Raw genomic sequence first — 56,603 nt, 5'->3', positions numbered from 1 at the left:
TAGGGAAATCTGCATTTCTATATCTCTCCATAAGAACTTTCTTAGTCAGGTTGTCTACAGGAAGCTTGATAGTAACTTGAGGTTGTGCTGACCCCACTGCCTATCATCACCAGATTGCCTTACTGATTCTTTTACTCCCCCATTTGCCTGTGCTGGTCTTTGTCCTAAAGTAAGATGAAGCTATACTAGAAATTATTATTATCTAGGATTTACAGCCTTTTTGGTTTGTATTTGTACAGGATGTGGCAGAGTTGCATCTGGTTGATGCCTGAAGACCTTGGTGTTACATTACTGCAGAGCTGCTTGAGTAAAGGTGAGTCCGATGCTTAAAGGATTTCTGGAGAGAGCAGAGAGGCATTAAAAAGGGAGTGTGGTTGTGGAATGGCATCTTTGGCTTACAATTCGTTGATGGTGAGGTGAGGAGAAGGGGAAAGACTAGAAGGTTGAGATGTACAACAGAAAAACAGATGGGTGAAGCAATGTGTCAGGTAAAATAAACTTATGTCTGTGATATGCAAATCAAACCAAAAGCACAGATGATTATCAACATGTAGTTTACTTAACAAACTAATTATTCTATAAGATGCGTTGACTGGATCTGAGTGAGACCCACAGAAGCAGCTGTTAGAAAAGTGGGTCTGTCCAATACAGAGCATTTAAAGAAGCAAAACTGCAGAAAATTGTGGCTGATTCCCATCCAAAAAACTCTTTGACTACAGAGTTTATAGTGTTCCTGGTATTAAGAATAACTGACCCTAATACAGTATCTGGATGCAAACTATCTAGCTTATTTACTCAGTCAGGAAACAACTACTACTAGAAGAAAAAAAAAAAAAAACAAAACAGGGAGGAAGACTAATTCATTTTTTATAATGTCTTAAGGTATATGTTTCATACCGTATTGCAAATTATATTTAGGTCAGGAAATTAAACACAAGAGTTTGTAGTAATTAAAAAAATGGAGCAAGCTTGAAGAAAAACATTAAATAATAGTATCTTTTAAAATATGATTGTAAAGTAGTTATGGATACATTTGAAGCCATATGTTGAAAGATTTGTGACTGCTTTGGGATGCAGACCCCACTCCATTTCAGACTTTTTTCTTTATTTAGTTTTTCATATTTTGTTTCAGTTTGGCAATAAAATAGATATATTTTTAAAAAAGGCTGGTAAATCAGTTCCAATGGACAGAAGGGGAATTTAGTGTGGACATACATATTCTTGCCTCTCATACTTGTGCTAGAAACTCTAGTGGTTCCCTGCTGGAGTAGCTGTGATTTCAATAGGCTGTGTAGCTTATGTGTGGCAATGTTTTTTCCTTATAATTAAGAACACATTTACAAATAAAACCCAGGAAAGGAAGGAAAGAATGTCAGGGGTGATAAAATTAAAGATTTTTGAATGGAAACTCTTTGAAGGCCATACAATATATGTACTTCTTCATTTCAGAAAGGGAATTTTTAAGTTTAGTTTAATTCTAATCTGTGTGTTTTCTGTGTTTTGAGGCTGTGTGTTTGGTTACAATGTAAGACTGCTTGCTAAGGGCCAGTTCTTCAGCTGGTTCAGTCCTCAGTTATGGAACTATCTAGTGGTGGTGACAGAGACTGTATGGGTAAAGTTACAAGAAAAAAACGAAAAACATCACAGAGTTTCAATTTTTAACATAATTTATTACTTGCTTAGGAGGTAGGCAGCTGCCCCATGATCTGCCTCAATCCAGGGTGCCCTGTGGCTTCTTCTGTTCCTTGGCAGACTCTCCAGTTCGGAGTGGTGCCCCAAGACCATGGCAGACCGTGGCATTTGTCAGCAGTGAAAAGTCCATCAATTGTCCTCATCCCAAAATAAATGTTCTGGGAAGTCTGTATGAGCCACAGGAGAAGGAAACAAACATCTTTGTATGAAAGGGGACCTGTAAGACTACAGCCTAGTCTTCCAGTGTTTTCACTACAGAAGTTTTCACTCTTAAAAAATAAAAGTCTGCCGTTCCTTGATCTGTGCATAAAATTTAGTCTTAGGGTGTGTAATAAAATGTGTTAACCAGCAAGCAATTTAGAGCTGGCTAGGTTGCATATGCATTAAGTAACATCAGAATAGGCCTATTTCTATATTAAATAGGAATTATGAGAACATACTGATTTCATGACTGTCACATGTGTGACAGAAAACAGAGACTAATTGTGTGACAAAACTAGAAGTTCTCAGCAGAAAGAATGTTTATGCCAGACAACTTCTGACATTATTACATTTTCAGTATTTTTGGGTAACCTCTAACCCCTTTCTCTGCAGGGCAAAGCACCATTATGTATCCCATTTTGTCTTATTTTGATGCCCTGATGGAAATGACCATTGTATAAACTGGAACAGGTTTACACAACCAGAGATGTGCTGGAGTCTCCATCCTCGGAGATACTCAAAACCTGACTGCACATGGCCCTGAGCACTGCTACTTAGACAGTCTCCAGAGGCCCCTTCCGACCTCAAAAACACTGTGATTCTGTGATCTATTCTGTGCTGCAAAGCAGATGTTCAATATAATTCCCCTTGAGTTTTTTCCCCTGGTTTCTTTGTTGTTTCCCATTGTGAAACTTCCTTTAAATGGACGTAGACCAAGCTCAGATGTAAAACACCCAGTAAAACTCCTAGGGTGGTATTTATGTCCCCTGACTTTAGAAGTCCATATTAGAGGCCTCTGCTGCAGATCTGGTTGCCCTAGATGCTCCTTAGAGTACGTCAATAGATTTTTTAGGGTTATATTCACAGGTGTGTTTTTGTTGTTTATTTTAAGAGAAGATGAATAACGTGTGAAGGGTCTGTTTCTCTCCACCAGTTATAAATGCATCTGAAAGCGGCTACTTCAGATAATTCAAGCTTTTGGCATGTTTTTGATTGTTTCATTGGTTTTTTTTCCAGTGTCCTCTTCCAAAGTTTCAATTATCATTTCTGCTCTCAATTAGTGTCCAAACTTCATCCACTGAAAAAAGCCAGGTCAATGGGATACATCACTTTGTTATGAGAATAATGAAACAATACTGTGTTATCTTGTAGTATATTCTCATCTTTTGAGGATTCCACATTCAGAACCTTTCTGAAATCTCTGGTTTTTAGTAGGCACTCATTTTTTTTTCATGGAAAAGGTAGGCAGCTGTAATACAGTTGTTTACATATTTTGAAATATAACAAAACCTACCTCATAGCACTGTGACACATTGGATACCTCTACTGCATGTTTGTAGTACTAGATTAAGTCTAGGTTTCACAGAGCATTGCATTGTGAATTTTAGACTTAATTTACTTTATTATCATCTGATGTGTGTAATTAAAGAGTGTACTGCAGGTAAGAAGTTATCTGTGATATATGCTCTGTTGTTCTGGTTTTGTGATTTCAATACAATTATTGCTGTAGTGTTTTAGTGACATATTTAATGAAAAAGTCAACAAAAGCAACTGTGACATGATCAAATGTGCAACTTAGCTCAAGAAGTTGCCGCCATCTGGTCAGTGTCCAAGCTGTCCTGTCCAGGCAGAACACAGTGTTTCTGCTTAAAGATAGTTTCTTGTACACGTCCAGTAATTTCTCTTCAGCCTAGCACCCATGGAGGTCCACTTGATCTGTTTGTGTTTCTGTGAGACAGAAGTGTAAGTAGCTAAAGTTAGTCAGCAGAGACCTGGAAAGATCATGTCTATGATCATATGGTATATGAAGGGCATGACCTTGTGATATAAGAAGGGCAGTGAAGCTGGTGGGGGGTCTGAAGCACAAGTCTTATGAAGATCAGCTGAGAGAACTGAGGTTGTTTAGTCTGCAGAAGAGGAGGCTGAGGGGAGACCTTATCTCCCTCTACAACTACCTGAAAGGGTAGCATAGCATGGTGGGTATTGGTCTCTTCTAATAAGTGATGGGACAAGAGGAAATGGCCTCACGTTGCACCAGGGGAGGTTTAGATTGGGTGTTAGGAAAGATTTCTTCACCAGAAGGGTTGTCAATCACTGGAACAGGCTGCCCATGGAAGTGGTGGAGTCACCATCCCTGGAGCTATTTAAAAGATGTGGCACCCATGGACATGGTCTAGTGGTAGACTTGGCAGTGGTAGGCTAATGGTTGGAGTCAGTGATCAACCTAAACGATTGTTTGAATCTATGTGAATAGTTTCTGTGAACACAGAGGATGATGGTGTTCCTACTTCGCTATTGTCCAGGCATTTGTGGCCAGTTCAGTAACAGCTTGTCCTAGTTGCTGCTTATGAACAAAGTACCATCTTGTGAAGCCCCCTGAGACCTGTGAGGAAAATATACTGTGGAATAGCATGGGGGATGAAACAATAATGCCCTGAGGGCTCCACAAAAAGTTGCATGAGATTTGAATAGCTTTTAGACCTCTTCAGAATTCTTACAAAGAAACGTAATTCTCTATTAAGATAGTTAAATTTGTCTTGAGGATTTTCTTTTTCTTTTTCATTGTCTGTTTTCAAAAGAGGACATGAGGTCAGCAGCAACTTTTCCAGAAATAATCCTTAAATTGTTAACTTTGAAAAGAAGAAAGCTCTACCAGAATTGCAAGGTGATCAAATCCAGCAGCGGCATTCCACTGAGGAAAGGGTAATAGCAAAATGCCTCTCAGTATTTCAACCTAGGCAGTCTTCTGCTGACCTCCTAACCCTGTTTGTCACAGCTGAATGGCCTAATAATGTGACAGTCCCTCCCAGTAACTAGCTGGGTTTCTTTTATTCAACTGCAAAGAAATGAATGCAGGAGTGCCTCAGGCTGTTATACAATACTGCAGGAAGTTCCAAAGAATCCTCATTGCTTTTCTTTTAGGGAGGACTGATGTATATTTTGGAAAACTTAAATGTCTAAATTAAATGCACTTACACTGTCTTTTTATTTGGCGGAGGATGGAAATGAAAGGCTTTTCTTATGTACATCTGGAATTGCCTCTTAACTAGAAGTATTTCCACATAAGGGTAAGCCAAGTAAACACCCACTGGAAAAATTATTTTACTGGATTGCTATTCCTAGTGGATATTTTCATTGGTCTTATTTATTCAAGTTCTAGTCACATTACTTGCATGGATGAGATTTCATAATTGCTATTGATTTATATAAAGATTTTTTTCTTGTTATAGAACAGTGTGATGTAATCCCTTGAACACCAGCGTTTGCCAGTGAGTATCAGTCTAAGGGTGGAGATTCGTCTGGTTTGCCTGCAATCTCTGAAGACAAGCGTAGTATTGAGAGTGAAGGGCAATATTGCTAGACAAATCTGAGTTAAGCAGCTGCTCAGTAATTTGTTGTCACAGAAAGCAGATGTTTCTACACAATGCAAGAGCAGTACAAGCCAGTCTGGGGTGTGAAGGCAGCACATTCCAAGTGACTTGGAGAGAAACCAGGGCCACATTCTGCAGCCCTTGCCTATCGGATAAGCCCTTCTCTTGGGAACAGTACACACACCATGCACTAGTCACAGCAGTCAAGGGTTGCCCTCAGGATTAGCAGAATCTCAGCACTGTGTAGTGTGTTTGCATTTGCAACACATTGCTCCCTGCTAGCAATATAAAAGGGAATTGACTATTATCTATTGTAGAGGGTTTGGTTTGCATAAGAAATCGATCTTATCTGCAGTACAAGACATAGTTGTTAGCTGCTTTCATGTAAAAAGAGCAGATGAGGGAGCAGATAATATCAAGTGTTACAAGCATGTAACACCAGCAATGAACTCTTTTGTCCTTATGGGCACAGGTTACAAATTACTTACATATTAGAAAAATAATAAAGATGGGCAGTTTGGCCTAGTGAATCACCCCCAGTTACACATTATATGCGTCATACAGGTGTGTATGAATGGACCTGTAGTTGAGTGGTCAGGACAGTATTCAATTGCTGTAATCAGCATACCAGATCTTGGCTTGGAATTGCTAGGAGAATGACTGCAGGTGGTCATAGCACATGCAGTTACAGGACCCTAGTGAGCAAATATGTTAAATTTAGCAAAGGGTCGGAGTAACATGGCTATCTGGGAATGACCTTGTGGTCGTGAATGAGTTAGGAGATGGTGGCTCTGATTTAGCAGATCACTTCAATCACAAATACACTTGTTTATCTCTTCTTGCATAATGAAGTTTCCAGGTACATTTGTACATAAAACTGGAATTTCTAACCCAGCCGTGTGTGAATGCACAAATACAGTAAGTGGAGGCAGCTGAGTAGTATTCTAGTTACCGTAAAACAAGTAACTTTTGACCTGTTGTTTTTGAGGTAAGTTCAATATCATTATGATTTTGAACTTAATAAATATCATGTAGATACACCTCATCTTTTGAAATAGTCACCCTGTGTTGCTTCTGTCTCTGCACACTACCATATCTGAAAAAGACTGCTTAAAAGAAGCTCAGTGAGAATTGGTACAATGTCTTACCTTAGCACAACCTAAAAAAGAGAATAAGGTTTTATTCCATTGATAGTTTCTTATGAGATTCTTTTGCATATTCTAGTTAAAACGATTGTTATTTTCGCTCCAATATCTTAAAAAGAATCATAGAATGGTTGCAAGAAATTGCATTCCAACTGTTTTTTTGTATTGAAACTTCATAGCATGGTGAATTTTTAAATTTTTTTACATTTTTCTAAATTTTCCCTGAGTGTTTTTTTCACTCTAGCAGTACTTTTGGCATGTTTGTTACTTTTGATGGTGGACCTGGTATATTGAAGGGGAAAAGTATTTTGCTTTCAGTTTGCCACAAGCAAGTTTCAGTGAAAAATGTCATGTAAGATTTAGTTCCAGGATTTGAGGGATTTTAAAAAGAAGTACCTAAAAGCACTGAACATGTTCTCATAAATCTAAAAAATTATGGTCCGAAGACATTCTTACCTCTTTGCAGTCAAAATAGCATACTTTTCAGTTAATTTATGATGACTTAAAACTGCAGATAAGAAAAATACAAATATAGGCAAAACCAGATAAGGCTGATTTATTGTCATTGCTCAAGGTGAGAGAAATGCAAAATTGTTAAGCAATCCCATGCAAAACAAAGATGTCAAGTCCTTTCAGTTTTCATAATCAACAGTGCTGTTCATCTGGTGGGGAAGCTGGAAGATGTTTTTTTAACCTGAAGCATCTTTCTAAGAATAAATCATTTGGGAGGATGCAGTACTGCTCTCAAGGGTAATACCATCCTTCGAGATCCGAGCTGACTTAACACTCTTCAGTAGTCGCACTGGAGAATGGTATCAGCCAACTATACCAAGCCAAAACCAACAGTCTGCAGCTTGGCTTGAGGAGCAGATTGTGTGGCATCCAAAATCAATTTGTAAGGTAAGCATGAAAGAAGTGGGTTAGACCTGGTGTAAACAGATGTTCATAAGTGAGGGATTGGGTGAGGGATTTGGGGTCTGTACTATTTAGGAATCAGGCCCTGATTTAGTAGCTAACTGCAGATGGAGATACATTATTTTGAAAGGGTTATGCAGGTTTTCCCAGTGATGTATATCTAGCCTTAAAAGTATGGGAACTGGAAAAAAAAACCCATAAAAGAAAAATACTGAGGTATACCCTTACTTTTAATAAATGATTAAGTGGAAGCATAAAAGAATGGATGGAAGGGGGAAAAATAGGGATTTGGAAGGTATAGAATAAAAGAGATTATACTTTTGAGAATTTCAGAAATTAAGTACTTCACCTCTCTCCCCTCTGCCAGAGGTCATCACCAAGCACCAAACAATTCCTTGCACACAGCAAGTAGAGGGAATGTGGAAAATGTGGTCAGTGCAATTTAGCAGGATTCCTATAAGCTGATTTACTGCTGATATATTCTAATGCAGTAGCAGCTTCCAAAAAGAAAATGTGATGTTTGTTATCTTGTTAATAGTTAGCGAATGTGTATGTATGATTAACATATGAATGTTACTGTGGAACTTAATGAAAATTTGACATATTTGACACACCAAAAATCACTTTAGTGTAAAGTTATACATTGATAGCAATATTAACTTGGCTGTGTTGAAGAGTGAAGCACAGAACAATGTGCAAAGGACACACCACACTTAAGAATTTGATTAATAATTGAAAACAAAGTCATTCTAATGCCTTTTAACATTAGAAAACATACACCAGTTGTGGACTATTGGAATTTAACAGATGTGTATGTAATATTTGGTATAGCATCTCCAATGAGACTATTAGACATCTCAGATGGTAAACCACATCTTCTATTAAATTTAATTACTTCTCCCAGTAGCAGTGTAGTATAATTCAATAAAGAACAAAAATTGTTTCCTTACTTTTAAGTAATCCCCACTGCTGCCTGCATAGTTAAGGTGTGACTGTGAAACTAATGTAGTTAATAACAGAAGGAAGCTTCTAAGTATGAAAGCAATATGTTATGCCAGAAGAAAGAGACTGAATCAAATAGGGAGTAAACGGATCTAGAGGGAAATCCTTTGCTAGAGGTTAATGCTACATGAAAGCAACTAAGGCAGAAAGTGGGATTATTAGAAGTTATTTAAGAAACAGACAGTGTATCTAAAAGCCTAAGGGACCTGCAGAAGATTTTGGAAGATGTCATTTCACTTTGAGGAAAGAAGGACACTGTTGAAATATTTCAGTTCAGGCAAAGCAACAACTCCAGGTGGGACACTTTGTGAATTCTCTAAGAAGTAAGCCATAAACTTATTTAGCATAATAATTTAAAATGGTTTTAGGAAATGAACATTTTCCAGGCAGTATATGAGAAGCAGAAGAAAAATGCATCTGGAAAACACTTGGACTTTACTACATGGCTGAAGGACATCTGAAGGAGTTTCCTGGAACCCTGAAGACAGAATACATCTGTACCTGAGTTGGTCAGTCTAGACTCACCATAATCAGTGGAGACAGTCTAAAGTTAGAGTCAATGAATCTAGTCACAGGTACAAGTGATTCCCTTGAATACTTTTTGATTTGGATCAGCACAAGGAGTTTCAGAGGATAAGTTAGACTTCAGATTTTCAATGCCCTGCTAGGTTCCCCATAGTCAAAGCTGGAAAGAGTGCTTTGATATTTACTCTGGTGTGCTTGTTCAGAGCACATGCATACATGTGTGCATGGACATACATGCACAAGACCAAGATGCAGCATATGCAGAGCTGCAGTTCTCTTACAGACACACAGATGTTCCCTTGGCTCTGCCTTTGAAAGAGGTGCTAGAGAATCTTCTGGGGAAGTTGGTCATTGTCCAAAATCACCTTGCTGACTGCAAGCTAGTTGTAGAGCAGCATTAAGAATACCCTGAGTCTGTTACACTGCCTTGTTTGTGTCTTTGAGGTTGGAAACAAGAAGACACCTCTGTAAATCTGTTGCTACTATCCATCACTCAGTTGTTAACTGTGCCTAAGTCTTACAGATATTACGCAAAGAGGCAGCTGCGCCTGAACTGCTCAAGTCTGTGAAACTCCTCAGCCCAGTTCAGTTTGGTCCTCTCTACACATTTTTTAAAACTCTGTACACTAACCTTGATTTTGGTGTCTCACTGTATTTCAGTGCTGTTGTCCTTTATTCATACCAAGCCCGGCAGTGGGTATGTAGGTAAATCTCTGTATTCAACTGTCCTGAGGGCTTCTGTTCAGCTTTTGGAAAATGACATTCTGGCAAATGACAAGATGACAAGATTTGCAAATATGTGAGATGCTGTTCTTAATAAAAACAACAAGTCTGTGGTTGAGCAGAACAACGTGCTGGTGGATTGACAGCTCAGTGATTTCATTTCCTCTTCAGCCTCTGAGTGCTGCTGACACTGTCGTGCTTTAAAGAAAAATGCCCACAGAACCGGTTTGTATTACATGATTTTTATTTACGTGCTCAATGTCATCTATCAGATCTGTTTTGCCACCTGCTGGAACTGATTTAGGACCCAATGCTCTCCACCCTTTTATCTTGGTGAGGCTGCACGCCTGCACAGTGTTAGGAGAGTGCAGAGGCCACCCACAGAGAGCAACCTGGAGGTAAAAGCTGTGCCCCTGACAATATGCATTCCAGCAGTGACCTAGACATTGTATTGCAGCATCTGACTGCTTAGCTCTCCTATAATCAATCTGTAGTAAATGGGTGATTAGAAAGATTAGAAAACAGGAACACAGCTTTTCCATGTCCACATCTACAGTCCTAATTCCCTTGCTAAGAGATTTGGGACAATCTGTAAGTCTGCACAGCACTTCCAATCGAAAGAAGCAGTAATCAGAGTTTTAATGCATACATTGGAGTTCAATTGGTCTGCTCATATGTCTCAAGATACTGGGAATTATTGCTTAATCCTCATCACTGGAAGAAGGCAAGCAGATCCAATAGGGATTAAATTCAGTAGCCAATAAAAGTCATAGTCTATGAAAATATTACAATTATAAATGAAAGACAGCCTTTCCGGATAGCTTTCCTTGTACTTTTACAAATGTTTAGACAGTCTAATCTATCCACATATTTAGAACAGCTATTTTCAGTGAGACCCTTATGAACTGTACTGTTAGTTAACATTCTTGGCCCAGGTTAGCAATGGAAAATATTTCTTATCTGATTTGGCTGTATTTATAAGTGAAAGACATGTAAAATATATTTAGTCTTTTGAAACCTTTTTGATTTACAAAAAATTACAGCAATGTTCATAACGTATCAGGAAAATTCCCTGTGAACATTTATGTAATTGTCTTTGATGATATTCTGCAAGTCTTTTGTAAGCATTTTACATATAAATAGCAACACATTTTACATATATGATCTACGTTTATATCGCTAGTTTTCTGCAGTATTATAAACAGGCTTAAATGTCTGGGGATATAGTCAAAGCTCTGCCATTCTACCATGAAGCCAAAAATTGACAGACCATCAACAGGCCACAGGAGCTACATTCATATTTATATGTAATTTGAAATGATCTTTCATATCTCAACATTGCTGTTTCCATCCATGCCTTAGAAGAGTGAGGAGGGGAAAAATTATCCCATATGAAGTCAGAAGTTAAATATTTTGGCAAACTGGTACTAGTGACATGTAAAACAGAATTCCCAGAAAGAACTGGAGAAAATAAATGCTCCAGGAAGTATATGTGACCTTTACTAAAAGGTAACTGTTGATACAGCCAAATTGCAGATTACTTCATATAAAATCCTGTATCTCACTTTGGAAAAAGGTATTCAAGGCTTAAAAGAAGACAGAGTGATAGTGAGGACCTTGTGGGACAGTTTCATGCAGACAATGAAAAGTATGTCACAATAATGTAAGGTCTTATTGAACGTGACTATCCACTTTCTACAGACTCTTCTCCTTTGTATCACCATCTCCTGCGTTTTAAAATACAGACTAGAGTATTTCAGCCATTCTTATCCATAGTCCATGCAACAACAAAAAATTTTGGGCCATCCTTCATAGCCAGTGCTTGAGAAATGGCTGGCTGCTGAGATCTTCTTTGAAAGTGGAGTGAAAATGGCCCATTTACATGATAGAAACATTGTGGGTCAACACTGAGAAAAATTGTACCTGAATGTATTAAAGAAAAAAAATCTTGTAATTATTTTAAACTGATTTTAAGAGAAACATTAAATATTTCTGAGCAAAATAATTTTCAGAAGTGTTTGGAAAGAATATACAGCTTGGTTCCTATAATTTATTTTCATATTTAAATGTCTGTTTTATTCAAAGGTCCTCATGATGCTAAACAAAAACTAGAACTTCACCACACTGTATTAACTGATGGTGACTGTTCAGTTTGAAAAGAAGGTAGCTCTGCTCCAATAGCTGCAGCCTGAAGGACACTTCTTGATAAGATTTAAGAAGAGAGTTGTTGACATCGTTGCCATAAGCCATAACTGTGAGCTTATCACCTTCCTTACATCTCCCTGCAGCCTTCAAAGTATAAATCTTCAAACATACTCTCAGAATTTAAGATCAGAAGGTTCCTAAATATTCAGTAATGTTTGTACTTCTATTACTTGGTTAATTTTTTCTTAATTTTTGTGTTACACATCAATCCCTCAACCTCTGCATTAACTGAGAAGTTGGAATTGGAAAGGGGACCTTTCCATTGATGTCACCAGGAATAGTTTCACCTGGGCTGATAATTCCTTTTAGATCTCTCTTACAATTCTAAAAATTTAACTATCCCAGAATAAAGTTGTTCTTTTTCCCAAAATAAGACAATAGGACAGGAATTATAGGCCTGTAGTTACACTTAACATGCTAGCTATTCTCCAGATGAATTTGTCTTGTGCACTGCCTACTTTTCCAGCCTTGAGAATCATCTGTGAGACTGTAATGATGAGACAGAGTGTCTCTATGAGGAAGCACATAGATGCCCTAAGTCACTATGAGTCTTGATGAATATACATCATGGTGAGATGCTCTCTCTTCTGCTGAATGCTCACTATTCAGAATAATGCCGGAGAAATATTCCTAACATGGAGTCCATCTTGGCAGAAAGATTCATAAGTAATTATCTGTTGAAATGTGGTTACTGTATTTGCTTTGTTCCCTCAATAAGAGAAGACATTTAAAATCAGGGGAGTCAATGTTGCTTGCATTCAAGGTCATAGAAAATGCAGATCTACACAAAACATTCCTAGTAGCATACATTTTATACACCTCAGGTAGTCCCTTGATCTATTTGTAGAATGTTGAATAAAAGAGAGACAGGCTCTCTCCCTGATGTCAAGAGACCTATATTCAAATTGCCTAAGGCCAACTTGTCAGTCCAGTATTTATGAGGTTGGCTGAATCTGGGCTATGTAGTATTTGGCCAGGCCTCTTCTCTAAGCTCTGTGTGACGTTCCTATGGCTTTAAGTCATAATTATCCCTTTTTATGACTTTTTAAACATTGTTATCCTTAATGACTTAATTATTAGATCATACTTATGTATGTGCCATGCCTTGGGGCAAGGCAGGAAGACACTCGTGCATGTTTGAAGATGCAAAGCCTTCTTGAAGACTATGGTAAAGCTCTGGGTGAGGGGAATCAGGGAATCCCCTTGCTTCAGTCTTGCTCACTGATAAAAAGATCTCTGGAATGAACTATTGTCAGAACCATGCCTGGGTGTTGCTTTGGAGTGACCTAACCAGAATGGTGCAAAACAGGGCCAGGGAACAATGCAACCACGAATAAGGGTGGAGGAGAAGAGATCCAATACTCAAAACTCTCTGCCTATCTCTTTTATATTTAACAGTCTAGAGGTATCCTCAGTTCCCAGTTAATCCTGAAAATATGGATTATAACGTCCTTCTCAGTGTCTTTTATGGTGCACTGATAATTATTTATTGAAAACCTGAAAATATTTTACTACATCTCCAGCTCTGTATTAATTGGTGCCTCGCAAATACGGCCTGATCTTATTGCTGAAGAGCTTTCTGGCAAAGTGAAGATATCACAAGAGCAAGAGTTGAAGATTTAGGTACAGACCATGTATTTTTTTACAGTGTTTTGAAGCTTGTTGAAAATTTGATATTAAATGCTGTTTTCTAACCTGTCACAGCAATGACAGATTCCCAGAAGTATTTTAGCTTATTATAATTTTCTTTGGACTCATGTCTGCCTGCTTTCTTTGCTTTTTAAATTTCTTACTTTTAATAAGCAAATGTTATTTAAGAATCTAAATAGTGTTCACTTTTTATGTTATGATTTCTTCTATGAAATTTCTCCATTGCATTTAAAGATTAACCCAGCAGTTGATATGAACTTAAGAATATCATCATTTTACTTGGTTCTCGTCTTTTGCCTTTTCTTTTAAACAGCACAAATTTCCTTGCCATTCCCTGACTGCCCTCCTGGGCCTAGGGGATTTTGTTATGAATAGCCTGGCTAAAAGGCAGTGCCAGAGGCTTAAGTTCATGGTGTATTCATCAAATACCACCAACAGAGTAATTCACAGATGGATGAGGAGGTCTCTCAGAGCTGTCATGACATCACAAAATACTCTGTGTAAAACCTCATTGTTTACACGGCCAAGTGAACTCTTCTACTCTACAACACTGTGACTGGTGGGTCAGGTTGTCTGTGTTATCTGAACACAGTTGCAGAATCTTACATTTAAAAGTAGCTGTGGGGAACAGCTGGTAGGAGTCTGAACCATTAAAAATTAGGTTTGCATTAGAAGTGAGACCAGCAGGCTCAGAGATGAGTGAATGCTAGGGCACTCTCTGAGCTGCTTCAGGACTCCTCCCATCCTTTAAGAAGCCTTGTCGGCACCTTGTCTTTTGAACCCTGATGTCTGCAGTGTATGAGCATTAGCGATAGGTAGAACATTTCAGATAGATGATTCACCAGATGATGATGGATCTGAAGCGTTCATTTGGTCTTGGTATGCAGACAGACAGAGCTGGAGTAACAATCAACTTGGGGATGAAAACTCTTTACAAAAGCCAGTTGGCCAGGCCATCTTTTATTTTGTTTTCAAAAGGAAATGCAGGGTGAAGCTGACAAACTGTGTTTATGTTGATACATTATTGATAGCAATAGGATGTAATAGAGACAGGAAACAAGGCTTCTTGGAAAAGCACAAAAGTGCTTTCGTGTTTTAAGTGTGAAAAAATCATCTTACTAGAGCTAGAGATGAACTTTGTGATATATATACTCTACAGCATACATTTACTTCTCTAAACATCCTCACAAGAGACATCATTAATTCTCTCCTGGTTACGTCAGGGAGCTGATTTATGCTTTTACTGGCCTAGAGTTTGTGAATGTTATAGTAGTGAAAACAAATGTAAATAATAAATGTTTAATCCCCAAAATTTATGTTGCACCAGATAGGTTTTATTTTCAGATTACTGAGTTATTACTCCAAAATGTCCTCAAATAAGTATAAGTCCTGAAACTAACTTTCGGGGCTTTGCTGTCATTGTAAACCACTGTGTGCACACTCAGGGTGTTCACTGCAAAGTCAATTATGCTGGACCATGTACTTGTTCTCAGACCATCTGTTATATATGCATATATTGCTCCAAGGATGTTGCTTCAGGGTGCTACAGAAGTAAGCAGGGAAAACAACTGTAGAAAATAAATGTATAAACCGCTCTATTAACACCTTCTTGCTGTCATACCGCCCACAATGCGGTCTCAGTTTGCCTAGGACTGGTATAAAAATTTGCTCTCTCTGAACATCTTCACTACTCCTTTTCTGCCTGTTATCTCTGATCTGTTGGTTGCCTTTTATTTTTGTGAAAATGAATGGGGAGTGGGAGCCTCAGTTTGGTAGAAATGCTGGGTGAAGGCAGTTGGTCCAAGGAATTTTTACTGCTGAAAGTTCCTGCAAAAAGCTGCTTTGTTTTTGATGAAGACAGGGAGAGGAAGGGAGAGTGAATACAGGTCTCTTTGAGCTATCCTGTGTTTCTGGCTTGGCCTTGGAGTTCCTTGCTGGCCTTGAGGGGCGGGGTGTTTTCACAGTATACTCTGGCCATACCCACTGGGTCAAGAGTCTGGGACACAGAAATTGTTTCCAGAGAGTTGTTTCTGCTTATTTCAAGGCCTCATCTCCCGTCAAGACGTCAGAACTTGGAAGCAAGAAACATCTGAGCCCTGGAACTTGGCCAGGCGCTTGAACTTGAGGTATACTCTATTACTTTTAACAAAGAACTTTTTTGAGTAGACTGGATATGATGAAAATGTCCAGAAAAAGGCCAAAGGCTAATTTACTTTTTAGGTAACTGCAATTGTTTGTGAGACTAGTTGTTTCTGTCATTCTGTTATGACAGACTGTCGTGCCTACAGTTCCACCGGCTGCTTATGTTTGCAAAGTCTAGCCGAGTGTCCGAAGTGCAAAGATGAAACTAAGCTTGCATTTTCCACTTCTGTCACAAAGCCTGCCAACCTCAAAGAAGTGTTGTGATGAGTTGGGTGAAGCTCTCTAGGAGCACTGGAAGGTGATCCTGTGGTAAAGACTGCTTCAGAAAATGTCCTTTCATTAATACAGCTTTAACTGACCAGGCCTGTAATATGTGTTTGCCCTTTGAGCTCTGAGAATGCAACAGTCACTACCAAAGTGTAATTGCTATCTGGTGTTACCTTATCCATTGCAGCAGGAGTATAGAAGTGTGTGCAGCAGGAGCAGAGAAGGGTCTTTGACCTGCTCAAGACATTACCAGAGACTGTAAGGTTAAGGTGTTGATATCATCTGCATTCACATCTTTCTACTGAGAAATTTTAGGCTTGATGTGCATACAACAACAAATGTCTAGTCAGTTACAAGTTGGTGCAAGCTGCGCATACCCTAAAGTCACCCTAAAGGTGATTTAGCAACAGTGCCACATGTACTGGAGAAAATGAGGACCTACTATAATTTTCTTTTTTACAGGCACCCATGAGTTCATCTGTCTTGCTCACAACCCACTCAGAATTCAGCAGTCTGGATACTCACTGTGCTTTGAAGTTACACCTCCCTTTCTTGCTGTATGGTTGCAGAGGATGAAGTGTCAGATTAAATGGAGACATGGAACTGCTGATGTTGAATCCATCCCCTTTGAATCTGCTTCCTTCCTTGGCTTTGTGAGCTGTTTCAGATATCTGACTTGAACAGGTAGTGATCCTCAGATGTATTTAAACGCTAGCCAACCTAGTGTTTCACTGTCAGTTTGGAAACAAGGCTCATGCTACTGTAGTAGGTGTGAAGGACAGCATCTGCTCCCTGGTCAGAGCTCTCTGCCTCCTACTCAGTCTCCTTGTTCTCCTCTTCCCTCCCTCCCCACTTTTTTATTTATCTTTCTTCTCCTTAACTGTGAAACCCTTTTAATCTTTCTCTTAAGATTTATTTCTTATTTCTCTGTAGAAAGAAGTGAGGACTTCTAAAAGTCACAAGTGAAATAAAGGTTTGTGAATGCTATTACATGCCTCTGTAATTAAAGTTTGATTATTGTTCCAGTTGTGCTCTCATTAATGGTTATGTAAACACAGATGGATATGAAGACAAGCAGACACAGAGCTCCCATTATTGTAGGTAAATATGAATTACAGGAATCCAGAGAGAGGTCTTGCTCTCTGGATCAGGGGCCACGTAGGTTAGGCTTCTTAGAAGTTGGAGTTACACAAAGAGATGCAAAGGAAGTGCTGAAACCAAAGAAACACTGATTTCTTCACCGATTCTTCATTTCTAAGCTGTCATTTAGCACAGCAGGCATCTCCACAGTGGTTTTCCATCTTTCCAGGCATTAGGTTACACAAATATAAACCAGAGAAGGGTAACAAGGCAGCTGTGCTCTTCATGAGGTTAGGGCAGAACCTTTCAAGGGCAGAGCAACTCAAAGGTGTGTTCATCACTCAAAAGTTCCACCAGAAGTGTTTGTTTGTGATTTTTATCTGCCTATAGCTGACGGTGCTCCTCCTGCTGTGTGCTGTTAACAGCAGTGTGGCATGGCTGAGACCTGAACCAGTAGATATTGTGGTTTGTATTTGCTAATGCTAAGAGTATGCTTGCCTTTCAGCCAAGGGTGTGTTTGCAGCCTTGTAGACATTCCCTCCTGAACTTTAAGCTAGCTAGATTGGGTAGGGATAGCAGTTTAGCCACTGCAGCCTGGAGCGCAGAAGAGGCACAGCACCCAGTTGGGTTGGCCTGCTTCTCAGGCAGGTTTTTCAGCCTGCGCTGAGCCCTAGGTTTGCTGCAGCAAGTAGACAATTAGGCTTTCTAATTTAAGGGTAGCTAAAGTGTAGCCTTATGAGGCAAAGCAGTGTTCCGGCTCTGGAGGTGGCTGGTTGGTACTGCCTCTGTCACACCTGCCATCAGCATCTGCATAATTTTCAACAAATGTTCCTCTGTGTGTAGATTACTTAGAGGGAATGTACAGATCTGCTCATAGAATCACGTTACAAATACTTACTTAATGACCTTCACTGGGAATTATGTTATTTCCCTGAACATTGTGCCATGCTGAAACTTGAAATTCTGTGGAGTTCTCAAGTACAAAGTATCTGGTGAAATAATATTTCATTTGAAGTAAAGGCAATGAACTGCCTTAATTGATCTCCAATTTTAATTTTGCTATCTGGGACTGATCAATATGATAGGAGTTTATTTAGGGCATATCCTCACAAACCTTTCATGATCTGAGTAGTCCTATTGATTTATGGCTTGCTCTTGGGTTTAAAAGGCCTGAAATATTTTCCTTTTGTGTTTTGTTACACTTCTCCAAATGAAGATGTTTTTTGGTTTAGGTGTCTCCCTTATAGTTTTATCTGGCAAATAGTGACACTAGTCTGGACCTATCTGTGGGTCTAAGTTATTTTCAGACAGCCAAAGGAATTTACTGTCTCACCTGAAAGAATTTCAGCTTGAAGAATATGAGTTGTTCAGCATTGTCAAGAAATTCTTCTGTTCCTTGGGTGAGTATGCACGCAAGAAATGTGCAAGCTAAATATTGTGCTATTTTTTGAGTTCTAGTCATCTATACTAGCTTTTTTTCTCTTCATTTTCTGTGGAGCCCAAGTATAGAACCTGCAATGCACCATGATAAGCAGCTCTGGTAAATAAGCTGCACTTGGTCTTTAAACTTAGTGGAAAATACCAAGAAAGTATCATTAATCTGCTCTTAGAAATATCTACCAAGTTCTGGGTCTTTTATATATTAACTTCCATTATAAAAACAGAGTCTGGGAATCAGTGAATCAGAGTTTTTATGCAATGTATCAGAAACTGTACGTTGGAATAAAGACTCATATACTTAAAATGTTATTGAATAAATTATATATAATGTCTGCAGATAAATATATTTAAAGTTCTTTTCATCCATATTTTTCATCCATTTGAGATACCAGTGTTGATCAATATTTCTAATAGACTTAACTACATTTTTAAGCTCTTCTTGCAAAGCACTGACTCAGTCACAGTATTAATCTGAGCTTCTCACCCAAAAATTACATAAATCTTTGAATTCTCATTTCATTACACAGTATTTATCCTTGCTGATGTCAAAGAAGCTGCTTATACAGCTACAAAAGTAGAGTCATGTAAGTAGTCATGTAAATTTTATTTAAGTACTTTTTAATACAGTGCTAGATTTTAAAAGAAATACAAACCCAAGCCATGCACAGAACGGAGCATGTGGTTCTACAATAACAAACTGAGATAAAACAAGAAACTAGAATGTAAGTATTGTTAATTTGTGTTCATATATTAAATTAAAACATAGGTCATAGTCCTAGGAGGTGTCTGGTCAGACAGCAAGGCTGTTCACTGCTGTTGCAAGCAGCCAGCAATATAATCTCTACATACTTCTGAGTTTTGAGCTCCAGTGCAAAAGTATTTAAATTGTTCTCAGTGCAGAAGTAGGCAGGAAAAATCACAAGAAAACTGTGTGAGGAGTAGGGCTAAGATAGTGCCAGAGGAGCACTGATTTGTATCCTGATTTGAAGGAGAGAGACGAGAGCAACAGGGAAAGGTATGGGGACAGTGGTGCAGATGGTGAAAACATTGTTTCCGAAAAATCCATCATCACAGTTGCTCTGCTGTCCTACAAACTGATTTCTCTTGCTTTGCCTTTGCCTTCACTAACAACTTTGAGGTAGATTTAAAATCCTCTGCAGTTAACAGAAGGGTTTTTTCCTTCTTTTTTAGTCTCTGTGTCTAAGTTCTAAGGGAGAGACTAGGTGTTTTTTGTCTTCTGCCAGCAGTATCTTTCTTGCTCTTGTAAATGAGTTTGATTCAGTGCCTGAGGGTCAGTTCAGTCTTCCTGGCAAAAAACCCACTGAAACCAGAAGTGAGTTAACTTTTCTGATGAATGGTTAGCTTTGAGAAAGATGAGAGCTTGGTCTTTCCAAACATAGTTGTAATTCAGAGTTTAATTTGGTAACTAACAGTGATGAACTAAAACACACAAAAAATATTACCAAGATGTTCCCCTCCAACATTTCCGAAACAATCCCCTTTGAATTTCTAGTGCTAGATTGCTAAGAGTCCCTTAAGTACAATTTGTGGGTTTCACAACGGCAGCAAGGCAATCACCACCCTCACCGTGAGGCTGAGGATATGAGACCCCTTGGGTTTGAGGTGCTTTCCTTCTTGATCTAGAGCGGAGACCTGATCTGTACTCTTGTTCTCAGAAACATACCTTCCTTGCTGATTTGCAGAACATACCACCACAGGTGCTTTTCGTTCTTTCCCACTAAGGCTGTTTTGCTTTGTGTAAGCAGTTAAACACTTGCTGAGCTGATGGGAGAAATTCCATAGCTGGTGTTTAAAAACCTCAGTGCTGCTCCTGGGCTTTTCCTTGCGTATCTAGAGAAGAGCAGTGAAGCTGGTGAAGAGTCTGGAGAACAAGCTTTAAGAGGAAGAGCTGAGAGAGCTGGAGTTGTTTCATCTGGACAAGAGGAAGCTGAGGAGAGACCTTGTCACTCTCTGCAACTACCTGAAAGGAGGTTGTAGCGAGGCAGGTATTGGTCTCTTTCCCAAGTAGCTAGCAATAGAATGAAAGAGCATGGCCTCAAGTTGCACCAGGGGAGGGTTAGATTGGTTATTAGGAAAAATTTCTTTAATGAAAGAGTGGTCAAGCATTGGAACAGGATGCCCAGGGAGGTGGTGGAGTCACCATCCCTGGAGATACTAAAAAGTGTGTAGATATGACACTTGAGGACATGGTTTAGTGGGCATGGTGGTGTTGGGTTGATGGTTGGACTTGATCTTAGCGGTAGTTTCCAACCTTAATGACTCTGCGATTCTATGAAGTGGAAAGCTGATGCTTATGAGAAAGACACAAGCAGCCTGACTGACGGCCAGAGAGAAGGCTTGCTCCAGGTGCCTGGTCTGGCTGGTGAAATTTTGCAGCAGCCCTGCCAGGGGGACAGAGCAGCTCATCCCTGAACTGCGCTGAAGATAGCTGTACAAGTATCCCACTCATCAGGCTTTACAGCATGAGGGCATGTATTGCTTCTTGCCTGTTTTGTGAATAGCGGTCTGTGTTTCAAGTAATGATCCAATAAATGGGACATGATGATGGCCAGGTGCTCTCTCCAGTTAACTGCAGGTAAATAGAAAGTAATTTTCCTGCAGTCCTGAGAGTGTAGTGGTTGTTTTTTGTTTGATCCTGCATGCTGAAGCAGTGCATCTGAGACTAAGGCATATTCATTTATTTTAGCAGGTTTTCAGCTCCTGCAAGGAGATGCTAGTATCAGAAGGAAAAAGGAGACATTAAATGAGGTCAAGGTGACTGTACATAAGCATTAGATAACACGTTAATTTAAAATGATTAATTAAATAGTTAAAATATTTTAGTGGTACACTCCAGTACAGATACAGAATGTCCCTTGGAGTGTAGGGCTTGTGAAACTGTGTGAATATTGTTGGCAGCCTGGGTGCAGGGAAGGTACAAGGGGGAGAAGCAGATACACAGAGAGAGGAGGTTTTTCACATCCGATTCAAAGAGGTGTAATTCATTCTGTCCTTGTATGAACCAGTGTGGGCTGGGTGGGAGAGGAAGCCAAAAAATGAGAAATAGATTGCTTTCACAAAGCAAGTGGCAAAAGACAAAGCTAAAAATTAATAGTTACATGCATGTTTTTAAAACACAATGACTCAGCTGACAACAGCTGGAAAGACTGGATTAAAATAATTTTCTCTCCTATGTCCATTTGTGATGAATAACTAAGCAGAAATTATGCAAGCTAATGATAGCGACAGAAGCATGACTTGTATTTAAGAGAGATACTGCTTGGACATCAAGGGTAGGAAACCAGTGCTCTGAAATATTAGGTCTGTGACTGTTTTATGTTAGCAACTGTAGAGTCTGATTCTGCAAACCTTAAGCCATGTGAAAGTAGAACTACTCTCCTGAACACAACATATTATACGAGTACAGCAATATAGATTTAACGTGCATAATTATCAGAGCCTTTGCCTCTGTTATAATTTTAAATGTTACATCTCCATTTTGGTTTTAAACTGTGGAAATATACAGAGAAAATGCATGCACATCTTGGGGTAGAAACAATGATTGTGTTTTGCTGCAATAAAAATAGATTTTTTTTTCTTTTTATATCTGTAGCTTTATGAGCTTTCACTAAAAAACATCAAAACCTTGTTTGTTGCCAAAGATAGTTTTTAACTTTTCTTTTTAAAATCAAGTCAGAAAACCCTATGCCACATAAGACAGAACATATTAAAGACAGTCAGTCTTTCCTTTCCCCTCCCTCTTTTTTTTTTTTTTTTTAAAGAAGTCACTTAAAATATGTGTGCTGTGTAAGAACGTGTGTGTGCTGAAGTTTCATGTTTCAGGTAATCTTCTTTAAAAGAATGGGAGTCTAGATTGCATCAGTTAGTTTAAAAACTGCTATGCTATTGGTAGGGACAAAATGGGATTAGAGCCAAAATTTGACTGTGTTACTGCCAAAGTCTGTATCAGATTTAAGACACATGCTTCTGCAAGCTTCCATGAAGGTTGTGAAAAAAGTTTTAATACAGAGTTGGATTACAGCTCTCGAGCTCACAACATTGGCCATTACACTACCATCTTAAAAGCCTGCTGTAACACGGAGCACAGAATAGAGCAGATTTCTTACATTTTCTGGACCACAGATGGATTTTGAGTGCCTCTTTGTGTCTTGATGGAAGATATATTAACTTCATTAACTGGAATCCATCCCTGATCACTTGTGAGCGTGTATGTGTATAGATACAGATATATATCTAATTAAACCCTTATCATTATTTTCTTTCAAGTGTATCTAAAATCTGCTCCAAGAAATGACATTCTCTAGATGAACTTACAATTGTTTTGAGCGCTTAAGAGGCAGATATTTACTCTCGGATGTTGGAATCCTTTGTGAGTTTATAACAGAAATTTGGGAAGCTTTTCTTTTCTCTACTGGTGATAGAGAAATGCATTTCAAAACAGACGCCTCTAGCTGTATGACAACGACTGCGTAGTAACCTGTGGATTTTAAACATCAGAATGTACAAACCGTGGGTAACTGTGAATATTTTCATAGTTTCTTTTCTACATCTGCTGCAGGCATCTGGCTATGAGAATGGATCTGTGAAGGTAGGTGATCATTATTTACTGGCATTCTTAATATTCCTAATTGCCAGAATTACATACATTTAATGTGCAAGGTCGTGGTCTTTTTGCTGGTTTTGTGCTTGTTTTTTGTTTGTTTGTTTGTTTTGTTTTTGTTGTTGGGGTTTTTTTTGTGATGGTTTAGTTGCGCAGATGTTTAGCAGCCATAGAGGGAAGAGAATCTATAAAGAAGTTAAATCCATATTCACCATTTAACATTTTGTCTTTTTACTAGTCATTATTAAGTATTTGTTGTATACTTTGTTCTTAAGTTAAATTTTTAGTGTTAGTCACGCAAAATAAAAGCCAAATCTAAACAAAAATGCAAGTCAGAACATTTAGAATACTTGTTAAATACACTTCTTTATTTCAGGTATTTATAATTACAGGAATAAGTATCCTGGTATTGAAAACTTTCCTCTTAAAACACGTGCTCATTAGTTGTTTACTTGTTTGCCAGAAATCAGAGAAATATTTTTCTTTAGTTTTATTAGGAGATGTTATCTAGGACTTTAAAATAAGCAGCAACTAGTAATAACAGAGCACACTGCCTGGGAATTAACCTTTCTTCTGAATATAATACATGCAACAGTATTTAAGCTGAAGCCTCACCTTGAGAGTAGGATTTTTCAGATCTGATTTTCTGAGACAATGTGAGAACATCCAGCACAATCATTTAGAAAAATCAGAACAAAAACTGGAACGAGTTTCTACATGTGCAATGTGTCCAAAAATGATTAATTTGGTGTGTGGTCCAGAACAAATTACTTGTTTCTCGCTAACAGAGCAAAACAAGCGAATGCTTTTGTTTTCACTTCAGAAAACCTTCTGTTTGCAAGAGATGACCACACACTAGTTTGCAAGCTGCACTGAGTGCTAACCTGTGTTTTAGCAAAGAAATGCTAAGTTCTGTGCAGGTTAATTGCAGACTGCTGTTGCCAGGACAAGAAGTTAGCAGTGGTGAGCGATGTGTGCCTCAGGATGACTAATGACTAACCCCTTTCGCGCTCACCATTCATACGCTTTTAATTTACAGCCTCAGCAACCAGTGCTTTGAAGGCATTAGGACCAGAGTAATCAGTCTTGTATGCATTACCTTTATGAACTGCATGACAAATCGCTGGCTTCTCACATGTAGGAATCGCTTTATTTAAATCAGAAAGTGCTTTCTAATACAGAATACTAACCACTGTATAATTGGCAGTGATGACAATTCTGTCCTCGCACAGGACACAAGTTTTTTCAGCATAATAGTAAACCACTAGTTAGTCTTTCAATTACATTTTGAAACCATATCCTCTTTGCCTAGAATAAACGGAAGAGCTCTTCTTGCTAATTTAAACTGGTTTATAGATCATTCACTGTGATAGCCTTGTCCATCCAACACATGTACAGCTGTAATTGTTTCCATTGTAATTTGGCTACCACTCTCAAGCAGCCAGCCTAGACTCTGGGTATTGTTTCTAAAAATAAATATTCTTTTCCAAGACTATCCTGAAGGTATTGTGCAGGTCACACTAAAAGGGCTGTGTTTCACATGCATTGGCTGCTGATTGCCACAAGGAAAAGACTGCTTTTCTACTTGTTCTGTCTCTTTCTTTGTGGACAGAGAATTTTGTCTAAGCTGTTGATTATTTTTCTTTTAAAGTTTCAGATAGTATATGAGATTTCTGGGTTGTTTTAGCATACGTGACCTGCAGGCTTTTATGTGTGTGTGTGTGGATATAACCCACAAAAAGTCCTTCATGTTCCAGTGTTTAATGGTATATAGGATTATGCCTGTTCTTACCAAATGCACCTCCAATTGGAACTACAGAACACAGAAACACATATTGCATTCACTTCCCATACCTTATTTTTTAAAAAATTCTTCAAGATCAATGGCAGTATTGCCTGGATAAAAACCACAAGGTCAGGATGCAGGTAATACACAATTAATGAGTCCCAAGAAAGGTTACGCACCAGCAACCTGCTCTCCACATGTTAAATGAGTTCAGGTAGCTGAGTTCTGCCCAGGACACCTAAGTTTTAAACCTGTTGGTGGTTTAAACCATCAGGTGGTGTCAGTGTGATATCATGTGATAGAGTTTCAGTGGGCTTAGGATTTAAATACTCTCTTATCCTCCTTCTGCAAATATCCTAATTAATGCTGTGAACATTAAAAAGCTTATGTACAAGCTGCTGTGATTGAGCAAGTGCTCATCGCAAGTGCTGAGCATTGTGCTTGGCTTTTCCCATCCTATTCTGGGTACAAGAGTCTCTTTTCCCCTCATGTGTACACCAAAGCTGGTTGTCCTCCAGCTCCTCCTTCCTCTCTCCATTTCTGACCTGTTCCAGTCCTTGCATTTGACCCATGTGCCCTCACCTCCACCACTCAGGGTCTCAGTTTTCCTACTGGGCTCCTGACAGTGCTCTCCATGTGCCACTCTCCTTCCCACTTACTTCCTCCTGGATAGGGATGTCCTGTTTCTTTCTCAGACCCTCAGGAGGTCTGTTCCAGTTCCTCAGAGACAGCCCTACCAAACCCTTCTGCTTTCCAGACATGTCTGACCATGGTCCCCACCTTCCTTCCTCCAACCCTAGCTTCTCGCTTTTTTTCTCTGTGATCAGGACTTCCCAGCTTTCCTTTTCCTGACTCCAGTTTCTAGTTCTGGTCTCCCTAGATGCTCTCAACTTCCTCGGCCAGGTCTTGTCCTCTTCTATCAGTGTTCATCTCCTTCCCCTTCCATGAGCAAATCTGGCAGCTTTTCTTCCCTGGTTGCCTGACCCCTGTGGCCTGTGGGAGAGGAAGGGCAGGTCCTCTGCTCTCAGCCCCATGGGCTGGACCTACAGTGGCCTGCACCCATGTTCTGCTTCACACCCAAATGGAGTGGGGTCAGCACAGCCCCCATTTGCTGAGCATCTGGCTGCTAAACCCTGGTACGTCTCTGCTATCGCTCTTGGAAGTTTTTATGTTTGGGTGGATTTTTGCAGAGATAACAGTAGACACATCAGGGCCAACAAAGGTTCCTCAGGTGTCAAAAATCACATCTGTGATCCACAGTGGGGAAACGCCAGACGTTTGCAATAATGAGGTTGCCAGAAAATGCTTTTGCATGGATAAAGAAGGAGATTCATCCTCAATTGTGATCAGGCCATTTTGACAGAGAAAGCAAAAAACTATTGAAAACGTTCAGAGGCAGACATCTGGCATGGAAAGTTTCAGCCTGAACATCTAATGTCTGGCAGTGTTATGAACAACTGGAAAGCAGCCTCCTGATGGGAAGTGATGGGCAGCCTCAGACAGGGACAGTGCAGGTGTTGGGCAGGGGTCCTTAGCTGAACGCAGGTCAAGGCTTGCAGCAAGCCCTCTGCCTTGCATGCCAGACATTTGGTTCAGGATGCCAACCTGACATACAAAGTCCTTGGTAAAGAATTAGATTTCCACATGGGTTTTCTGAAGACTGAGCAATATATGTATATTTTTTTTTTCACCAGGAAATGCTTAAAAAATTCCTTGTTGAAGTTTTGTCCTGACAGTCTCTTAGGTTTTGGAACTCTTCAGCTAGTGAACTGCAAACTTCACTGTCTCCTTTCCTGTCTCTCCTCCCTACATTTTTCCTCTCCTCTCCTAGAGCAACAACAGACATAGGCTACTTTTTCCAGAATTTTAAAATTAGATGCAATATGTCCTATATTCATCAGAGCAGAGGCAAATTTTTGCCAAGAAAAGCCAATCGTCTGTCAGAGCTGCTTCTGCTTTCCAGTACTAAAACTCTCTCTCTAATGAAGCTGCAATCTCTGAGAATTTGAGTCTCTCTGCTCCCTGCCCTATTCTGTCCCTTACGTTATTAATGAAGTGTTAGGGCAAGGGCAAGAGAAAGAGACGGCAGGTAATGCCCAAGCTGTAACAGACTCACAGCCTTTTCTTTTTGCAGAGGTCTTCTCCCCATGGCGAACCCTCCTTTGGTTCATTAGAGAGAAACCCACAGCTGATACACCTGAGGTGTATCATTGAACTAGAAATCTGTTTTCTGATCAAGACTGAGAGATTAGATATGCTTAGCCCGGGAGAAAAACATGGCTGCTGTCTGTGACACTCACTCCTTCTCCACAGCCAAACTTTTTTCACTCCTGCACTAAATATCAATACAACCTTGAGTGGTCATTTTTGCTCTAACAGGTATTCTAGATTCAACAATCTTGTATTGCCACTGTGAGCTGCACAATGGTGGAAGCTGCTTTCCAAACACAGTTGGTACATAGTACTTTTCAGCCAGTGAAGCAGCACTTGCCTGTGATCCTAAGGCCCTGGACCACCTAAGTGAAGAATTCCTTGCCCTTGGGAAGGCACGGAAATACTGGAGAGCCATCACACCACGAGCAAAAGGAATTGGGAAGCTCTTTGCATCTCTCCCTCCCTAGAGCCAGCTGCAGTCTGTCTGTACAACCAAAACAGCTCTGCAAAGAAACCTGAGCAGGAGAGCTGGACGTCAGCTTTTGTCTCTGTAATTACTACGGACACTGTTTTTCAGATAGATCTACGCAGCTCTCAATAACTGCTTGCAAATGTTGCGCAGTTTCTAGAAAAGAAGGATTCTAAGAAATCTTCTATCTTATTGGTTATTTTCCTCAAAGGAGACTCCAGAAAGCACGGCAAATTGCTCAACAGCTAGAAAAAGCAGCTCTAAATGATGTTGGAAACAATTTCTCTGTTTAAACAGGGCTTTTCATCCTCACATCCAGCTTCCTCTCAAAGTTAGCAAACTCTTTTAAACAAAGATTAGGAAATTGTTGTTTTCAGAAGTATTTTATTATCTCAGCTTTGTCACTGTTGTTCTTGATTCTCTGTGATAACCATCTCTGACACAGCTAGAAAAAGCAGCTCTAAATGATGTTGGAAACAATTTCTCTGTTTAAACAGGGCTTTTCATCCTCACATCCAGCTTCCTCTCAAAGTTAGCAAACTCTTTTAAACAAAGATTAGGAAATTGTTGTTTTCAGAAGTATTTTATTATCTCAGCTTTGTCACTGTTGTTCTTGATTCTCTGTGATAACCATCTCTGACTGATAGGCAAAAACATGTGAAAATGCACTTGTAGAAATTATTATTTGTGCTTTTCATTCAGGAGTGGGAAACTATCAGAGAGGTTGTGAGGAAAGCCAATTTGTTCTGACTTATCTGCTACTGCCTTGACAAGGTACAGTGCAGGATAAGAGAACAATTCCATATTGTTGCCATGCCAAATGGCGTCTGTCCTTGGCTCTTATCAGTTTGGAAAGGGAACTACTAACACACCACTACTTTATCAAGAGCAATTCTTGCTTGTGAGAAATACCACAGAAATCACTCCCAGCTGCTGTTCCAGTCTAGTCCATCTCAGCTAGGATTGTAATGTCTGAGGACAGAGCAGAGCTCTGGAAAGTACATCAGGCTGTACTGATTAATCAGATGCAGCATTTGAGAAATTCAGTCTATTAGTCAGCTGTTTGAAATGAAGACAGCACTAATTAGACTTTGACATACATCGTGGCTCACATCTGAGAAACTGTGAAACCAAAAGGAGGTAGGAAGGCAGATTCAGAGGGCAGTGGAGCAACGTTTTGTTAATTTGTGGTCACAAGGCAACCAAAACAAGCCATCAGCTCAGGCTCAGCGAGTGTTGCTTGTCTCTGTTTTCTGCAGTTAACTTACGCTTTCTCCCTCTCAGGCATTTGTGTTGTTTCTAACCACTGATGTGGTGGTACTGATGTAGGCTCCCACAAGAGGCAGAGAAACAGTCTGCTTGAAAAGGGTAAAAAAAAATACCTGGTGCAAACTCTGGCTTGTGAGAGCTCTGCCGTTGTGTCTGCCAGTTCTGTTCTGATCAATACTGTCCCTACTCCAGACTAGAGCTGAGTAAGAGTTACTTGTGTCTTATCTCCTGTGAACAGCATATCAGTATTAGCAAAAAACAAATACAGTTGTTGTAGGTGATAACTCATTTATTCTTATTCCCACTAAAAATCTTGTGCAGTAGTTTTTATAATTATCTCTAAATGACTGGGATCTGTGTTTCTTTCAGACCTTTTTCTCAGGGCAAGAAAATCCAGTCACAAAACTGGCCATTGCTGTTTCTTGGGCTTGGCTTTTAGATGTTGTCCCAGTCTTTGCTGGGGGGGGGTGGAAAATGACCAAAGATACTTTCCTGCAGGAAAGTAAACTAAATATGATACCCTTCCTAAAGAAACCCTTATTCCTTAGGAATTCCTTATTCCTTCCACTATGTGCCAGTTTCTTATCTACTTCTCTGTTCCCTACCTCTCCAGCATGCTTTGGAAATCTTCATAATCCTCGTTGGGATCTGGGGAACAGGAACAAAATACTGTGTGTCCCCACTACTGCTGCAGAGACCTCATTTGCCCATGGCAAGACCAAGCAGAATTTGCTCTTTTGTTTTATGCCCTTGTGAAAGAGCTATATATGAGCTTCTGTGTCAATGAATAACAGAAAAATTGAGCAGGGTATTTCAGTTTGCTTGAATTAGGAAAAAATCAGCTTCCTGATGGACATCTGCATATTTTTTTCTATTTTCCCCCTAAAAGGTGACTTAAGGTGTGCAACCACTCAGCTGGTGGTGTAACGCCATCTAGGGTTCTTGCTGCTTCAGCAGAGTCATACTGAGTACAACAGGTGGGCAGCTGAAAATAATGGGATTTGGCAATCCAAGGTGGGTGCCACATGGGTTTGGAAAGGGGTGACTGCTCTCCTTATGACTAGGCTGTCAGGATGGCTTTGTCTGAGCCACGCTTTCAGATGGGAAATGTGCTGGGTGAGTTTTGAGAATCCATTGTCACTGACTGCAGCGTGGTCACTATTTGCATGCAGCTGGGGAGGAATCTGCAAAAAAGTTGCATCATGTTACCGTATCATATGCCATGTTGCACGTAGAGAATCTGTCACACAAACAGGCAAAACTTTTCACTTTAATTAGTGATGTGACTCAGAAACCACGTTAGGATACTTTCCTGAACTGCTAGGGAAATATTACTTAAGAAAATTACGATTCCAGGAAAATGTGTGCATGTGATTGGGGTAACATAAGTTCATTCAGTATTGGCAATGGTTCTGCTTTGTGAAGTGACATTTTGAAATTTGGCTGTTCAATTGGCTAGTCACACTTCCAAAACATTTGTTAAAGTGTCTTGGGGCAAGCCCAGAAACCAATGAAAGCAGTAACTGAAGGAATCTTCATCGCATTTAAAAATATTTTCTATTAAAATAATACGTAGTCATCTGATTTCATTCAGGTCTGTTACTGAGGCATTCCAAAATCACTGCCCAAACCCCAGTGACTTCCAAAGAATGGACAAATACCAAAAGAAAGTGACTACAGTCTGAATACACTTCTTGTAAACACATATAATATGCTATTTTTTACTTATGTATCCTGCCACAATGTTAGAGTAGCATTTAATATTGTGTAGGATGAAGTAAGTGCTATGTAATGTTACTATCTGTACTCTGTATTGAGCATCACATCTGCCTGAACAGATTGCAGCAATGCAAGGTAATACAAACAAGCATAAAGTAGAGGCTCAGAAAATGTACTGTAAGGCTCCCAGAGCTGTCCGTAGCTTTTGAGATATATCAGTGAGTGGACGCTTATGACAATCCATCGGTGTCCTTTCACTGACCAAGCAAATACATGTTGTGTGATCACCGTAGGACGGACCTAAAGGTAAACTCTTAGATGACTAGGCTTGAACAGGAAGAAACTCCATACCATAGTAGATCTACTTTTTTCTTCCATCTGCCTGTCCAGCTTTTCCATCACTGCTGACAAAATGATGGGCAGTGAAGGTTGTTACCTTCAAAATCACACTTCAGTTACTGTGAGGATGTTTCCCACAAGTCAAAAGACCTGGCTCTGGGAAGAAATATTTGTTTAATGAGAGTTGTAGTTAATTCTCAGAATGTTTGCTGGCTGGAAAAAACACTCCCTCATTTTGGAGTAAAGATCCAGTGAGTTAAAAGTATACACGTGTGAGATGTATTTTGATTAAATATTATCAGTCTCGGATTGCTTTGTACATAAAAAACATGAAATAACTTGAGATTTATGCTTTCAGAAAACCGTGTACAATTCTGATGTTTTCAGTTCTTTGCTTTGAATATTTTGCTTCATTCAAACCAAGATTACAGCAACTAAAGTGTCTCATCTTGGAGGATTTTGATAATATAAGCATGCCACTAAAGTGAAGTCTGATTTATTTGCTGTAGCACCACAAAAGGTCTATTCTAGTTCAAAAGGCTGTTCACAATATAAAACAGCTGTTCTCTTGAAGACATAGGGTAGCTAATATGATTTACTTGTGAAAACATATAATCTTCAGCTAAAGTAGAAGCTGTTTTATCACCACCTTGAACATTAAGTTTAGGAAATGGGTAATTAAGTGTCCCGATTTCCCTTGGAGTAAGGATGGAGCCCAAGGAGACAGACTCCCAAGGAGGGGAGTCTGGAGGGAACTTTTTACCACAGTGAACATCAGAGGTGATGCAGTGTACAAGTCGCTTTTCCTCCAGTTTTGGGTCTTGTTCAGGTGATGTACTGATGAGGTTTTAGCAAAAGGGGCCCTCAAACATCACACCTCTATCAGTGAGAAGTGTGACTGTCTCAGATAAATGTCTTCCTGTCAGTCCCACGCCCCCTTACACAACACTTGGTCAAGCTATGAGTTTTACCATTTTACACTCCTCCCAAACTCACAAGTAACATATATGTCAGTTCTTCTTTCTGTACTCTGGCAATTCTCCACTGCTTTTCTTTCAGGGCAGAGCTCTATGCAGTTTATTTTTCAGCAGCCATGACACACAGGACTTCAGGATGAAGTGATGTGATCACACAGTCACCTTTTCCTGAGGGGATGCGTAGCCAAGGCCAGCACTTTTTAACTCTTGAGGCAGACAGTGGAGAGGTTTCACCTAGGCTATGGATGGGGGAAGCAAAGGGTTTTTTTCCCATGCTCTTCAGTCCTTGAGCTTTTTTGGGGCAACTAGGCACTGACGAAGGTAGAAGAACTTTAAGAGGTTGAAGCCATTTTCAACCTCTTAAGGAAGAAATTCATCATATTTCTTTGCTATACACTTGGACAATATAGCTGTACTTTCTCAATACAATTATCACTGGAGAAAGCACCCTTTTAAAAATTGACAGCTGGAAATTTGTCTCATAAGACCTAAACTTGTCCTCACTATAAGCCACATGTCCCTTCAGATTATTAATGCTGTAACTATGATGATCAAGTAAATGCTCAGTCTGGGTAAGGCAAAACACTGAGAGAGCATAAACTTTTTCTAAGTATTAGAACAGATTTGACTATTTGTTTAAACAGGCACCATTTGAAGGTGGAACTAAGTACTGCATGCTCCTGAAACTTCATCCATGCTTCTGATAATGATGGCAAAGACTGAAATAATCACTGAAAAAAACCATGACAAGCCCATGTGTTTCAGAGAAAAATATTAGTAGGATGTCAAAATATCTCATTGTTTTGTCTCTCTGTGGTCATGTTCACTATAATAAAAATAGCTTATTTGTGCGCTAATAATTCATAGATAATCATGCTTCCAGAGGGGATATGGCCAGGGACAAGACTTCATATATCAGAAGTTCATAGCTGACACAGAATGAAAATTCTGAATTTATTTGAGCTGTTGAAAAGTAGATGTTCTTTCTCTCCTCAGAAATGAAATACAATAGTGATGATAAAATTATTGCAAACTAGTATGTGTCAGACGTGATAGAATTAGACGCCTCATGCTAGATGTTTATAGGATGATGCAGTTGCTTGTTGATAAGGCAGTAAGTCAATCCTACAAGCCTGAAGCTTTCAAGCTGCAGAAGATTCTCTCACTATTTTATTACCCATTGTGCAACACCCCAAGGACACAAAATGCTGTATTATAGGCAATATTTGTCATGATAAAATTTGGCAATGATTGAGCCCCTGCTATCTCAAAATCCGGACCCATCACTCTGAGCAATATTTTCTGTGTTTCCTTGGTACTCCCTTTCGATGAATGCCTTCCTGTTTTCTCTCAGCTTTTACTTAGGTTGTAGACACTAGGTTGGGGATTATCTCTTTATTATGTGTTTTTACCTGAACATATACTTCTAGGGGCCACAATAATGCTAAAAATACCACTACAAATGATGAAAATCCTCCAAATTATTTCCTCTTTCTTCAGAGACACCACAAAACTTGTCATTCTCACCAGGAAAGTGGTCAAACAAGAGACCTTCAGACACTGTGTAGATCTTTGTGTTGGCCTCACAATGGCAGGAGCTGCCCTGTTTTCCTGCCAAGAGAGAACAAGACTTTTGCAGAGGAACAACCTTGCAGTTCCCTAGCCACATCAGCTCACAGTCTGTGTGCTGTAAGCCACAGCATGGCTAGGCAACTTCCCCCAGGCTTTGAGGCAGGGAATGAAGCGCTTTCCTGTGTCCAGGCAGCTGCCAGTGTTGGTTTTAAGGCAGTCTGACCTAGACCCTTCAGGCCTTGCTGCACTTTTACTCCCTGGCTGTTTATATTTGTGTACCTGAGAAAAATTGACCACTGCCCCTCATAAATTGCTTGTGCTTTGTATAAGGAGAGGGGATTTAAATCTAATTTGACTGCGCTCAGTTGAGGGGGATTCAGGTCACCTAACTGCAGCTGAGCTAGTGACCTGCCACCTCCTCCTACAGCATCAATGGAGAGAAAGAGTCAGTTTGGAGGCACAGTTTGTACAACAGACTTTAGAATGAGATGAACGTGGACCACATGGACCTATTCTTCCCCATTAACTATAACAGAAGTCTCAGATAACTAGTTCAGTCAGGTGAATGACCCATAGGGTCAGATTTTTTAGTGATCATGAGGTGGCAGGGAGCTGTAGGCACTCTGACCCTGCAGGATGAGCCTGTAGCTATGATCAGCTCATACGCTGTCATAAAAACACCTTGGGGAATGCATCACAGAAGAAAAGGAGGTTATTTTCACGTGTTGCATATATAGCAGCAAAGTTCCTTGGTATTTTCATGTGGCAATGAATCATCTACCTAGTATTTAAACAGGTTTGAGTCTAGTTTTGAGAATAGCCTTTGGGCAGTACTGGAATGGGGAGTTCAACTTCTGTCTGCATCAAGTCTTTGTCTTCTACATGACTTGAACTGAGCACAGCTGCTACCACTGTAAAGCACATGACATTCAAATAAAGGTTAAAAATGTCCTCACATGCTGCCAGTACTCTTTGTTGATGTCCAAGTGCCCTCGCTTTGTGGTGAAACTTCCCCAAGATTGGTTAATTTTGGAAGATTTAGTCTGAACTTAGCTTAAACCTGTTTGGCCATGTTTGTGATACAATGGCCTTAAGAGAATCATCACTCTCTGTTATGCAGCTACAATCTGCTTTCCCTGGCAAGATAAAGCTCTTAGCTTCTTTTTATTGCTTAACTGCCGAGAGGATGGATCATAAACCAGTGCGAGGTTATTGAGAGGTTCCTTAATCATTTGTCCTGGCCTCCGACACAATGATAATGTTGAAGATTTCCGTTGGTATTTATGCAGCACTTGCCACAATAGTATCTGTGACCCTAACTCAGAAAAACATTCCTTTTCAGAAGAGCTCTTACATGTGTTTGGCTTTAAGCAGAAGTTTATGTCCCACTGTGGATAAGGACTGCAAGGCTGGGGCTTAAGGAAAGTAGTCATCTGTGTAAGCTTTCAGGATATATTTCCTGGGCCTGTGGGTGTACTTGTGTACAGAGTGAAATGCAAGTAGGACTTTCCTTAGATTGAGCAAAATATGGATTTTGTTTAGCCTAGACTTTTGCCTTCACATGCACACAAAAGACTATTCACCATGCATCTGTTTTCTTAAATAAAAATACTGATAGTTACTTGATGCCCTTGAAAATAATTACTTTTGGGTCCTAGGCATGTATTATTGTCCTCAAATAAATTTAGGACACTAGTGGGCATTCCTCTTACTATTGCATTCCACAAATCTTTCCTCTGTTGTTCAAAACACCTCCAGGAGGTCATGAATGGGTCAAACACAGCACCAGCACAAAGACCATCTGTGAAAGGCTGTAAAGAGCAGAACATGCAAAGACAGGGGTTCTGCAAACTCGGGTTCTGCTGACTCACTCAGAATAGGGTACTTTTCCTCAGACAAGAAACCCTGGAGCTTGTCAAGCACGGAGAAAAGGTGCAAAGTGATGAGCTGCAGCATCAGATAGGAGACCGTCAATACTAACTCTCAAGACGGGACCCAGTTTGAACAGGACAGACTATGTGTGGGATTGTGCATCTGTACGGTATGATGCATAAGCCAAATATTTGACTGGCATAAATCAATGGGGTAATGAACTCTGTGCCTAATTTAAGCCAGGTTCCAGGGTGGGAAAGGCCACTGAATATACTACTGCTTTTTCTCTTGTTCCTTTCCAACGCTAACTACTTTTAGAGGTTTTCTGGCATCTGAGATTGCTAGGAAGAAGATAGATATCCCATTATGGTTTCTTTTGGAAGGACAAATGTTGTAATTATCCAAAAATCACAATGCTAAACCATGTTATCATTTCCTTATGTCAGTGATGTTGCTCATAGCCGAAATACAGGAAAACAGATACTCCTCTTTCAGTTGAAGAAGAGTTTTGGAACATATGAGAGATCAGAGTTATGAAAAACATACAACATAATTTTAATATGAATCTGACTTTCATCTCTGGATATGCATCCATTCTTAGATAACATACTTAGAAAAATGATATTAAGAGCAGTAGTAAGCCGAAGAGATAAGAATTAACTACTTAAATTTACTACTCTGATATTTGTTATTGATGAGTTCTATGCAAACATTTCTTGTAGGCAATAGCATTATGTATTTGGGTGATTACAGGGTGTATATTTATGAGTCCAGGGATAAAAGTTCCAAAGGTAAATTGTTGATTTTGGGACTATGTAAAGGACATTGCCTTGGCCCTTTGCTCCTTCTTTACTTTCTTTCTCTCTCAAGCCTTAATGCATATTTTAAGGTTTCTGGGGCCAGAGATTATCGTTCTGCTACCTATGTGAACCACACCAAGTATAGTGAAGTCCTGCTCCATATCTAGTTCACAGCCATTCTAACCAACAGCTACCACAGTGGTGACAGCTCACCCTAGCTGACTACTAAAATCTGGGCCAATCTAAGGGAAATGGACTGAGGGCATGGCAGGGAGAAAATTGGAAGTTGCTCTGCACCAGGAGGCTGAAAAATTCAGCCTGAGGTAGGTCTCAGTAGGCTCCCGCCTGACTCATCGCTTAAGGCAGAATATAGGGAAAGGAGTAAAAATAACCAACATAAAAGCACAGTGGGATGCAAGCGGCACAAGGCGATGAGAGTGGAGTGGAGAATGGGAGGGGAACCTGGAAGGAAGGACTGTTCAAATGCTGATTTTAACTGTTCTTCACTCAGTATCCCTGTGAGAGGGGATAATGTCCTTGATCATCATGCAAGGGGTAGGTTTGGGATGCTGTCAAACATAACACCTTCCTCAATTTCACATTTTGAAACATTTATTCACCTTTCTGTGCAAAGTGGGGCTTTTCACTCAGCCAGAGTATGTTTGTCTATATCTAAACAGGGCTTGAATTTAAACTGCAGTATATGAAAGAAGTCTCCACATCTGTGTGGTGCTAACAGCCCTATGGCACATCATCTATGGTACCATCTGAGACCATAAGAGGTTCTGAGTTTTCATTTGATGCTGTCCTTTTCAAAACAGGCTGACCAGAAATGAATACTTTTGGAAGATTTTGTGACCACATGCTATTCAGTGCTGCAGTGCCACAGCAAGAGAGTGCCCCACTGAAGCAGTTCAGTCTGTGGTATCCAAGGCTGTAGGGCTGTGCCCTGCTGGTGGGGCTGATGCTCCTTCCATGTTTTGTTTGGTTGGTCTTTTTTAAGCTTATACTTTTGAACTCTTTTAAGTTGTGGATAGCTACCTCTCAGGTCAAAGTGTATGAGAATGAGGGATGTCCTTCTAGATGCTGAACAGTCTGTCCATGCTCTAGTAAGTGTTTAAAAGAACGTTTTAGGTAAGAGTATTGTAATAGTTTCAAAGGAGTCAAACCAAACACATAAGGCGGTATTCATTGGAAGGAAATAAGGTGCTTCTTTTCAGATGTTTTGTACTTCAGGTAGTTGCAGTGGGATTTGTTTGACCAAAGGTCTGCCACACAGATACCTCTTGTGATCTGGTGAACCTGGACTTGCTGGGCAGCCAGCAGAAAGGTTTTCAATGTGATTTCAAATAAATCATGCTGTAAAAGAGTCTACGTTTCTCTGTTTTGGCTATAGAGGGAGCTGAGTGTGACTAGCTCACAGAAAAAATAATGTCCACACCGTAAAAACCTACAATTATCTGGGATTCAGTCTTCCCTTGAAAGTTAGCAGTGCCTTCCACTCACCATCTTGCTCAGTGTCAACAGTGCTCAGAGCGAGAATCCACACTTTATCTCATTGCTGTTGTTGTTATGGTAAATGGCATCAGGAAACTCTGTACTGGATAGGGACTCCAGGAAAGAAATTATAAAATCAGCTGTAAAATCTGTTCCTTCCAGGAAGAAGTCAATTATAGGAAGAAGACAGACAATTCCTGCCTGAATAGGTCTTACATCTGGGTTGGGGCAATCCCAAGCACGAATACAGGCTGGGTAGAGAATGGACTGAGAGCAGCCCTGAGCAAAGGAACTTGGGGGTGTTGATTGATGAAAGACTTAACATGAGCCAGCAATGTGCGCTCGCAGCCCAGAAGGCCAACCTCATCCTGGGCTGCATCAAAAGAAGTGTGGCCAGCAGATCGAGGGAGGTGATTCTGCCCCTCTACTCTGCTCTCATGAGACCCCACCTGGAGCACTGCGTCCGGTTCTGGTGCCCTGAACACAGGAAGGACGTGGACATGTTAGAATGAGTCCAGAGGAGGGCCATGAAGATGATCAGAGGGCTGGAGCACCTCCCCTATGAGGACTGACTGAGTGAGATGGGGCTGTTCAGCCTGGAGCAGAGAAAGCTGTGGGGAGATGTTATTGCAGCCTTCCAATTCTTGAAGGGGTCCTACAGGAAAGCTGGCGAGGGACTTTTTACAAGGGCAGGTAGCAATAGAACAAGGGTAATGGTTTTAAACTGGAAGAGGGTAAATTTACACTAGATATTAGGAAGAAATTCTTCACTGTGAGGGCAGGGCAGTGAGACACTGGCACAGGTTGCCCAGGGAAGTTGTGGATGCCCCCTCCCTGGAGCTGTTCAAGACCAGGTTGGACAGGGCTTTGAGCAACCTGGTCTGGTGGGAAGTGTCCCTGCCCATAGCAAGGGGGTTGGAACTAGATGGTCTTCAAGGTGCCTTCCAACTCTAACCATTGTATGATTCTATGAACTATTTTGGCATTGTGCTGGTAAGCAACTGGTAATCCTGTCAAACTGCAGCACTTGGATAGATGTTAGGAAACATGAAGAAAGTAGAGGCACTAGATTCACTTCAGGATTAAATAACCCAAGCAACCCTGAGCAGGGCTGGAGTTGACAGAGAAGTGATAACTCAGTTCAAAGGACTCTGTGTTGAGTTTTGGATAATTACAGTTTAGTTAATTAGGATACATTTAGGATGACTGCAGAGGGGATTCGATAATGAGCACTGTTCCTTCCTTTGACCGTACTTCTCCAATTTTCAATATATAAAAAAAAATGTAAGAGAACAAAGAACAACTCGCCCACTTAAGCAGGCTTTGTTGATACCACTGTGATGCATCAGTGTCAGAGGTACATTTTTTTAATTACCAGAATTCAAATCCTCTTGGATATGCAATTTTTTGGCATAAAAATGCCTCTACTAATATAATTGTTCCCCTTTCTACACCGTAGTAATTGTGAAGGCATAAAGTTTGTTAATTTCAGTGTATTCAGTCCACATTAAGGAACTTGTATAGCTTTAAAAATACCAAAATCCTTAAAGCAGTATGAATTCTTGCTTTAGATAAGATCTTTGCTTACCAAGAGGAAGCATGTATACATTTTCTGTACTCTTTGATCTTAGGTATAAAATTATTTTTCTCATATAAGAAAAATTAAAAAAACCTTCTGATATTTAAGTAAAAGAAATGGAAAAGCTAGTTCCAAACTACTGACTCACACAAGAAGTGGACAGATCTTCTAATTTACAGAATACCATAATCTCATTTTACAGGTTCTCTGTAAATTCATTTTAGTTTAGAATTCTTGGATTCTGATTCAGCTAGGACACCTTTTTACTGCAAAGTGAGAGAAAAAAGTCTTGTAAATAGTTAATAGAGTTCAATTTTAATATCTTTGGTTCCATTACCACATCAGTGCTGGTCCTATACTCACATGTTTTGCAGGGTCAAGGAAATGGTTTGTGAATCGGAGTGGACATAAGCTGCGGTTCTTAGAGCAAATGAGTCTTGATGCATTGACCTCAAGCTGAATTTCAGCTTTCCTAGATCAGCAAAATTCTGAGTAGCTTCTTTGTAAAACTATCTTAAAATTCAGTTACTGGTGCTAAGTATTCACATTCCTTCTGACCTATTTGTCCATTAGTACTGAGATGGGCTTTCCAGTTCTCACCACATAAGAAATGTATGAGAAATCATTCACCTATGAAAAACAGCCATCTCTATAATGAAACATGGCAGGTTGCTAGAGCACAATATAATGTTTTCTATGGGCATAAAAGAAGAGCAAATAAATTATTCTGAGTTAACTACATAGGGAATTTTAGGTCAGTGGAAGGTAATTACCCAAAAACGAACTTGGCCCATATATACAGGCTAACATCTGTATTGTTGCAAAATAAATGCCACAGATGTTTTAATAACAAATAACAGATGCAGTCAGTGCCTGGGTTTCAGATCTCATCTAAAATGTTCCTCTTATAGATGACCCTTTCCCCCACCCCTTCTCCAGTCCTATACAGAGCACACTCTTGCTACCAGTTGAGACTGCAGGCTGCTACACACCTCACTGCCAGCTTCCTCTACTTCAGCTTTGCTTTTAAGAACTGGTGTTTTATTTATGAGAGCTGGCACTGCAGCCCTCTATTTGGAAGACAGAAAGTACAGTCAACTGCATGGCCAGAGAGTACAGCTGAGAGCACCAGCCCAGCGTAACACAGCCATTTGCATAGATAACCTTTTACTTGGGTTGGAGGCAATAGTTTTCAGCAGATCTGGTGAGTCAGTGGAAATAAATACTCATTGCCTTGATAAAGACACAAACACAGATGTCAGAAAGCAGCAGCCAAAGAAACCAGTATTTTTATGGGGTGCTGTGCAATATTAAGTTTCTGTTAAACAGGTATTTTTAAAGACAATAATGACTTTAAACTGGTGGGATAGGCCTTTGTAGGGAGCGTTCTCCCGTGGCAGCGAAGAATGGTCACGTACATCACACAGGTAAGGAAATGCAGTGACTGCACCAATGCTGCTGCACAGCCACAGCGCTGAAGCTGGACTTGAGGCTGCTTTGGCTGACTTGGGCATGACCCAAATGGTAGTTGGATGGGAAATGACAGATGCATCCTGCAATTTGCAACACATTGAACGCTGTGTTTGCCCACCATGTGGATGAGCGCTTGTACTTAGGGTAGCTTCCAGCTGTATCACCTGCCCCTGCTCTGATATCTTATGGTTGGCACCAGCATTTTGGCACCCAAGGTGGCTTGCTGCAAAGGCACATGGGTTGTGCTCACTGGCTGAACTTACTCAGGTTGTCTGTAAGGATGACCTGGGATCCACGCTGGCATGGCTGACCAGCTTGCCAGGTTCCTTGGGGACCAGGGTACAGTACAGTCTGCATTTTTCAAATAGCTCTGAGGGCTGTGATGGAAATGGTGAGGAAGTGGCTATCTCCCCTTCTCAACTTATATGAGTACAAATCCTGCAGATCAGTTTTGTGCCGGGCACTGTCAAATCCTGGGACATCTCTGTGTGCTCCTGTTTTCCCAGGTACTCTCTGCTGTCCTTGGCAGTGTGATGCCTTTTTGTACAATTGCTCCATGTGCTGCACTGGGGACAGGCTGTAAAGGTACTGGCTTTCTGACTTCCCCCTTTCCTTCCAGAGGGCATCTCTGTCAGCATTGGAGCGGTCAGAGCAGCAGATCAGGAGAGCAGCCAGCCTGGAAGAGCTGCTTCGCATCACTCACTCTGAGGACTGGAAGCTGTGGAAATGCAGACTAAAACTCAAGAGTCTGGCCAATTTAGACTCCCGCTCTGCATCACATCGCTCCACCAGATTTGCTGCTGCTTTCTATGATATTGATACACTGAAAGGTAGGTGCAGGTTTGTGGCTGAGTCTGGTCTCAGCTTCAGGAGCACTGATTCCTGTGCAGTTAAGTGTTAAGTACCAGGGGGTTCCTAGAATACACCCGTACTGGAAACAACAGGGCATGCACGGAAAATGACTTTGTATGAAAAAATGTCAGGCAGGAGCCTGAGTACGCCTCCCTGTTCTGTGGCCAAATCAGGCTTATTGTTCTCTGTATACTCTGCAAAGGGAAGATGTATTATGTATGGATTTGTCAGTCCACAGAAAGGAGGGGAAGTCAACATGGAAAGAGCAGATTGGAATGACTGGCTGAGGGGCCAGCCTGCAGAACTGTGCTAAATCTCAGAATTTGCTTGCAGGCAGAAACAAATGAGCTTTGCTGCAGGCATAGAAATCCCTTTCTTTTTTTTTTTTTTTAAATTAGGTGTGCTATGATATAAGGCACTGCATCAGCAGCAGTGTCTGGGTGGGAATGGCAGAGGAAGAAGGTGTTGCCCTAATCTCAATCTATAGGAAGAAGTCTGTCTGGACAGAAGTAGGTCTTGAAAGAACCAACCAACACCTGAATGTGAGGAATCACAATCTATTCCCTCACTTGGCACAAAAATGAATATCGTTCCTTGTAGGTGAAAGCATCAAGAGGCTTTATATGTTCACTGATGTAAAATAATCAGTTACTATACTTTCGTTTAGCAAATGGATATCCTACAACAAAACCACACTGTAGCCAAACTAAGGACAGACAGAGCTATCCTTTTTGTTCAGTCTGTACCCTGCAGTGATATGATCATACCACTTTCCTTTTGGGAAATCAGATATAGCTGATCCTGTTCCAATACCACTTTTACAATAATCACAGCCACATTTGCACACCATTACTCAGCTAAATTATGGCTGAGCAAAGGCCTTAATTTGCTTCTCTGAGCCACAGAAGAGAAATGCAGACAATAGTGCCAGTTAGAAAAGGGTTTTCATATGACAGGCATAGTTTTAAACTTCCCATAGAAATTTTGTACAGAAAAAAGCTAAATCAAATACACACTGGAAGAACAATTAATAGGGCTTTAATTAATAATAGATATTTTGTTTACATAACTTTATGGAAACATTAACAATCCAGAGTTATTAGATGTAGTACCCAGTATCAAATGCTGTCATTCTCTATTCATTATTGCTCATTTAGTGAGCACCAGCATTTCTGAAAAAATAAAATATCCCTTTTGTCGAAACAGTAAGGCCATTATCAGGTGTTACTGAGGCACTGAAAAAAGCAATGGGCTTTTTTCAATGGCAGAATAATCATAGAATCCTAGAATGGTTTGGGTTGGAAGGGACCTTAAAGACAATTTAGTCTCCCCCCCCTGCCATAGGCAGGGACACCTCCCACCAGACCAGGTTGCCCAAAGCCCTGTCCAGCCTGGCTTTCTGCTGAGGTAATAAAGTCAGATGACTATAGTGATATAGATGTAATTTTCTATTTGGAACAGCTGTTAGTTTGCTCCCTACTTTCCCTTTAAAAGTCTAACTCTAGAAACAGAGATGTCAGCTTTCTCATTGAAAGTCAAGCCACTAAAATTCAAGTTTAAAAAAAGCCTATTGGGTCATCTTCTCCATTCTTCCATCCAAAGTGGAATTATCCCAGGACAGAAACTACTTTTCCTTTAATATCTTAATATGCTCAAGGTACTAAAGCTCCTTTTAAAAAACCAAGCCTATAAACATGTATTTCTTTCCCACACCCTTTCCAGTCATTAAGCATTGACCTTTTTGCCAAGGGCATCTGTTTTCTTTTAATAAAGTGTTTTGACGAGAAGGCTGGGTTAAGACACCTCATTGTTTCACTGCTAGACTATCTTCCACAGCACCCCAAACTCCAACAGGGAGAATTCAGCACTTTTTTCCTCCTCTCCAGAACTTAAACAATGAATTCACTGAAATTCCCTGTCTAATCGCAGCCTCCTCTGAGCAGCTCAGCTCACCTAGGACTGCAGTACTTTCAAGCTGGAGTCTGTATCAGAGCCAAATTTCTCAGCAGCTGCCTTGTGCTTGCTCACAAAAAAGATCAGTGTGTCCATGGTGCTTCTGAACAAAATGTGACACCCATTTCTTTGACCATCCCTTCCTCTAGCAGCCCTTCTGCTAAAGAAGTGGTTAATAAAGTGAGGATGTGTGCAGTTGGAAAGGTCATCACCGCTTATGCTCATTGAAGTGATATCTGAAGTGATTATATGCACATTCCTTAATGAGTTTGGCAAACACTTTATTTTCTATTTTAAGGCCTAGGATTAGATTGCTGTTTTGATAGACTAATGTTATTCTAGAAAATTCTGTCAATTTTAGTGATTCTTCTCTTAATTTATGCTGTAAAATTAGAATTCGGACTCCAAGCTCTTATTTCTTGTACTTTTTGCATGACTGGAAAGTGGAGTGAATCAACCCTGGGGAATGACTTGGCAGGAATAGGCAAACTGATTTAAATATACACAGTCAGTTGAAGGAAAAGTTAAAAATAATAAAAGGAAAGTCAGGTAAGAAAGAAAGAAATAAATGCTCATCCGAAGACAAAGTATAGCATGTAGATTAAAAGTATTCCAGAATTTTTACTATTGTTTTTCAGAACTTCCCTGTAAACATATGCACTGCTTGCACAATAGTAGGGAGGTGGATAGCAATGGAAGATAGAACAATTTTCTTAATGGTGTAGAAGTTGCTTTTGATCTTTCAGAAGCCTGCTTGAGGGAGGCAGACAGGAAAAATATTTTTCATAATTTTAAGAAGGACATAAAGCGTAAGTAAGCATTGATGACTCTTGAGTAATTCCATAACTTGAATCAGGTAAGCAAAAGCCAAAAAAAGCAAGGCCACCTCTTAACAAGACTTGAGATAATATTATGTAAATGTCACTTCTTTCTCCCTCTGGTTCAGTCAGTTAATGCATTATTCCTTCTCACAGTCAGAATTTGACAGATCAGTCTAAAGTAAATTACTAGTTGACAACAATTCAGTATTTGAAAGATGTCGCAGTGTTTTGAATAGATAAATCATGCTTGAATTCATATTCCTGTTATTCAAACTCAAACCCCCTGAGGGTACTGAGGTGTGAGAGTGTTTGTCTTGGATTTCATTAGCCATTTTGAAAACGGTGCTTGCTGGCTGACATCCAGTAGGAGTATTAATACCCTCTGACCAGAATCTGTTAATCATTAATGCGCTTTTGCAGTCAGGCCTGGGCTCTATTGAGTCCGCAGTGGGGTACATGTGGAATGAGGATAAAATGACAATAAGCAGGTCTACCCTGGAGCAAAGGAGAACAGGGAGTGGGGCCAGCTTTGTCAGACAGAGGCCATGGAGCTGACTCTCAGCTAGGGGAAATCGCTGCAGCTCTACTTACCCCACTGGAATTAACTGAGATTTCGATCATCCGCGTTGAAAGCTAGAGGCGGATAAATGTGATGGCCTCTCTGCCAGTGCAGCTGGTGTAAGTTACTGGGGTAATTTTGCACTCAGACTCTCTCTGGTCCTTAGATCAATCCAAGTTAAGTGCACATCGATCCAAGTAAGTGCAAATGGCCTGCCAGTGCTTTGTTTTTATTTATATAATGCTTCTGCTTCACTAAACAGAGGTTTAACTTTTCCATGATTGCTCATAAAAATGGTGTTTTCTCTAGTCATAGATGAGGAATGGCAAAAGACTCAATGTGTGCCAAGGGAAACCTGTGTGGAAGTTGCCAAAGAGCTGGGTACAACAACCAACAAATTCTTCAAGCCTCCCTGCGTGAACGTGTTCAGATGCGGAGGCTGCTGCAATGAGGAGAGTCTGAGCTGCATGAATACAAGTACAACTTATGTGTCAAAAACGGTAAATGAGGCTATTCATCTGCTTTCTTTTTACCCTGGCTGTCTAAGAAGGGAGGGGAAGGAGGATGTTTGGTTTCTGAGATCCTGTTATGAAAGATCTGTCTGCACTATCATAACAAACAGAAGAATTAATATTTTATCCATGAGGAGTGAATGCAGGCATCTGTAATAGCATTTTGCATTCATGTTGCATTATTAAAAATTGATATATATGTGTAGAGATGGAAAATCAGGCCCAGAGGAAGTGACTGCAGCTTCACGTGATCCTAAGGAGTTTAATCCTTCTGTAATGTATTGTTCCTTGGATTTGGAATCTCTTGAGAGTATTGGCTCATGGGAAGCCTCTGCACCAAAGGAGAGAGACTCTGGGAAATTTTGCTGTGTGAAGCCAGGAGTCTGAGAGCTACATTTTCAAAATTGTCACCAGTGCCAAAAAAGCTGGTTAAGAATTTTGGATGTACAGCTCTGTGAGTCTAAAAAGGAGACATTTTTCAGCAGGAGGACAGATGCTCCCTGGAACGGGTTGCCCAGGGAAGCTGTGGGTGTCCCCTCCCTGGAAGTGTTCAAGGCCAGGTTGGATGAGGCTTTGGGCTGATGACCCTGCCCATGGCAGGGGGTTGGAATGGATGAGCTTTAAGATCCCTTCCAACCCAAACCATTCTGTGATTCTGTGATCCTGTGATCCTAATTTGAATGCCTCAGGACCTGAATGTACCAAATCACAAGTCACTTTGGAAAAGAAAGGCCTAAGCTAGCAGTCAATTATTGCCGAGGAGCAACAGGCAACAAATCCTGAGTTTTAATGACCAGTGCTAAAGGTGAGCATAGGGTAGCCAGAGAGCTTCTTTCTATAGACTCCCTTGCTCCAGTGGGTGACTGAGCAGTTTAGTATTAAGTTTACTTAGCAAACTAAGTAAATAAGTAAACTAACCTAACTTTTCAAGTTTACTTTACTCTAAGTTTAGTACTTTCAATCAGCTCTACAGATGAAACCATGTATGTTCATATATACAGAAGGAGCACAGGAGGCTGGTCCTCCTAGATTAACCTTCACCATGTGCATCCCTACTTTTGTTGAGAAAACCTTTTGACCTGGACTAATATATTAAATTCTAGTTCTTAAAAAAGCTTTTCTTTAAATCAGAATAAAGATCAAGGGCAGTTGTTTTAAAAAGAAAACTGAAGTCCTTATGGGGAGCAGGTCTAATTCACTTTTGCGTTTGTTGGAATGTAATTCCACTGTGTCTGGAATACAGTTGGAGTAAAATAAATCAGGGCTCATCCTTCTTGCGTCAATGTTCATTAATTGCTTTCATTCCACACCAGAAGGAGAAAGTTATTATGCGCTGTTGACCACACACAAAAGACATCCGATCAGCTCAGGGAGCTAGGTCAGGCTAAAATGTATTTACTTATTTATGTGTTTTTGGAGCAGCAGTTTATAAGTTTGTTGGAAAACTGCAGTTCTGCAGACTGTAACATTCCTTTAGTGTCTGTCAAAATAACCATTCCCTCAAAAGCCCCCAGCTAAGTTCCACTCCTGGATACACGACCATCAGCCCAGATTTAGTCCTCTAATATGAATGATATTACTCCTGTATTAGCGAAAGCATTTTTTTTCCTTGTATAAAATACCCACTGAAGGATATTCATGCCACCTAAAGTTAGACACCTGAATTTATATGTCTAAACAGTCAAGCTTAGGAATAGTTCTCAGCTCCCGAGTGTGGATGCAGCATTAAGCCAAGACATGCTGGTATGCAAAGATGTACCCTATGCTTTCGTTTCCATGGGAAGAAAGCTGGCTTGGGGGGGGTGGTGAACAGAGGGGGAGTGAGTCACTTCAACAGCTCCCACACATAGCTGTCCAAGGAAGCAAGGCTTCCACAAGGTTACTCCGAGATCACCCTAAACAATTTGGATGCACTGAAGATAGGCTGCTTGGTTCCTTAGGCTGCTGCTATAGTCAACAGGGAGATGTTCCTAGGATGATTCCCTGCAGGAAACCAGCTAAGTGAAATGAACAGTCCTCTGTTTACTCCTGTTTCTTCCCTCTCTCAGGAGGCTGTGGGCATTAATTTAGGCACCTAAAGATGCATGCTGTAATTATACCCTAGGACAGTTAAATAGCTGTCTCCATAAGTGGTTGAGATTCAACAGATAATATAACATAGAACAAAGTTCTCAGCACCTGAATCTTTTCCATTTGGCCTTAGCATCCACAAGAGGCTTCTGAGTGTGTTTGCAAAAAATTTTGAATGGTCTTGGGTGTTTAATAGCTGGTAATACAGCACTGGGACCACCATTTTGGTAAGTTGCCACCTTGGTGGGCATTGCTTATTGTTCTCTTCAAAACCCTCAGTGCTCATCTGCTCATTGATACCTGTGGTAACTATCTCTAGGAAAGAGCAAGGGTGGGGAAAATGGTGGGAAATGATAAGGTTGTTTGATTTAAAACTCAAAATATTAACTCCATAATGGAAACTGAAAAATAAATGTTATTTCACCCACCTAGCTCTTTGAGATCTCAGTTCCTTTGACAAGTGTTCCTGAGCCTGTCCCAATCAAAATTGCCAATCACACAGGCTGCAAGTGTCTATCAAATACCCAGCGCCATCAGTACGCCATCATACGAAGATCTGTCCAGTACCCGGAAGTAGATGGGTAAGTTCTTTTATTTACAAACCGCTACACATGTTTTGCAGCCCAAAGTAGGAAAATTATTTTGGTCTAATTTGGTCATCACAATGGTTCTTTGACTTTCTGTTATCCCAATTGTTTTTTCCAAATACCTTGATTATTACTCAGGGTTAGAAAGCTTCAACTAAACCTGGTGAATTATAAGTGAATGGACACCAGAATGCAACAAACAGCAAGATAATTCAGCGGGCTCTGGAGTAATTAAGAAACATAGGTGCCTGAGAGTGGACTCAAAGTGCACATACTAGCATACGCTTCACTAGAGCTATTTGGGTATGTGTGCATAGACTTTCTCAACCTGACACAAGCAACTCTGCTCTTGCATTATTTAGCCAGGGCACACAGAGCGCTGTGGTCAAACTAAAGCTCTCTACCATACCACATGGCACATTAGGTCAGAAGCAGTATGAACCATGGCTTTGCACTTTCTGCTCCAGTCCTTGTTTGTATCTGTAAGGCTCATTGGGAGGCAAAAGTAATCTCACATCTAACTTCAAAATATGGTATAAAATACCTGTATGTCCTGGTGAGAATGGGCTACATTAATTTAACAAAGACTCTAGAAAAACAGCTAGCTTGAGTGACACATTGGAAGTCAGCTCAGCTGTCTCTGTATAGCCCTGCATGTAGACTTGCCCCCGTAACTGCCCTTGAGTTAGGCATTTGGGCTGGGGGAGAGGCGGCATTTCAGCAAAGCCACTCCAACCCTCAGTCCACCTGCTGGCTACTCTGAATCCCCTTCCTACACAAATGCAGAAGAACTTCAGCCATCTGCCAGTTTGTGAGTTCCTCTCCCAGAGCCAAGTGCCTAACAGTCAAACTGGCCCCTCTCACCTTGAAAATCACCCACTGTACATCCTTTAGCATGGCCATATTTAAACTGGACCTGGACGTTCTGGAAAAATTGAATACAGTTACATGGCATGAATACTGTGAGACAGAGACTACCCTGGGTGGGGTAGAGCTGCATGATGGAAAAGTGAAGCTGTGAAACTGTAGCTGTTTCCTAGGAATGTAATCTGAAATGTGTGCTGTACCTGCTCCACCAGGTTGCTGGGAGCCAGACAGCTCAGTCCTATCAACAAAACCATCCAGTCCCAAGATTTTCTGTTTGCAGCAGCCATACTGTACAGCAGCCATTCTGTGCAGCAGCACACAGATGCCATACTTTCACATAGTACAAGTGGCAGACCTAGCATACCAGCAGGCTCATTGTGCCAAATGACTACATTGATGCTCTTATTTATTTTTTAAAATTCCTATCTTTTTTTTTTCTTCTAGATGCCCGTTTACCGATAAAATTTGCCATAATGGATGGGTCTGGGATAGTGACAAATGTGAATGTGTTGTAGATGTACAACACCCCAACAGACGGGAAGGTAAAGATGAAATTACAAAGGAATACTTTTGCATTCTATCTCCAGTCTGCTTGTCTTTCATTTTGGTTTTGTCCCATTTTTTCATTCAGAGAGTTATAGTTGTGATTCCACATCCCTAGATAGACTTGGTTTATGATGTAGAAACTCACCTGAAAATAAGCACTCGTATGTGCTTATCCTCTTCTCACATTTTTTGCTTGGATGTTTTACTCCCTCTATATTAGCAAACTGAGTAGGAAATAGGAAAGTACTGAAAAGAGTTAGGGAAGTAGGCACTGTGGATGAATTTTAATCTTATATGGGCCTTAAATTGTATGATAGGCATTAGACAAAACTCTTTAACCGCAGAAAAAAACATGCCCTGGAATATATTGCTTGCATGGGAAAGGTGCTGAAACTTTATTGTTGGAAATTCCTAAGAACAGGCATATCAGGAATAAGGTTATTAGCTATAGTCAGTGCAAAGGATTATATGACCTTTCAGAGTATTTTACTATGTTTTATGATAATACTGAGGTATTTAGAAAGCTTTCAAACTGATATGCCCTACATACTCAGGAGTATGCAATATACCCCTTCAGGTCTATGGAAGGAAATGGAAGAGGGTAAAATTAGCAGAAGTTTACACTACTTCCCTTCTTCTTGTATTTTTCCTGGAAAACTTCAATCTGTCAAAGAAATTTATAGGAAATATTCTGGGAGGTAACTTTGTAAGGCTAAAGATATGAGAAGTTAAAATTTCTCCAAGCCCGTTATAAGATTTTTTAAAAACTGTTTTTTCCCAGGAAATTGCACTGGGCAAAATAAAAATATCATAGCACTACAGCAGATGGACACAGAAGGAAGCCCTGTCTTTGTGGTTTAACCAACATGCAGCAAGCAAAAGAACAAACCACCCAAGGCAACAATAAAAGCAAGCTGGCAAGCAATTCCTAGACTAGCAAGCTAAAATAAAACTAAATAACCTCATAAACTGGTTTGTTGATTACAATCTCCTAATGTTAATAAGCAAGAGATCAGTTGTGTAGTAGTTTCTGTAGGATCTATGCTTATTCTGGATCAGATCTTTTGACCATCAGGTTAGGTAGTTAAGCTCAAGTTAGACTTTTCCCTCAAGAAAGGATTAGTACTCTATATTTCAGAGTGTGTGAATAACCAGAGTCCTCCTTACTCTTGGCCTTTGGTAAGGTCAGCTTGGAGCATTAAAAATTGTGACTTGTTGAATTATAGCTTTTGTTGACATAGACTCAATATTTCCTCAGATAAAATATCATTCACTGAAGTACACTGTGTTTGGCAGTGGCTGGGACAAAATAACTGAAAATCTGCCTTTGAGGTTGAAACAAAGTGAGACTGAAACACTCTGCACCACTTCACACATGCCAAGCTTTATCACTCCAAGGAAGGAGTTTGTCTTCCAAGAATTTGGGGAAGATGCTTTCCTCCCTTCCAATAGGACTTGGGGTTTTTTTTCTGTCTGGATATTGGTTTTCCAGCATTAAGTAAATAATAATGAAGGTTTCTTTCAAGTAATGTGCAAGCCTTTTCTGACCACTGAGATCATAGCTGAGGCTGCAGAGGTCATGGACACAGGTTACATTCCACATTCTGTAGGTTAAATCCAAGAGCTAATTGTAAAACTACAGGAAATTACCTTCCCAATGACACATTAGATGCCATGACCTTTAACTTGGGATGTGCTGCTAACATTTTAATAAAGCTTTCATAAAATGTGCTCTCTTTTTGCTAGGTTTAGCCCCATATTGTGCTCCAGATGTGCATTTTGAGGGAAGATAGATGAGGTATTAGACAGCGTGCTCACTTGGCTGGGGTTTTGTTTCTGAAGCAAAGTATTTTCTTCTTTCTTTAACTGACAAGTGTGCACATGGCGCTTTATCAAAGCACTCGACCAGCTTGCACCCTACGAGACTCGGTAGTACTGCAAAAATTTCCAAAGTCTATGGATAATGAAGTCCATTGCGCAGTGAACGTGACAGTTTGTGTGAAGGTGCATTTTTGTCATGGGTATAGGCTAAATAATTTTTGAGTCTTTCTTTTTAAAACCTGCTATCTGGTAAAGTTTTGTGCATTCCAAAAATTAACACTAGGCTCTTACTGTACAACCCCAAAATAAAGTATTTTATGCAGGGTTCGACCTACAAGAAATAGGAGTATCAGAGTAAGTGAAATAAGCCCTCTCAAGCCCTTTTCTGCACTGTAGGTTACAACAGGAGAGAAGACTAGAATCTATCAGAGAGTATATGTGTGAGCCCTAGTGAATGCAAAGAAAGAATTAGTCTCTTCAAAAGCAGGATTCACACATGTAAAGCTTACTGCTAAAAGATGTATGTGCTGTATTACAGGACTCCCTCCTCTTGCTGAGCTGGCTATGTGTGGACAACATATGGAATTTGATGAAGAAAATTGTGAATGCATCTGCAGACAGAAGTGTCCCACAGATTTCTTTCAAAGTAGAGAGAACTGCAGCTGCTATTTGTGTAGGGAGAGCCAGGAGAGCTGTGCTCTGAAACACAAGATATTTCATGCTGAAACCTGCAGGTAAGTGTTTTTTGTCATTCAATGTCTATGCTGCAAGATCTGAATTAACTCAGACACTGGAGATTCAAGTGCTGAATTAGCTAGGAGGTCCACCCAGGATAAAATACCTTACTGCAGTTAGGGACATAATTTCACTGCCCTCATCCAATCTTAAGAGAATAATGGTTAAAACTATTCTACAACTGAAATTACTGTGTGACATAGGGGATTTACAGTGACATACCAGGTCTTGCATTTGTAGGTAATAAAACCCATCCTGTGTTCTCTGTCACAGCTGAATGCAGACTCATGGACATCTGGGGACAAAAGCTCCCAAAGCTGGCACCCATAACATACAGCTCATCCCTTATTCAGTTTGACCTCAGAGCAAGTGATTTTCTAGAGCTAATGCAATTTTGTACACATACAAAGGCACTCAATCAGCTCTGATTCAACTGAGCAGCCAGAAAATTGTTCTGGGGCTGTTATACTCCATGCATTTCCCTAATCCTTTTGTGTAACTAGTTTTGAGGATTCTCTGGCAAAACTTTGATAAAATATTCCCTTTTAAAATACTCCATTTTCATGCATTAGATTATTTTCAAAATTTCCTTCTCAGAGAGCCTTGGCCACATGTAGAGACCTAGGAACACGCAGACGCACTGCCTGCAAGCTTATGTAAGGACAGTCAGCATCCAGCTTCCCTGGGTACATTAGCAGAGCTGCAGCTCACTGAATGGTCATCAACAGCATTGACTCTCATAGACTTCATAGGTTCATTCAGGCAGAAGCAGCTGTGGAAGAAGTAACTTTTGAATCTTTAGGTTCAGCTCTGCAAATATAGACAAGCATAAAATAGTTGACAACAAGTATAAAAATAGAATCAACAGACCTGAAAGTGAGCATGAGAGATTTGGTCATTTATGTGTTTCAGACAGGTGGGAGGGGATCAATGCAATAATTTGTTTACATGAGTTTGGCTTCTAGAAATTACTGTAATCTGGGCACAGGACTTCTTTTATGCACAGTATTCTTCTAGGACCAAAACTGAAGTGTGAGGTGAGCTCTGGTACCTTGCAGAATTTGAGGGCAGTACTACCCAGTGCTAACACTCTGGACTTCACTGCTCTCAAGAAATGAAAGCATTACTTAGGTCATGACTGTGGACAAACAGACAATAGCAAGATGTTGCTGTAGACAAGAATTGTCAGGCAGTACTCTTGTCTCTCAGTGTTGTAGGGTGTTGACACTTTTCCGAACATTGTTTAGAGAGCATTGCAGTGTTCAGTGATGAAAAAGTTGGGGAATGTGACAGTGAAGAATTACCATACTACAATGCTTCTCTCTTTTTGTTTTTTTCTCCTTTATCAAACAGCTGTGAGGACAAATGTCCATCCCAACCCAGAACATGCCCAACTGCAAAACCAGTGTGTCCCAGGCACTGTCGTTGTCCGAAGGAGAAGAGAGGTTCTCATGGGTCCCAAAGCAAAGAAACTCCTTGACTGAGCTTGCCCGGTTCTCTGAAAATCCACTGCTTTGCAAAGTAGCTGTCACTGATTTTCAAACAATAGTAAACATGAACATCTTCCACATTAATAGCAGAAGAATTAATCCAGTCTGCATTATTTATTAGAGTAATCACTAACTGCAGGTGAATCCTCTGGGAGACTGGTAATTGTTCTCTAGGAGGTAACGACAACCAATGAATTGCTGGCTGCATGGAAGAGAGTGGAAAGTGCCAGTGTCATGTTATGAAAGATGAAGCTGGTATACGGATAATAGAGTCACAGCCACCAGCCAGTTTTTCAGCAATTGAGACCAGATAATCTTAGCCTCTGAATTCTTAGTTAATGCAGCTCCTGGATGAAAATTTCTTCAGAAATTCAGTGTACAAGATTTGGCTTCCAATAGGTTCAGCACTGAGTTATTTGATCTACTGTCCAGCTTCGATTATAATTTTGAGTTTATCGTACAACTACTGTCAGATGTGCCATATTTAAGTGTATATAAGAAAATAAACACATCAGTTATTCGAGTGGGTTTGATTTTTCTCTGTTATTTTAAAACTATGCCCAACAAAATGAAAACAAGAAAAAACCCAAAGCCATCTCCAGTAGTCTTTTTATGTTTGTCCCACTGGGACTGGCTTCTGCCCAAACCTAGGTCAAAACAAGGTCACTTGATCCAACAGTTTCAGTAAAGAAGGATCATTCATCCCACATCTGCCTTAAAGCCATGTCTGATTTATTTATTTGTTCCTGGTGTAGTGTGTTAATCTTCCTAAGGGGATAACAGCCACCCTAGTACTAACTCTTCAGTGATTTTTGGAATAGCATGGTTTACCAAAAGATGGTTTTCTTTTTAGCATACCACGCTATGAAAATATCTCCTTTGCACTGAAATTCCTTTCACCAGTGTGAGGTTTGTGTTCGAGTGTTTTAATCAAATCAAGTACAAGGACAGTATTATTTTCTGAGCCACTGAAGTCTGGACTGAGACAGTCCAGAGAAAATATTGTGAGCAATAATCCTGAATTGAAAGTGACAGTCTTGACGACTGAATCATTTTTTTCCCTTTGCTGAAATCTGCAACTCTACAGTGCACAGTGAATGGGGAGAATAGAGCAAATTAAACAACTGCTTAGAAAGGTGGAAAGGTTGACACAACACAGGGAATAGAAGATGGCTTTTTGATGTGCATCTGAGATTTTTTTTATATTTATATAGGAAAAAAAATAGATTGCTTAAAATAAAATTAGAGCAAATCCCATAAAATTGATTGAATTGTTGGCCAAAGTGCCAAACAATTTAACATGTTTGTTGTCTGAGTAAGGTGTTTAGGATCTGATCCTGGATGACTGTTCTGTGATCTAGGTCTGGGCAAATGTATCAGCAGGCTGTTTCTGTTATCTGTGTTGGGAACCTCTGACCAAGCAACACAGTCTGACCTGTGAGCATACTGGGTGGACCCTCTGCAGCAGAGTTACCTACTGGTTTGCACTGGGCTCACCTGATGAGGGTTTTCCTCCAGAGTGCAGACCACATGCAACTAGCACGCACTCTGCATGGACAAGAAGGTGAACAGGACCCCAGTGCAAAACCAGGTGAACCAGCTTCGCAGCAGAAGCCCACCCTTACATTTCCCTCGCTCCTCCAAGAGGCTGTAAATTCACTCACATGTTCATGATGGGTGAAGTCCCTGAGCTGTACAGTGTCCAGAAAAGGAATGAACTGCTCCATCACTTCTCACTTGGCTCAGTTTGGGGCATCCCAGCCTCGTGGTTGGATTGCCAATAGGCTACACCAGCAGCACATTCCACAGAAACCAGTTAGCTGCAGAAGCAAACCAGACACTAAACTGGTAGCACAAGAGGCTTATGGAGGAAAGAGTTTAAGCTTTTGTATTTTCTAGCTTTCTTAAATTGAAGTTTAGCAACCAGAAGTCTGTATTAATTATACCTGAGTCTTGTCAATGTTGGTATTTAAAAGCTTCTTCAGCTTTGTCTCCTGCTTGGTGAGAATACTAACTTTCTTTTTTTTTTACAAAACAGAACTGCTCCAACCTGAGAGAGAAATAAGGTACTTCAGCTCCAGAAGGCTCTTCGATAAAGCAGTCACTGAGGGGCTGAAAACCATGTTGAAAAGCTTTTCTCAGTGAGGCAGGGAGAGACTTTAACATGGGCCACCTAAGCCCCAGGAGAGTGCACTAGCTATTAGGATACCAAGGCTAGAAAGATACCATTGCTGACCACCACTGTGAGCCCTACTCTGAGGTTTTCACACCTTTCTAGACCACTGAAAAACAGACCTGTGCCTGGAGGCCTAACTCAGGACTGAAGATCCCAATAGGAAGGAATGAGATGTTGCCATGTCCACAGGCTTTTTTCAGCCTAAGCCTCCGCGTGAATTTAACCCTTAACCGTAAAATCTTGTGCTTAGCTCTTGCGGATCACTTTGTGAAATGCTTAGGTAAATATTCTTGATAGAAACATGCTCAAACAACAGAAAATGTGCAATCATCACAAACACACCTGAAGGTCAATGTAGAATTCAATGCTATTTTCACAATTAATCCCCTACAGGTTCTTTTACGTGTGAGAGATTTCCATTTTGCAGCAGCAACGTGCCAGAAAACTTGTGAAATCAGAACAGGTCTTAGGCTCACCATGAAGGTGGAAAAGGAAACTGCTTGTGATGGTATTCACTAACGAGGGCAGCCTACGCAGCCAGCACACTTAAATATTTATCTAGTTTATAACTTTCATGCTTCTTAGAGTTTCTTAGACCTAATTTCCAGAAGGCTTCTGAATGTACATTTCTGTGCTTCAAATAGGATTGTCAGCTCTGGAACACAAAGTTAAAACTTACCTTCAAACCTTTGCAGGATAACAGATTTGGGGTCCGTGTGTGTGTGCATGCCTGTGAGTACCTGCACACTAAGCTCACCATCAGCTCCTTCCCTCCTGGTGCAGCATAAGACCTCACACAACTCCTCTCTCCATTAACCCACTAATCTGTCACCCAGCTGCCTCTAACCCACCAGGTCACAATATAAGGTGGAGATGAGCACCCACACTGTCCCAGGGCTGGCAGGGAAAGGGGACATCTCTGGCTGGTGTCCTGTACTCAAAGATGCCAAACACACCAGGACAGCGCTGAAATCCTGTAGCCTTCCCCTGAAACTCAGTACAATGGATCCATCCCCTCTCAATTCACCTAATGCATGGCACTGTCCTGGACAGGAAAGCAGTGATGCCTAAGAGCTCTGAATTGACCAGATTCACCTTACCTGTGAACAGGTACATGAAAATATCTTTC

General features: G+C 40.4%; 1 protein-coding gene across 1 annotated transcript; it reads left to right on the top strand.

Moving 5' to 3' along the window:
• The first annotated feature begins 22,332 nt into the window (after nt 1-22,332).
• On the top strand, nt 22,333-53,818 carry FIGF (c-fos induced growth factor (vascular endothelial growth factor D)). The gene is made up of 7 exons (XM_010184782.1): nt 22,333-22,967; nt 41,105-41,315; nt 44,980-45,170; nt 47,685-47,833; nt 49,151-49,248; nt 51,612-51,807; nt 53,162-53,818. The coding sequence occupies exons 1-7, from the start codon at nt 22,878-22,880 to the stop codon at nt 53,286-53,288; spliced, it is 1,062 nt and encodes a 353-aa protein (XP_010183084.1). The 5' UTR covers nt 22,333-22,877; the 3' UTR covers nt 53,289-53,818.
• The last annotated feature ends 2,785 nt before the right edge of the window (nt 53,819-56,603 follow it).

This window comes from Mesitornis unicolor, unplaced genomic scaffold (assembly GCF_000695765.1).
Source record: "Mesitornis unicolor isolate BGI_N332 unplaced genomic scaffold, ASM69576v1 scaffold6490, whole genome shotgun sequence".
NCBI lineage: Eukaryota > Metazoa > Chordata > Aves > Mesitornithiformes > Mesitornithidae > Mesitornis > Mesitornis unicolor.
The sequence above is the reverse complement of the archived record's forward strand: the minus strand, read 5'-3'. Positions and strand labels throughout refer to the sequence as shown.

Excerpts from the sequence above, each read along its gene's own strand:
- FIGF (XM_010184782.1), top strand. The coding sequence starts at position 22,878 with ATGTACAAACCGTGGGTAACTGTGAATATTTTCATAGTTTCTTTTCTA. Across the intron at positions 47,834-49,150 it reads CAGTACCCGGAAGTAGATGG|ATGCCCGTTTACCGATAAAA; the intron begins GTAAGTTCTTTT and ends TTTTTCTTCTAG. Across the intron at positions 51,808-53,161 it reads TTTCATGCTGAAACCTGCAG|CTGTGAGGACAAATGTCCAT; the intron begins GTAAGTGTTTTT and ends TTTATCAAACAG.